Source organism: Echiichthys vipera (genome assembly GCF_963691815.1).
Source record: "Echiichthys vipera genome assembly, chromosome: 2".
Taxonomy (NCBI): domain Eukaryota; kingdom Metazoa; phylum Chordata; class Actinopteri; order Perciformes; family Trachinidae; genus Echiichthys; species Echiichthys vipera.
Window position 1 is genome coordinate 29,374,975 of NC_139827.1, and position 66,765 is coordinate 29,441,739.

The 66,765-nt window shown below is 40.3% G+C and overlaps 3 protein-coding genes across 5 annotated transcripts; all 3 read left to right on the forward strand.

The window, feature by feature from the left end:
• Positions 1-3,013: 3,013 nt before the first annotated feature.
• LOC310957295 (myeloid-associated differentiation marker homolog) lies at positions 3,014-3,895 on the forward strand (the record flags this gene model as incomplete). The annotated part of the gene is made up of 1 exon (XM_083927792.1): positions 3,014-3,895. One exon carries the CDS (start codon positions 3,014-3,016, stop codon positions 3,893-3,895), a length of 882 nt encoding a protein of 293 aa, XP_083783918.1.
• A 1,773-nt stretch (positions 3,896-5,668) lies between these two features.
• LOC310961622 (testis-expressed protein 2-like) lies at positions 5,669-46,066 on the forward strand. 3 transcript variants are annotated; one of them, XM_083933758.1, is made up of 13 exons: positions 5,669-5,808; positions 6,324-6,415; positions 25,682-27,248; positions 28,918-29,118; positions 29,410-29,740; positions 31,141-31,379; positions 31,645-31,818; positions 32,256-32,355; positions 38,367-38,493; positions 39,479-39,592; positions 40,070-40,279; positions 42,930-43,050; positions 43,819-46,066. In XM_083933758.1, the coding sequence occupies exons 3-13, from the start codon at positions 25,707-25,709 to the stop codon at positions 43,966-43,968; spliced, it is 3,309 nt and encodes a 1,102-aa protein (XP_083789884.1). In that variant the 5' UTR covers positions 5,669-5,808; positions 6,324-6,415; positions 25,682-25,706; the 3' UTR covers positions 43,969-46,066. The 3 variants fall into 3 exon arrangements, with proteins under 3 accessions (XP_083789884.1, XP_083789883.1, XP_083789885.1); XM_083933757.1 differs by having other exon boundaries at positions 6,327-6,415; XM_083933759.1 differs by lacking the exon at positions 5,669-5,808 and having other exon boundaries at positions 6,310-6,415.
• Positions 46,067-47,875: 1,809 nt separating this feature from the next.
• Positions 47,876-60,097, forward strand: ccdc40 (coiled-coil domain 40 molecular ruler complex subunit; the record flags this gene model as incomplete). The annotated part of the gene is made up of 18 exons (XM_083926896.1): positions 47,876-47,998; positions 48,290-48,404; positions 48,920-49,047; positions 49,419-49,502; positions 49,939-50,158; positions 50,934-51,091; positions 51,192-51,314; positions 52,491-52,612; positions 52,942-53,185; positions 53,323-53,505; positions 54,179-54,424; positions 54,546-54,759; positions 55,033-55,202; positions 55,296-55,387; positions 55,685-55,805; positions 57,206-57,394; positions 57,479-57,637; positions 59,757-60,097. 18 exons carry the CDS (start codon positions 47,876-47,878, stop codon positions 60,009-60,011), a joined length of 2,946 nt encoding a protein of 981 aa, XP_083783022.1. The 3' UTR covers positions 60,012-60,097.
• Positions 60,098-66,765: the final 6,668 nt, after the last annotated feature.

Genomic DNA, 66,765 nt, shown 5'->3' on the forward strand with positions numbered 1-66,765 from the left:
GTACCATGCGTCAGATTCTCCAAATATTACAAAAAAGAAAGAATAATTACTTAAACGTGCAGTCGGCAACATATGTTTGATCATATTCACTGAAGCTCTATGCCCCGATAGAACAACATATATCATCCGGTTTTAAAAAACCTATAGAGCTTGTTGTTTCATCCACCCATCCATCTTCAACCACTTGTCCCTAACGGGGTTGTGGGGGGCTGGAGCCATCCCAGCTGACAATGGGCATGACGGGGTACACCCTAGACAGGACGCCAGTCTATTGTAGAGCACATAGAGACAGAACCATTCACACTCACGGGCAATTTAGAGTCATCAATTAACCCAACACACTTTGGGAGAAAGCCGGAGAACCCGGAAAGAACCCACGCAGACAGGGGGTAGAAGGGCCCATGTTCGGATTCGAGCCAGGAACCCTCTTGCTGTGAGGCGACAGTGCTACCCACCACATCACCGTGGCACCCGAGCTTGTTTTTTCGTGCACCCGCCACAGATCCCCCAGCCCGCTCGCCCATGTTACAATTTCACAAGCACACGCCTCAAGCTAGGCATGCGCTAAATTATGTTAGCAGTTGCTATCTATGAGAAAGTTAGCCAGCCAACCTCCATGGAGCATGCACGTTCACAGAAATCTTGTGCAAGCGCACTGACGAGAACTCGATTGGAGAGAGCGGAGGAGCTCATGGTAGTGGGGGAGGGGCGTGAGAGTTGTAAACATTTGAAATTTGACTGAGTCAACTCGATCTGCCAGACTTGCCGACTGCAGCTTTAATATATATAATATTATCAAAATATTACAACATTTCAAAAGAGAATATTTAAACTTTCAGATCCCTGAAATGTCTTTTTGAAAGAAATATCAGCCTGCCACGAGGTTACGCTCATGAACGTAGCTCAACTTACAAATATACCTGTATTCACCCACTGTCTGAAATGATCCATTTTAGCACCTGTCTCTTTAAGACCTGCTTCTAAAAAAGTCCAGTCTGCTCTGATTGGTTAGCGTTTCTGTCAGCGTCTCTGCCCCGTCATCACAGCCGGGGAATGACTATAGGAGCACAGTATCAGCAATCTCTACCTGTATATAGTATAGTTGTGGCATCACAAGTGTGCAGAAGTCCTGACGGCTCGTTTAAAGACACAGTTTCTGAATACAGGCTGTGTGTATTTCTCTTTGGATTGAGTGTTTTCTTTATAATCAAACAAACATGGAAATCTCACTTTTTAGAATATGGGACCTTTAAGGAATTAATTAACTAATTGCTATATGGCAATAAAGAAGAAAAAAAAATCCTAAAAGTTCTAAAGCTCAGATGGTTGTTATCTAGTCATCATTAGGAAACGGAGAAATGTAGTTTTAAGTTTGGATTCTTATTTTTCATACTGTGCAAAATAATAAATAACTATATAACTATATATATATATATATATTAACATGAAATGCTTGAAATAAACTGCCCAACTGAGCCATAGCCATAAACTGATCAGTTTACATCTTAACTTTTATTAAACAGTCAACAAATGAATACAAGACAACACATTACAGCCATGATTGTGTGGTGGCAGGTTAGCTCAGTTTATCAGCTCTCGTCTGTCTTTGTGGAGTGTGTCTTCTCCCTTCTGTCAAAACTGAAGTTTCTGAACATGTGTGACACGAGGGAATTGATGTATCCATCGTCTATTTATAACACAGAGAGCAGGTGTGTCGATACACAGCGGCAAAGTGACTGGCTGGGATCTTCAGAGGATTCTTTGTGCTTGTGTAAATACATGCACACACACAAGGAACATGCTTGCATATGCCCTATGAAAACATGCATGCAAACAAACACACACACATTGATCTATACTTTTTTAAGTGTAGGTGTCAATGTGTATAATATGTATTTTCTGACTATAATGTGGTATGTGATACATGCATCGTGGGTATTTAAGATGGGGACTCTGTGTGTATCAGAAGTCTGAGGAAGAGCCTGGGGTTTGAAACATTGCTAACACCATTGAAGTCTTTCAGAATGCAGCTACGCTCTGCGGATCGATTTCTTTTCTATGTCCTTTCTTTGATCCAGCACCCATTACACTGGATACAGGGATGTGCATGTCTTATTTATTGTTTCTTAAAAGGTGTCCATACAACCCAAAGACATTCTCTTGCATGCATACATTCAGACAATAAAAGATTTACAGATTGCTTGTGGCACACACACAGATATCCAAACACTCATTTCCTAGTGTGTCAAATAAAAAGAGAGACGAGATGTTCTTCATAACGCCAGCTTCTTCTCCCCTGAGGGAGGAGCAGACCTACACCCGCACCAGATCCTTTGAGCAGCACTTCATTCAAATGATCTGATACAGACAGCTTCAAACACCATTAAATAGCTACTCAGAGCTACCTGTGACCATATTTTTTACCTCCGACAGCGAGGTTACAGTGGTTGCAAAGTATTGCCTATTCATTTCTGAAGAACCTGTACCTGTAGTTTATTATCTATAAAAAGGGGAACAGCATTTCATGAGAATCAAGAGTGGGAGGAAGATAACCTTGTTTGCATATGTTTTTTATTGTGGTCATATGCACCTACCTCCAGTGAGACTGAAAGCACTGCTGCAACCTCAAAAAGGAAGTAGGCAAGGCCCATTTTGACAGCGACAGTGCTGCAAAATATGTTCCAGGAGATGGTATTTTGAAGTTTTACTCTGTAAAAAGAATGAAACTCTGGTGAAATGAACAGAAAGAAGGCTTGCATTTTTTTTTTATGATACCTGACGGTTCAAGTGAAGAATTGTTGGAGGTGACTGCTTCTGTGGACTGCACTGGACTATTCATCAGAAATCAACATTAGGTGGGAATTTTGAGAATGGTACTCGTTGGTTGATAAAACTTTTGAATTACAAGATTTTTTTAGTCAATCTAGAGGAACTGAGAGTGAGGTATTACCTGACACACCTAAGGATATCTTTTCTCTTGGATACTGGATCACACAGATTCAACATTGTGACAATGCCGGTGATTGTACTAGAGGCCAGAGACTTTATCAGTCCCCTTTTCTTGGTGCGCACATGGGAAGTCTTATCCAGCTGTATCACCTTCAGCATTGTGGCCTCGCTGGAGCCTCATGAGTTAAACAAAAATCCATCCGACCTCCAACACCTCAACACATATTGGATCTTCTGCATGTTTACCTGGTGTTTCTTCTTCACTCTTACACTCCTCATCCACATTCTCAGCGTCATCCAGTTTCACAGCCTTATCCCAATATCCTGGAAGAACCTGACTATGACTGCGGCAGTCTTAGGCGCACTGATGTGTCTCAGTGCCTCTGTGGTTTTCCCTTGGATCATCATGGATCATCAAGAGGCGTCGCAGCGCACTGTGACGGCTGCTGTGGCCTCCTGCATCACCGTCCTGGCCTACACCTCAGAGTCCTACGTTCTTCGTACCCAAGCCCAAGAACAAAGAGGCTACATGGGCAGCATGCCTGGTCTCCTCAAGATACTTGAACTCTGGGGTAGCTGTCAAATGATACCCCTGGTTGTGGAGGGGGTCTTTAGACCACCAAATGGTGTACACAGTTGGCAGCTGTGGGTATCTGACGTATCATACGGTGTCTGTGTTCTCATGTCTCTGGTCACAGTCGTAGTAATATTAGGAGACTTTGCTGGGAGATGTTTTATACCTTTTGACAGATTTCTGGCTTGCTTCAGTCTGAGTGGGGTGTTGCTCTACATGGTGGCGACAGTGATATGTTTAACCAAGATCCTGCAGCTCCGCAAATGTGAACTGGTTATCATGGAAACGGTGGTTGCCAGCATTACACTGTTAGCTTATACACTGGACCTTGCATTCTCTATTAAACTGCTGTGTGACAGGAGTCACACATGAAATAACACATTGAATAATCATCAAGTACAGCCCTCCAGTGTGTTAAGGTCAAATTGAGTGGACGTTTCTGCTGTTAATTATTGCTGTATAATTAAAATATATCTCTAGACCAATGGATTGTTATTTTAAGAACAGGTCGTTTTCATGTTGAACTTGAAGCTAAAAAATATATGAAACAGATCACCCTACATCCTTTAACTGACATGTGAAAGAGTTACTATGTGACATTTATGGTGCAGTTCACTATGAAACACATACTGTACATCCACTAACCTGGGTTATGTGACTGATGCACTGACTCATAAGTACACAGCATCCTTTATGGATATATAATTACCTGGTGTATATAGTGGTAAGTGATCAGCAGTCACCACTGATAAAGCTTGTAATATGAACTGTTGACTGGTTAGATTTCATTTAGTGAGTATACATCAGTGATTTTCAAAGTGGGGTCCATGGCACTCTGCCAGGGGGTCTGTGAAAGGTTTTCAGATTGATTCATTTAATTATCATGACATAAAATGTTTCTTTTTGTTTTTATAAAAAGCTGCATATTTAAACAAATATTATTTCGATGTTTAAATCTATAATAGCTCATAAATCACATTGAAGTCCAACAAATATAAGTCTTAGCATCTGTATATTGTAGGTTTAATATATGTCTGATATCTTTGTAACACATTTCTCTTCTGTTGTTTTTTCACGTAACTAAGACGATAGAAGTGAAAAAGTTGGGCGGCATCAAATTGTTCAAAGACACATACTGTACATGTTCTCTATCTTGCAAGGGTTTCTTTTCCAAACTAACACCAAAAGTGACACCAAAAGGTACAGACTACAGTTGAGACACATTATAGCTTGCATATCAAGATTTCATTAGCCTCAATTTAAAAAGAACAGTTGCAATTGTTCCATCTTTTTTTCCCCGGCACTTACGTACATCAAATAAGCCATCGATGACTCTTCTCATGCTACTGCAGAGGTTTGGAGTTATCTTGAGCAGTATTAGTGGTTAAAAAAGCAGTTTTAATGCCTTCCTTACTGCCCTGGGCTAATCAGTGTTAGCCACGTCCGGCTGTAAGAGACTCTACCGTTAATAGTTCATACACAAATAAAACTGTCTCGATGGCTAATTTGGGGTATGTAAGTGTTGAAAAAGACCATGAGATGATTTTGCGCCGGAATTATATTTTAAGTGTAGAATATATTAAATGTTTTCCTACAGCAGTGCTGCCCAACCCGGCTTCTGGAGGGCCACTGTCCTGCTCTAACACACCCGAGTCTAACGATCAGCATTACGTTGATGTGTCTGATTTTGTAAGAAAAAATGTTCATTTAACAAGAGTTCAAAACTGTGCTGCAAGGGAAGAAGTGGTCCATTCACTGTAGGTGTTACATTGACTATGGAAAAGTACCTCATACAGCAGATCTCAAAAATTCTGAAACGTCCCTTTAATTATGAGGTCCTGTAAATTTGGTAGTATTCCCTTCCTGCTTTGTATTGCTCGTGTTTCCTGCATTGATAAGACAGAAAACACTGCAAAATTGTCATAACTTATTTACATTTGACACTATTTACCTTCTTACATCTGCCTCATCTGCTGCTCTAGGCCTTTGAGAAGATATATCGAGAAATGGATTATCAACCGCGGACAGCAGGCCAGTTATCTCATCCCGCCGCTCGGTCTCGATTACTCCGGCCTTGATAGACGGCTGCGTTTTTTTCTTTAAGGAACTGGGTCCACTGAGTCAGTTGTCAACAGGCTGAGCGAGGAAACGAGCCGTAGATACAACTTGGTACGTGGAGCCGATAACACAAACGTTACCACCGTTTTGAGAAACGCTTCAGGACTCGTTGTTGAGGTCCGGTTTTGTTCGTTGTATCCGGGGGAAAATGAAGTCACACGGACACGGTGAGCTCTCTTTGACTTGTCTCGTTTTGAAACATTCTGCGAGTTTGTTGCGAGAACTTCGGCCAGCGGGGACTTTAAAACTAATCCGTGATTCAATTAGCTAGTTTTTCAGTCCGTCTCATATGTTGTGATATTAAGCTAATAAAGGCAGTCTGTCGGCTAACGTCGTCCTTAGCTTGTATCAAACATACAAACGAGATGGGCTGCGTTCACTATAGTGATGACTAGTCGTTGTTAGGTTTGCTATTAAAGTTATTTAGACCACGTTAGCATGGGTACTAGCCCCTATAACTGCTTCCAACAACATCCATATGTTAAATACTACAGGGAATGCTTTGTATGTGTTGCCATATGGTTAGGTCATAATCTACAGTACAAACATTGTACACAGTGTGCTACCAATGTACCTACCTACTCATAACGAACCAAAAACACTCCCTTTATGTTGCAGTGTGTTTTTTTTAACCTACATCTGTAATGTTTTGCATTTCTCTTGCTGGAAATGTTTTCCCCAGAAGCCCCCTGAGCATCATGGACATGTGAAACTTGACTCTGCAGTAGGCAGATGCAAGTCCCAGGCTGGATTGAATGGCACTGAGGATACTAGGTAAGCACTTTGCCAGTAAATTTGAACTCATTATTGATCCGTTTCCTGAGCTAAAACTGACCTTAGTGTAGACAGAGAGAGGACGAACAAACGCTGCTCTGGGGATTAAGTTAAAGAATGTTTTAAAATGATTAATGATATTCCTAACTTAAAGAACACAGTAGTGAGAGATTGCAAAATAGTGTTTTTGAATGGGATCATATCTACAAAGAGCAGGTTTGCCATTTTTGTCAGTCACTGCTTGAAACATTTAAAAATATATTAGGTCGATAAACTCTTAACAAACCTGGCCTTTAGATGACTGACTGTCCAACAGCTTTTAGAAGCACTAGAGACGTTCAGTTAAAGGCCCTGAAGTAAGACAGTTTAAAGTCAATAGGAGCAAGGTGTCGTACAGGTTTCTTTGCACATATTGACCTCAAGGTATATTTGAAATGTTAAATAACTTGCTATGCAAGGTTTCAATGCATAATGGCCTCCTCCCATTTAACCACTGACACTGGTCTCTCTGCAGTGTTTTTCTCTTTCAGTTTTTGCATGCAGCTATTGCTTTCCAAAAAAAATACCCATAAAAGGCATGCACCAGTTAGAGTTCAGTATCTCCTAAGGAAATTTCAAAGTAGAAAAAAAGTTATGCATATCTCTTTTATTCAGTTGAAGCCTCAGCCCTTAGGCCTTCTTCAAGATCAACAATCACAAAGGCAACAAACCCAGGTTTGCTGCCCTGAAGGAAAAGCTGGGCGATATGACGATATTGATATATAAATATCTTTCACTATTTTGATATAGTTTCTATTGCGTCGAAAAACCAGTGGCCAAACTATGTTACAGCAATATTTACATCATTTGGACAAAACTTTACATTCTGATACTTGCATATTTTGTGGATTTTGCACTGAAGTTCTTACATACAGTACATACAACATAGGAGTATACAGAAATAGGTTTTGCCATGTGGTCATTTCATACAGACTATTTATTTAGTTATTGAATCACCAGAAAGCATGCTATATCTTTATCAAGGTATGACAGGACCTATATCGGGATGGAAGATTTTTGGCCGTATTGCCGAACCTTATCTGAGGTCTTAAAACGTCATCTGAATAAAAGAGAAATGCATTGTGCCACTTTCCTACGTTCAAGTCTTCTTCTGGTGATAAGCACCTTACTACAACCCTTGGTGTGTGTTACCTTTCTATGTCCCAAGGGGACATTTTGACATGTCACAATAGTGTTACAGGTGCCAAGGCTCCAACTGCTGCCCCCCAAAATCCTTATATTGGGCTGATTGTTATGAACCTCTAAACAGGCTTCGATATCTTGGGGCTAAAGTCATGTAATGATGACTTATTGATCCGCTGAAGCAATTTGCACAAACACACCTCCAGGCCACACCTGAAAATGCTTTTTGGTGCTATTCCGTTTCTAAAATTTCCTTCATCTCTCTCCTTTTCTTCGTTATAATTTACTACATGATCTTTTTTAGGTCTCTGGTATATTGCTATACTATTATGGTCCTGACTCTTGCATTCTACTTATTGCAGATTTTTCCCCAATTGCTTTTGCTTATGGTGGATTGTAAGGTTGTGCTTAGTTTAGAAAACAGTTACCATGTTGTTGAGTCAATAATTCACAAAAATCGGATGTAGAGCCTTAGTTTCATGTCTAACATTTCATTGGTTTACATCATAGAAACAGAATGACTTAAAAGGACATTGAACTGTTTAGCTTGGTCATAGTACAAAAGAAGATGGCGATGGTTGTTAGTTGTTATGGTGACAACACATGTCAGTGTAAGAACTGTTAGAGCGTGATCACACTGTCCTCCCGGACCACGACCCGGACTTTAGGGTACTTGTCCCCCCTCCCTCTCCCCCCCGCGCCCCAGCCCCGTTTGTACTCACACTACCTGGGCCTCGGCCAATGCTTCTTGCTGTCCATACGCCATCAAGCCGTAACAAGTCACACGCATTGATGCATGTGTGGCTTTGTTTACAAATCTTTCCATAGACCTCAGAGTTTTTGTGCGTCTTGACGACTGTTTTTGAATATTTTCATCCGACCAAATCTGCAGTAAACACTCCACCTCCGCATCACACCAACGTGAACCTTTCACCACCATTGTTGTTGTTGTTAAATGTCCGCGCATGGTCCGTCCTTCTATTTACATGTCCGAACAGGCGGACATAACGCTACTGCCGTAGGGCTCGTGCTCGTGCTCGTACACGTGCGCACGCTCGTGCTCGTACATGTGCAAACGGCTCCGCTAAAGCCCACCTCTTTCAAGCGGGCCGTGGCGGCCCAGCTGGCCCCAGTTGAGCGCGGAGCGGGTGCGCTCACACTACTTAAAGGTACTAGACTTTAGCTGAAAAAACGGTTTTGGCCGCGGCCAAAAGGATAGTGTGATCACGCCCTTAGACTCAGCTTGCTATTGGGCTCTTTTTCTGTAATCAATGCAGCATGAAAGCAAGGCAGAACCAGACAGCCAGCTAACCAACCAGCAGGCAGCTGACTAGTTAGCTAGCTTGCTAAGAGCGTGATCACACTGTCCTTTTGGCCGCGGCCAAAACCGTTTTTTCAGCTAAAGTCTAGTACCTTTAAGTAGTGTGAGCGCACCCGCTCCGCGCTCAACTGGGGCCAGCGGGCCGTCCACGGCCCGCTTGAAAGAGGTGGGCTTTAGCGGAGCCGTTTGCACATGTACGAGCACGAGCGTGCGCACGTGTACGAGCACGAGCCCTACGGCAGTAGCGTTATGTCCGCCTGTTCGGACATGTAAATAGAAGGACGGACCATGCGCGGACATTTAACAACAACAACAATGGTGGTGAAAGGTTCACGTTGGTGTGGTGCGGAGGTGGAGTGTTTACTGCAGATTTGGTCGGATGAAAATATTCAAAAACAGTCGACAAGACGCACAAAAACTCTGAGGTCTATGGAAAGATTTGTAAACAAAGCCACACACACGCGATCAATGCGTGTGACGTGTTACGGCGTGATGGCGTATGGACAGCAAGAAGCATTGGCCGAGGCCCTGACAGTGTGAGTACAAACGGGGCTGGGGGGCGCGGGGGGAGAGGGAGGGGGGACAAGTACCCTAAAGCCCGGGTCTCGGTCCGGGAGGACAGTGTGATCACGCCCTAAGTCTACCATGCACCCACACCACACCGGTCAGAGAATATGAGCCGAACCAAGTTGTCACTAATCTGGCAGTGTGATTTCCTACTCTGTAACAAGTGTGTGGATGAAGAAAAAAAAGCCAGATTTTGAAGCAGAGTGAGACCGTTTCTTGCAGCTCCCCCTCTCCCTCTCTGTCTCGAGCCAATAGGAACATCCCCTATCTCGGAAATGACCTGGGATTGGCTAAAGTCTCCTGTGACAGCTAGAATTTCTAAATCCTGAAAACAGAGCTAAGAGTTTGAATTACAATATGATGAAAGATTATTATAGACACCCCCCCCCCCCCCCCCCCCCCCCCCCCCCCCCCAACAACGGCAAAAATAAACTGCCTACCCCAGGTTAAAGTTGTTAAAACTTTGTAATGTTACTACATCACTGCTTAGCTCCTTAACTGCAAAACCTCACCGCTGTGACTTGCTGCAAGTCGGTTTACACAGAAGTTAGCCCATTGCATTGGCAACGGTACCCATGAAGATGGATGCTACTCTGACTATTCTGCTACGTTGATTGGGGATGTCCATTTTTCTATTTCTGTCAGTTACATACTCTTTTCGACCAACATCAAATAACTGGATGAATGAGGTTTTGATTTCTGTTAGTAAGTTGAAAGGATATCATTACATATGCCCTGAGATATCTTTCCATGTTTCCACTGGTTTGCTAGTTTATTTTACCATAAGTTACTTCAGACTTACATTCTTTTAATGAAGAGTTGGCCATTCTTTCATCAGTGTCTCAAAAAAAACATCCCGGTGCGGTGGACCTGTAGTACCATATGAGAGCATTCAGCAGAAGAAATACAACAATGATGAGTTTGAAAAGACGCAACCAGAATTGCCCGCAATAAGCATCCAAACACAGCAGTACAGCTATGTCATGTTTTTTTTAATGGGTTTTGTAAAAAGGCATAACCGGTATTAGGCTTCAGCTACAAACACATAATCGTATTTTGTTGATAATAAAAAGATAAAAGAACGCCTTGGTTATCCTTTACCTGACATCTGTCACAGATAAGACATGGCACCAGAACACTGTGTGTGCTTAACTGTCACAGAAAGGGTGAGTGAGAGGAAGGTGTTGGTTTGTTAGTCAGGAAAAACAAAAACAGGATTAGGAAGTTTAGGTTTTTAGACTGGCGTGCTGTCCAGGGTGTACCAAGCCTCACGCCCGATGTCAGCTGGGATTGGCTCCAGCACCCCTGCGACCCCGACCCCGGGATAGGCGGTTGAAGATGAATGAATGAATGAATGAAGTTTTTAGCTGTAGGTGCAGTGACCTTTCACTAGTGTTATTTTCCTCAAATGAGTGTGCCTTATTCATAGTTCCTGCTAAGAAAAGGAACATGTGATTCTTATCATACTGAAAGTGGCCTACACCCCTGTTGACTGTACACCTTCTCATAGCTTTGACTCACATTATGGCCTTCCAAGTTCTCACCAGGTGTGACCTATAAAACGGAAATGGTCTTGTTTTGGTCGAGGCTCAGTCAAGAGTTGACCAGCTGAGATGTAAACGTGTAATATTTTTTTGTTAAGTCAAAATAATAGGAGGTCTGCGACTAGTAATAGGCCAGCTGATGTGGAATTTACATGACAATCGGACTTTGTACTTGCAGTATTGTTCACACATTTGCTGTAATTGAGCTCTTCCCTTCACAATGGCTCGTCACAATACAGTTTCATGGCACCTAAGAGTATGATTTTAGTTTACCGCATTTGTCTACTTGATAGAAAAAGAAGGCTATTATTTATTGCTCAAGAATTGCACATTATTGTTCCGCTGCGATCTGTTTTCACCTCTGGTCCAGACTCACAAGAACTTTTTAGGCAACTTAGTGTTTATGAATGAATAAGGGGTGGTTAGTGCCTTGCTTCAGGACTCGTTCACTGGTTATTCAACCATCTTGTCACACTACCTTGGATAACTTTCCTACTGTAGTTTACGTGTTTGAGGGTAGTTTGATCAAGAAAATTCATCCTTCATGTTTCTCATTGAAGTGATAGAAAGGCTTCACAGGTGAATGTATTCGTCCATAAAAACTGTTCCAGTTTGACACGGTTAGCAATCTTGACAATAGTGCAAAGGCAATAAACCTTACCTTTTGGGTGTGTCATTGTGGATTCTGTAGAAGTCTTCGTAGACAATTGTAATGCCTATTGTTATTGACTAGATTGATCAAGTGGTTTAAGACAAAGGCTCTAACACTAGTCCTTAGTGCGCTAAAAAGTGAGCTAAAAACGAGGAAAGAAATAAACACAGGTGGTCTAGTTTTAACAAACGATAAGAGTAGCTGAGGTGGATGCAGGTGCAACATGCATACAGCACCTCCACACTCGCTGCTGCTCTCAGAGCTTGTTGACGTCTTTATCACACAGCGTAACAAAGTCTCTCAAAAACCAGCCCCAAAAGAAAAATCAAGAAAGAAGACAACAACTCTACTGGTAGTACATAGAACAGTGCAATAGTGATAGACTGATTAATCGCTTGACCATTTTGAGATGATCCTTATCGGCCGATGCCTGCACTTACAAGTCCAATTAACAAGAAAAAGTCTGAGGGTAGCATTGTCAGTGTTGCTGCTGTAAAAGTAATGCTCCCCCTCGTGTCAATTTTGCAATTCTACAGGCAGACGTCTGTGTCACTGTAGCAAGCCTTCAACCGGCTGAAGTAACTGTGAAGCCTTTTAGGGGCTGTGCATGAAAACAAAATGTTTTGAAGACATTTTTCCCTTTACGTTTTCAAACTATGCAGCAAGTTATAGTCTTACTAAAAAGAGGCTTAACACAGACAATATACAACAGTGTTGAATACATGTAAATTTAAGACTTTCTTATTATTTCTTCTTCGTCTTCTATTATTACACTTTTTTTTTCTTTTATGAGAGGCACAAACATGATATCAGCATTCTATATTGACCCTGCTCCTTAAATATCGACATCTGCCATTGGAAAAACCCATACCAGTCGACCACTACAGTGCAATATATACAAAGATAGTATATGTATGTGTTCATACTCGTAAATGACTCTAGTTCTGAATCTGTGTTGACATTATCAGTTTCCCTTGTCTACCACAAGGGTAGATAAGGGGAAAAAGATCTGCTATTCAAAGTGGAAGACTTTGGTAAACCTTTGGTTATGCAGCTATGGGTTGCTTCCGAGCTTCCTCGTCATTCATGCAGGTGCGAGCAAGCGCCACAGTTGTTACAGACAGATTCTTCTCCCTCACATACCCAACCAGGGTAAAATGATGACCATTACCGAGACGTCAGGCAAATGTGTCAGCCTGCCAGCACCGTTTACAGGCCTGTTTCAGGTGCTGCCTCCAGTGTACCGACAGTACCATTCATCTTGTTACCGCTATAATAATCACTTATTACCAGAGGAAAGAGACAGAAGCGAGGTGGGAAGTGTATAAATATAGCCTGTCTATAAATACTTCTTCAGTTTCTCACTTGAAACTCAGATATTAAGCTACAGTACGTTCACAGGCGGCATTTTCTGCGAGAGCAAAAGGCTGGAAAAAATGGAGATCTGATCTGGAAATGTAGAAATGTGGTACTGAGCATCCGTGAATTCATTTGCTGTTATAATTTGAGCCCTGCAGAAAAGTGCAGCTGTTTTTTTTTGTTGTTTTTTTTCAAAAGATTAAAGCCATTCCTCTACAATTTCTAGCAGTCATTCACCATGATCTACAGATTAGTCTGGAATACAATGACATAGCACAGACCATTTCAGTCTACCATGAGCTGCTCTCACACTCGATAACAATGTAGTCTTTGTCATTACAGTTTGGCTTTCAAATGTTTTCTCCAATTCCTTTCACTAAATCCAACACCGATAACAATAAATGTACGATTACAGCATTCTACGCTCTTAGTTAAGTTTCTATTTGATTTATTGTTGTCTAGGAGGGCACAGTTATTACTGATTATTTTAAGAGATGTATTTGAAAAACTGATGTAAAAGGGACATTTTTATTAGAATTACAATGTAAATCAGATGTTTCAATAATTTAAAATAAATGTGCAGCCTTAATATAATTATTATTATCACTGTTTGATGTCTCACGCATGCCTTAAAGCCTTTTTGTAGTGGGTTGGAAAATTGAATAACCATAGACGGATGCAGGCAGCCAGTAACAGGTGTGGTGAATGGCCTCAGAAACAGTAAAAATCCACAGCCCAAATTCATTCTGCTTTGAGACAATCACACAAACAATGGTGGTTTATGTCATTGCCAGGTTTCATTACGTATTTGCGGAAATAGAGGACTGCAGTATGTTAACATTGTACATGTAGCAGCATGGGGAAACACAAGAATCTCTGTGGAAGTCGGTCCAGTCCTCTGCACACTGGGGCTTCGTTTACTGCACCCTTCTATTTTCTTGTGTTGGCTAGAAGGTAGTGTTGTTTTTGGCGGCCTATTTTACTTTTAGTTTTAGTCTAGTCTTTGTGGCAAGCTGTCATTTTAGTTTGTATTAGTTTTAGTCACGGTTATGTACTTTTTAGTCTAGTCAAGTTTCAGTCGACTAAAAGTCTGAGCATTTTAGTCTAGTTTTAGTCAGAATTGTCTATGACTATTTTTGTCTAGTTTGAGTCGACGAAAATGATGACATTACAGTCTAGTTTTAGTCAAAGAAAATTCTATATTGGTCTCTTTTTACTAATGATATTATATTAATCAATATAATAAAAGTTCCTAGTAGTATTGACGAAACCAACATTTTTATTTTAACCTAACCCATACACATATCTTTTGTTTACATGCATATACGGGTCTAGAATATGTTATTCAAAGTCACATTGATGCCAAATTCAGTTCAGTGTGACTGCTATGTGAATAACAAAACTAGTGAAAGTATTTGGCCAACAAGGGGAAGTTAAGTGCACTTATAGAGTCAGTCAGTCAGGTAGGATAAAAACCCACTTTACACTCTCACACACATTAACCCACGTTACACTCTCTAATTCAATTCAATCCAATTTTATTTATAGTGTCGAATCATAACAAAAGTTATCTCAGGACACTTTACAGAGTAATTTACATAGACCCAACAATTCCCCCGTAGAGTACGGTGGCAACGAAAACCTTTCCTATAACAGACAGGAACGTCGGACAGACCCAGCTCTGTGGAGGACGGACATCAGTCTGCACCGGTTGTGGAGGAAGAAAAAGCGAGAGAAGACACACAGATGGACAGGGATAGACAGACAGACACACTTCCAGAGATGCAAGCAAGCAAAGCCTAACGGTAACTATAATAATATCTATAGTAATGTGAATATGACGTATATGTTAAGACAGTTAATACAACGGAATTGTAGAAACAAGCACAGCTAAGGTGATAGAAAACAAACAAATATACATACACACGCTAGTCACACACATTTGTCTCATTTTCAGCTCCAGTGGCTAACGTCTAAAGCTAGCGTTGAAATTCGACACATTAACCGTAGCCTCATGAGTTGGCATGTCGCATGAGCTTTCTAAAACAGGATACCCTGAGATTTCTCTTAAGATTCGCAGTGTTTTTTCCTGTGATTTTGTGGCCGCATTTCTCCCCATCTTTTTCCACAACATATTCCGTTTTCTGGCAGGCTATCGGTCCCTTTCTTGGTGTCAGACTTTGTTCTCATTTTTCTTTCTTAGTTGTCGTTAACGCTAACCCACAGCAGCTGTATCTTCTGAATCTAAATAGTGCCGCGTGTGGGGATTGAGGAAGTGACGTCGCCCAGACGCGAGACACAGGAAACAGAGAAACTGCAAAGTAATTATAATAATGACGTGACTAAACGAGACGAAAATAAAAAGACATGTTAGCATAGTTTTTATTTTGTAAACCACATTCCGTATCGTTTAATTCGTCAACAACATTACATTATATATTTAGTTATAGTTATCGTCACATGACCAGCATTTACGTTGCGTCTCATCTAGTTTTCCTCACGTGATAAAGGTTCGTTGACGACAATATTTCGTGATAATTTTCGTGGCCAAAAGCAACACTACTAGAAGGCTTACCTTCAGTGTGACTTGTTGTGGATTAATCTTTTGGTTGGTACAGAAAAGCATGCAAGGCTGCCAGTCAGTTTTTGAACGATTCAAACATCAGTTTTCTCAGAAATAGAAACCACAACTTAACCCAAGCAGTAGGCCAAGGTTTTATGGATAGAACCCTGGTTTGTCTTCATATCCTGTCAGCAAAACATGATTACACGCTTGACCTTCTGTACTCAATTAAAACAGTGATCTTAGCTCTTCTTTGTTACTATAACCTTACCAGTGACTTGTTTTTAAGAGCTATACATGTGACTAGCTTTTATTGGGCGGTGGGGGTGTCACGACTATGTCGGTATTCTAGAGTCATATAGATCAATATATTGCTTAATGCCTGGTAACTGTCATTTGCATTTTATAATGGAATAGGATAGAATAGAAGAGCTACATGTTATCAAGTGGGATATACCATAACCACCATAGGTTTTTAGGAATGTACCAGAGAAGAATAATAGCCTGGCATTGCCAGACTACTTTGCAAATGTGTATTATTCTGGAACCTCTCAGATTGTTTACGATTTCGAAAGTGGCCTTATCAATGGACCAAAATGCCTCTGTACTAGGGCTGCACTAAATATCATCTCGGCATCAATATTGAGATGTGCATGTGTCACTTCACAGGACGAACAATGTCAAGTAAGGCAAATAAACTTACACACATGCTCAAACTTTTTTGCTGCTTGATACAAAAAGAAAACTTAACATGACCTACAACTAATCAAAACAGCTATCTGTTGAGGCGGTGCTTGGTACGTTTTAAAGTAAAACAATGGTGGCTGGGTCACAAACATCTCAAATCTCCACTAGTTGGTACACTAAAATGAATTCCTGAAAAAAAACACAATTTAGAAATAGGCAATAAAGTAACAGAGTCTTATTTAGGGTTGAAAGATGACAGTTTGATAAGAGTTTCACACAGACATCTCCTCCTTCATGTGAGACTCCAGGAGAGGAATGTGGAAACGCCTCTCTATTGACAAACTTTGCTCAGATACTAGTCACTATAGTCAATATCAGACATTTTAGAGGACAAAAAAAGAAGAAAAACATCTCTGAGTGGAGGGGAACTTTGAGATTTATGAAAACATTCTAATTAAAAGAATATAAATCCAAAACGCAGCCACAAAACATACAGGCTAAAACATCTGCTGTGAAACAAGTTGAAGTGCTGTTTAAAAATTTTTTCATTTATAATGAAAATAAATACGCCTCTCCTTGTGGAAGCTAACGTTAAGGCTGACTGATTCAGTATCTGTAACTGGAGCAGAGAGATCTCTGTGCTTGAACCATGTCAATGTTTTGTCACTGCTTCAGCCAAGGAGTTCATTTAAAAATAATGAGAGCTTGTTGACAAGGTTAAGCAGTTAAGTGAGGATTGCATTATTTAACATGAACAACATATGGGTCAGTGAACCTATTGTTTGAAATAGGCTCAATCTTATAGAGTATTAGAGTATTAACTGCATTTTGAAACACAAGGCTTCTTTATGTTTGGTAGTGTATGGTCTTGGTAGTTGTGGTTGTTAAGCCAGGGTCACTGTGCTATAAAAGCCTAGTGTAACAGTATCTTCCTCCCACTCTGTTTCTTAATACAGGATTATTTTTTACTTCCTTGCCTCGGTGGACGCTCTGTCACATGTTCACCTCGAGCCATTGATTGCAGGCAGTAATTGAGCAATCCAACTATTCCGACGGTCAGAGCAAGTCTAAGTGTCACTAGAATGAATATTAGCAAAAAAAGTTTTAAAAAAAACCCTCACATATGCAACTGTAAAATTTGTGAAATGAGTGAGACCTAACCAAAATGGAATACTGCTAGTTTTGTGTTGTATCTGTGACTGGATAACAGCAGCATTTCCGAAAGCAATAACTTAATAAACTGTTGATTTATATTGCTCCATTGGCAAAGTGTGCTCTAGTTCACAGGGAAAGGCTGAGAGACGTCATGATCTCACCGCCTAACATTTCAATCCCTGCCTGTGTCACCGGTTTGTCAGCATTCTTGAGAACAGTTTCAGTTCTGTTGGGCTGCTATTGTTTATTTGTCTCCAGAACATGTAATCTGAAATGACTGTGAAAGATATTTACCAGTTCACCACTGCCTCTTAGTCACTAAATCATGTCTGGACACAGACCCTTGTCTCAACTAATGCAGTTAGCCACATCGAGCGCTACCATACTGCTCTGCTTACTTGTCTGTGTATATTTCTACACTCAAACAAGAAGAGAGCAAAGAATGAGAAACATGAAGACTTGCATCCACATCACTGATGCAGGCTATTGCCTTCTCTTCTATATCATCCGGTTAAAGCACCTAAGGGGTTCACATAATAAAGGAGAAATCACAAAGAGCCATGTTTTAATAGAAATGTTTAGGTCATGTTAAGCTTTCTCCCACCTCAGCATTTACTGTTTAATAAGAACCCAAGATAATAGGGTAAATATCCTTCTTGAGCTATTGTATCGATAAATTGTCATCGCCTTTAGGCCAGTTAACTCTTGCTACTGTAGCTGCAATGTTGGCAGCACAGGGATGTGAGACACATCGAAACTCATTAGCTAAACTGACTGGCACAGGCATAGCCATTACTCCTGCAATTAAACAGCTGGGTTTAAAGTGGGACTTCTTCTAATCCCTATCTAGGCAACCTGGATCGGTAGTGATTTGGGATTTCTTTTAGTCTTCCATGAGGGAATATGTGAGAATGTTTGCAAGTTGTTTATAAGGTCTTTTTCAGTTGTAGTTCAATCTCTTTCTCTTAGCAAACATCCTTTTTATGCCACTGATGCCATCTGAATCAGTGGTGTATGACATTTGAGATGCTCTCAGGGACTGGCACGTGGTCTTGTATTGGCAGAAAGCAACTGGCAGAATGACTTGCAAAAATACCCTTGTGGTGTGGTTACTGAGACGCAAACACCAGAAACTGTCAGTCAGTCCTAATGCTATTTTAGGCCCATATGCATTTAGGAGGTAGAGGTGTACATGTAGGGAGGTTAAAGAACAATACTGTCTAGTCTCTATGCATGCACACTTTTTAGCTTCTGGAAAACGGACACAATATGCACTATCATTGTCTATTGTTGAATACTGTGAAGGCTAGCGGTGTTCCCTAGGTGGCATGTCTTTTTCCATAGTCACACAGCAGAAATTTCCCCAATATTTTTGTTCCTTTTGATTCAGGTTTATTCCTTAGTGACTGATATTTGCTTCGTTACTGGTCCAAGACTCTTGGGTGGTTTGTCAATCGGAGCCAGGTTGACGAAAAGTGACCAATTGTTTGTGTATTGGACAAAACATCATATGATGAAGGTTGTCACAAAGCAGCTTCTTTCCCACGGGATTGGTGAAAAGCCAATTTGGGCTTGAAATGTGGTTCTTTTCTAAATGTGCTTGAGTACAACATTTGTAGGGGTCTTTCTGCAGTGTTGCGATGGGAACTAGATCGTACAGCATGTCATGCGACTATGTCTGAAGGCAAAACTGTTCATAGCTATTTCAAAAGACCACATTCGAAGGCTGGGTGAAAAGCCTTGCAACAGGGCATTTAATACCTGTCTCCCCACCCAAGACTTTTCTTGACTCTGCCTCAGGAAATGTTACTGGCTTTGGCATAGGCTCACCCAAGTTTGGCGTAAAAGTGGAAAGATGGCTTTTATATGTGAAAAGTGGGGCTCTCAAACGCTGTTTGACAATCCAAAAACCCCTTTGTTTGAACCTGACTTAGTAACATCATGGCCTCTCTTCTGAAGGGTCTCCAATCAGGAAAATCGCACAGCAGCGGTTGGTCCAGGTCTATACTTTTACTAGGTTCTATGTTGGCTCAGTGTGTCACTTCTTTCGCTCACTCTGAGATAGGGATGTCACAAGAACTAATACTTGCGATACCTTTCTATTCTAAAATTAAAAAAACACAGACGATGTGGTATCAAATTGGCATTGAGAAGAGTGTAATTTCACTGGTATTGGCACGACTAATGACTTTTTGGTATTTTGACATCTCTATTCTGAGGTAAGTCTAGGATTCTCTTATATAATACTGGTATTATATCTCTTTGGTAATGTGTTGCAAGAAAAAGTTGAACTCTATGACACATGGTATGACGAAGGGTTTCTTTCCTTCCTGACAGTGTGATTTGGAGCTTCTGATAAAGTCATGCAGTAGGGGGTCGCATTTGGAGATACTCAGTCATGCAAGCTGTAAAACTGGTTATTTAAGGAACCCAAAGTTTCTCAAACATGACACCTCACTCACATTGATTCCAAGACCATATTAAATGTTGAAAGAAGGATCCTCATTTGTATGGTATACTTTCATTGTCAAGTCAACGTTTCTATGTTGTAAATTCCTTGTTCTTGTTTAAGTGGGCCCACTTTTTCTAATTTCTCATCTGACTGCATGTAGCTATTTCTGCTTAGGTAAGGGACTTCCTACATATCCTATTATAATATTGTGAAATCCTAGATTGTGGTTATGAACTTGTATTGAACACAGAGATCACTGGCGGTGAAAAATACAGAAGAAAGAGTTAATCTAATTAAGAAAAATTGTAACTTGTCCAGCTCACTGATAAGGCAACAGGCCTTGTGGCTACATCGACTGTTGTCTCCTGTGGCACTGTCAAGAGATGTACACCACAAAGAATTACTCCCATCATTGTTGAACTTGAATACATTTACTTTAATTAGGACCAATCGGCGTTAAATCACAAATAGGAGAATACTGACATTTTCCTCAAACAATTTTAAATACACTCAACAAAAATATAAACGCAACACTTTTGTTTTTGCTCCCATTTTCCATGAGATGGACTTAAAGATCTAAAATTCATTCCAGATACACAATATTACCATTTATCTCAAACATTGTTCACAAATCTGTCTAAATGTGTGATGGTGAGCACTTCTACTTTGCTGAGATAATCCATCCCACCTCACAGGTGTGCCACATCCAGATGCTGATCTGACATCATGATTAGTGCACAGGTGTGCCTTAGACTGTCCACAATAAAAGGCCATCCTGAAATGTGCAGTTTTGTCTCACAGCAAAATGCCACTGATGCCACACGCATTGAGGGAGCGTGCAATTGGCATGCTGACAGCAGGAATGTCAACCAGATCTGTTGCTCGTGCATTGAATGTTCATTTCTCCACCATAAGCCGTCTCCAAAGGCGTTTCAGAGAATATGGCAGTACATCCAACCGGCCTCACAACCGCAGACCACGTGTAACCACACCAGCCCAGGACCTCCACATCCAGCAGGTTCACCTCCAAGATCTTCTGAGACCAGCCACTGAGACAGCTGCTGAAACAATTGGTTTGTATAACCAAACAATTTCTGCACAAACTGTCAGAAACCGTCTCAGGGAAGCTCAACTGCATGCTCGTCGTCCTCATCAGGGTCTTGACCTGACTCCAGCTCGTCGCTGTAACAGACTTGAGTGGGCAAATGCTCACATTCGATGGCGTCTGGCATGTTGGAGAGGTGTTCTCTTCACGGATGAATCTCGGTTTACATTGTTCAGGGCAGATGGCAGACAGCGTGTGTGGCGTCGTGTGGGTGAGCGCTTTGCTGATGTCAATGTTGTGGATCGAGTGGCCCATGGTGGTGGGGGGGTTATGGTATGTGCAGGCATCTGTTATGGACGAAGAACACAGATGCATTTTATTGATGGCATTCTGAATGCACAGAGATACCGTGATGAGATCCTGAGGCCCATTGTTGTGCCATACATCCATGAACATCACCTCATGTTTCAGCAAGATAATGCACGGCCCCATGTTGCAAGGATCTGTACACAATTCTTGGAAGCTGAAAATGTCCCAGTTCTTGCATGGCCATCATACTCACCGGACATGTCACCCATTGAGCTTGTTTGGGATGCTCTTGACCGGCGTATACGACAGCGTGTACCAGTTCCCACTAATATCCAGCAACTTCGCAAAGCAATTGAAGAGGAGTGGACCAATATTCCACAGGCCACAATTGACAATCTGATAAACTCTATGCGAAGGAGATGTGTTGCACTGCATGAGGCAAATGGTGGTCACACCAGATACTGACTGGTTCTGAGTCCCCAGACCCCCAATAAAGCAAAAAATGTACTGTACATATCAGGGTGGCCTTTTATTGTGGACAGTCTAAGGCACACCTGTGCACTAATCATAATGTCAGATCAGCATCTGGATGTGGCACACCTGTGAGGTGGGATGGATTATCTCAGCAAAGCAGAAGTGCTCACTACAGAGTATTTTTCTTAAACTAAACTTAGAAGTGTTTCTGTGGTCTCAAAGCAGACAAAATAAAATACAGTGTATAGGCTATATAAGAATGACATGAAAAAACATTAACTAACAAATATATAGGCACAAAAGCTAAATGAAACAGCCCCAACACACGGAAACATGGTCAGAAGCAAACTAAAATAACACAACAGTAGCTTACCGGATTGAGTCAGCCCCCCCCGCCATATTATCATATTAGGAGAATGAAACACAAGTTTGTCCACGTCCACGAGCCAAACCGCCAACATAGCGGAGAGACTCGGGGAGGTAATTGCGGTATTTGAGATTACTGCAGAGGAGAAGGTTGCAGCTGTACATGACAGTGCAGCTAATATGGTGCTGTGTGCGGCAAATCTGTCTCGAGATCCGTTCTGGGGAAACGTGCGGGGAGTAGTTTTTGCCAAGCTCACTTTGCAGTTGTGCATATACGCGGCTCTGAAACAAGATCCACTTTGTCGAGCCATTGCTGCGTCTTGTGGGACAATTCAAGAAAAGTGCCAAGGCTACAGCCGCTCTCACTGTAAAACATAAGCAACAGATAGTAAACTAACGTGGCTGGCTGCTGAATGTCTGTCCTTTCAAAATAAATTCCCACATACTCGAACCGTATAGGATTTGATTTATTTTGACAAGGCGCAGGTCCTAATAAAGTCTATGGTTTATTTTTTTCGACCAAGCGCCAATGAAAGGGCCAGTGACCTTTCTGGTCAACTAACAATTGGTCGACTATAAGTCGGCAGCCCTACAAACAATGAATATTGTTGAATGTAAAGAAAACGTTGGTTCGTTTTACAAGAAAAGTCCACAGGGCATATTTTAAGAATACATACAGGCTATTTGAAGTTTGTTGTTAAGTAGGAGTGTATACAGAGATGATACTGGGAGGGCTGTCTGTGGTATTTTCAGCAGAAAACACAGATTTGATTCATAATTGCATGAAAGATTACATTCAGTAATGTACCTTACCCCTTCAGACATTGGATGAACTTATTTTAGGTACTCCACATTATAAGACATTGCTGTGTATAGATACATTTAAGACTTAATGAATCAATTTCCCTTATAGGGATCAATAAAGGCATATCTGATCTCATCTTGTAAATGACAGTTTTTAAATTGCAATTGCTATCTTCTCACCTCACCAGCAAGTCCTTGTCCTGTTGATTTGTACAATACATTCTGAGTCTCCTCTCATACGCTGTGTGCTGCTGCTGCTGCTTGATACAGAAGAAGTGAGCTGTGAACATGTCTCTAATGAGTGCAAAACATGAGGGTTAATGAGGCTGGCTTCCTACAGAAATTGGCTTCATCAGCATCAATGACAAGATGTTGTCTTCTTGGCAACGGCGAAGGCACTGGGGACATGAGACAAATGGGACTTTATTGTCAGTGTGTACATATACACTTGGATGGATGGCCAAATGCAAAACATGTAGACATTCCCAGTGTATTGCTTTGTTTGTTCTATTTCCATAGTGTTAGATAGGGAGATAGACTCAGCTTACAGACCATACACACAAACCGAACATATACTTCCCCACTTCATCACTAATCCTAAAGTGCTGTTAGCAAATATTGCTAAGACGTTTGAGTCTTTTATGTTGAAATTAAATCCATGTCCAAATAGTAATCCATTAGAATGGCGTCATTGTGTTGCTGCTGACGAAGGCTGGCTAGCTAGGGTTAGAGGTGCCTGGCAGACTGCCTGGCTGGGTAACAAGCTCACTCGTGACCAATGTGACAATGAGTGGCCAAGTTGAGTCTGTATATGAGTGAGCCAGCATGATCTCATGCCACCTCTATTGTCCAAACAAGGCACGAGAATGCCATTGCCAAAGGTCAACAAGAAATTAACATCATTCTGTTTTCACTACCAGAGGATGTCGTACAGATACTTAATGGAGGCAGCAGTTTGATCATGTTGTGTTGCCAGATGTATGTCCTGGTTAAATTTTCCCAACAGTACAGAAAATTTAACCTGTATACATTATGGTGATGCATTAATTGTTTGTCTTGTTTATCTTTTGCAAAATACCACACACCAGGTGTTGAATAGGAGTGAGAAAATATTTTAGCTTAGAAAAAAGTACAACTTAAGAATGAATTCCTTTCCATCATAAGCAGAGTGTTCTTCATACACTGGGCAGCTTAATAGTAGACTAAATTCATAGCTATAGAGATCATGCATTTCAATTCAGAGATCTGGGAGTCTGAATGCTCATCCATGATCATACAAATACTTACTTTTGCATAGACAATGCCATACTATAAATGGTCCACTTGCTTCCAAGTCTATTTAACCCAGGGCTCCAAATGACTCTAAAAGGGGAGCTGTACCTTTTTACTTACTTTTTTTTTTCTGAAAGAGCATTATGAAAAGCTAACTGGTCTGCCAGGTTAAGCTCATCATTGCTGATTATGCTGCGTTCACTTGTAATCTAAAAAAGGGAACTTCCCACTTCTGAGGCATGTAGTTAGGGCAGAAGTGTAATGTGTATGTGTATGGATTTGAGAGGGTGTCATATGGACTGGAAGTAGAGCGGTGAATGTTTCAATAAAGTTGCATAAAAGTCAACACACATAGTGATTGTGACAAGATGGAGGCTCTGAAAGAACAGGCTTTCCTGCAATTACGTTTTACTGCCAAAGAGGCCGCTAGAAACAACGCGCCTCAAATCTTACAGATTATGACTTTAAGTTCAAATGTTAACTGAATTGGTTCTGTGAATGTTCTACTTTGAATCTGAATATCTGGCCTATCCCACTGGCCTTTAGAAAGTTGGATCATTTTTGTTGTCCTGTACAAATACTCCTGAAATTGCTGTCAGCTGATCACCCAATGCACTTTAGACACCTTGTTGTGATACCCAACAATCTGTATCATTATGCAATGTTACATCATCCCTACCTCAATTTATTGCTTGGACTTTGGCTTATGTCTGTTGTCTCTGGACATGTGCCCTTTAAAGTGGTGTTGTAATAGAGTTTTTGATGCATGCCACACAGTATAATTAAGTTACAAACACCTGCAAATACTGCGGAGCATTGTGGCAATTGCTGAATGTTTTTTGGCAAGGGTTTAAAATGGGATTAGAAATCACAAGATAAGTCAGTTTTATGTGGTCTGAATGTTGTCAATGTAATATGCGGAAGCTCACTGCTACTTGCTGCAGTGTTCATATACCTAGTAAGTCTTGATTCTTGATTATATCTTTGTTTTGACTGCTCCTTATTGGACTCCTTGATTTTGCTGAATATTTTGTGGTAGGTATTTGCAAAAGTGTCAGCGGGTGGTGAGTAGGATAGAGGGGAGCTATGCTAAAGTCTGTTGCAACCAAACTGGTTTAGAAATACAACACTGCATCTGTTTGCACTCACTAACAAGCCTTTTCAATGAAGATGTCTTGTCAGAGGAATAATAAATAAAATTATATTAGTTCAAAGGTTCAATAGTTTCAAAAGCATCTCACTGTCCAAAACTGTAACCACAAAGGTTGCATGTTGGCTAGTTGCCTGGTACTAAGCCTCTACTTGTAACAGAGACCCATTCCTACCTTCCTCATTTTTATTCATAATTGCTTGCAACATTCTACATTTGAAATTTGAGTGAGTCAACTCCATCTGCCAGACTTGCCGACTGCAGCTTTAAACTCCTATTAAAGTAACAGGGTTTTCTTTTACATTTAAGTTGTGACTAATCATCCTAGCTCTAATTTAGTTTATTCTCTTTTCCTCCTTTGCAGACTTCAACTCAGTGGGAGTACTGCAATGACTAGCCAGCATCATAGCCATGCAGAGAGCGCTCACTCCAGAGAAAAACCGCCACCTGCCTTGTCCCCCAAGCTCCATGTCCAGCGATCGCCATCAAAGGAGACCATCACCATACACTTTTCAGCTCTTGGGAAGGAGGAAGAGGAGGAGGAAGAAGAGCTGTACATGACAACTGTCTCCCCTCCCTCAGCCGCTCAGGATGACTCAAACCTTGTGACAGCCTTAGAGGCAAGTGAGGAGATGTTTGAAGACTTGCCAATGGACTCTGCAGCCAAGGCTGCTGTCATGCCTGAATCATCCAAAGTTTTTCAGGTTTCTAGCCGTCACACTAACCGTTCTCCCACACAAACTCTGCCATCATGTAATGCTGAGCAAAAAGGCTCAACTTCCAAATCCTCCCCTACTAAATCTTTGAGCTTTCCCTCCAGTGACAAACCCTTTCTCAGCTTGGTGAAGTCTCTCTCCTCTGACATTGAGTCTCGTGACGGGATCCCTTCTGTTGCTGCTCCAACAGCAAGGCATAGGCACCTGATGAAGAATCTTGTCAAATCATTATCTTCAGATACATCCCAGGACTCATCCTCTTCCTCCACACCCTACCGTCTTCCAGAACCCCGCCTTAACCTGCAACTCTTCAAACAATTCACACAGTCCCGGATGCCATCTGCCACCACATCATCTTCTGGCGATTCTAAAACTGCCCCTTCCTCTCCATTAACATCACCAGAAAACCGCAGCTTCTTCAAAGTCTCAGAAGTGGAGGCGAGGATTGAAGACACTAAGCGGCGTCTCTCTGAGGCCATCGCCGAACCGCTCCAACTGCTGAGTAAAATCATGGATGAAAAGAGCGGCAACTTAGTTGGCAGCAGTATTTACCGGCCCAAGAACCTTTCTGTCAGTGCCTCAGAACTATCCAACATTACTTCTATCAACGGTCACCTGGAGAGCAACAATAATTACTGCATCAAGGAAGAAGAAGGAGGTGACCTAGAGGCTGAGAGCCCCAACAGAAGGGCTTCTGGTTCAGCTGAATTACCTCTTGCCCCCTCTGTTGACACTAAGAACCCCAACAAATCTTTACTTTCCATGTCAATGGACAAATGCTCTATGTCCGCCCTTGCTAAACAAGATTATGAGGACTTTTGCATCCTGTACAGTGAGGACTTTGAGACTTGTACGGACACAGAAGGTGATGGCGGTGATAGAACTGAATATACTGGAACTGGGAGCCAGACTAAAGTGCCATTAAGTGGCAGTACTGAACCATGCAGTGAAGATGAATCTGAAAGTATTGAGCGGGTACCTAGCGTTCCCCACTATACTCTCATCTTCCTTACTGTACTGGTCTATGGGTATTTTGTATTACCTCTGCCGAGTTACGTAGGAGGAGTGCTGCTTGGTATTGGGCTGGGATTCCTTTTAGCCATTGGTGTTGTGTGGCTGACAGGACCAAAACCTTCTGGCAGTACTTTTAGACAGTCCAGACATCATGGGAAGCGGTGGACCAAGTTGGACATCAAGGAACCAGAAATATATAAGGTCAGTGAGTATTTTAAACTTCCTTCAATGTATTTTTTTAAGCTGCAAAGTCCTTGAACACCTTAAAGAATCTTGTTGCCAATTCAGTACTGAAACAGACACGTTTTAATGTTTAACCTCAATACATAAGATATTACAATTATGAAAATGTATCAAGCGTTTTTAAGCATTTCCCCCTGACTCTAAGTCATACTATCAATTGTGATGTCTTGAGTTGATCCACAGAGAATGTTTTCATCTTGTCCTAACCTCTCTGCCGCAAAAATACAAACTTATCTCTTTATAGGTCAATGTAATATACAGTAGGACAAGCTGTAGGGTTCCACCTTTCCAACTTTTTCCAACGTATTGGCTGATACCTGGGCTTTGGGTATCAGCCAATACGGAGCTCTGATTTGATACCAGTGTGCTTCATTGTGTGGAAGTGATCATTCTTTTATGTTTAGGCAACATCAGGCTTGACTTCAACATTACTTTCCTAACTTTTTATAACAAGATGTAACAGCTAAATGAAGCACATAGGATATGTAATTTACTGAATTGTTATTTATTAATAAAATAATCATAATAACAAGCACCAGCAACTTCAAAATGAACAGAAATTACAGTTCAAGTTCACAAATCGGTCAAAAGTTAAACAAGAATTAAATTTACAATGCATAATGTATTTAGTATCTATTCATTGTCAACGATACCTGCTTTTTGGCCTGATATTTATTTATTTATTTATTTTATTCTACTTTAATCCAATTTTGGAAACAAAATGTAACTTTTAAATTACAGATTATTCATCATCATGTCAGTACAAGGGGACATTAAAGTACCAAGGAAAAGTTGAAACAACCCATGAGGCTAATTTAGCAGCATTGCAGCTCAAATGTGTTGGAGTCCTTTCAGGTTTGATTTTAAGGGATGTAACCTTTTACCCTACTTACTAAATATTATAATTTATACATCCATCAATCCCGCCTATACTGTGCAAGGTCATGAGGGGCCCGAGCTTACCTTAGCACTCACTGGGCAAAAGGTGGGGTACGCCCTGGACAGGTCATCAGTCTATTATAGGGTTAATACATATAGACAAGCAAATATTTACACTTACCTTCACACCTATCTGCAATTGAGGAGTACATTTTAATTAATTAATTTGTTTATTTTTAATTTATTTATAATGGAACCTTGTACAGCTGCATCTATGGAGTGCTGAGAATTAAGATAAACGTGCGATGCAAGATGCATATTTCTGTGGCATTTGGTTTTGAAGTTACAGAGCAGTCGATCCTGAGCTTAATTTAGCCAGAGGAAATTCAAAGTCTACCACAGAAAACAGATGACAACAAACTCTTTGACTCCACTTGAAAATACAGTGGATACAAGACACTCTCTTATCAGTGTGAAGTTCATAGAGACATGGTTAGCAGATGTTTACAGTGTCCTCATTTTCCAGGCACAGTTTTAGATCGTTATCTCCTCTGTTTGCAGTTGTTCAAATGCATTTCACTCACATGCTAAAAACACACACCATGCAAACATGGCAGGTTTTTAAAGACAGACTCATCAATATGGGAACATTTACTTATTTGAATTTCAGACTGAATTTGTTTTCCAGTATGCTTGTTTTGGAACCCAGCCCTTGAAAAGTGATCAACATCATGTGTCTTCCCTCCAGGGCTGGATGAATGAGATATCGAACTATGACCCAGAGACGTACCATGCTACACTGACACACTCTGTGTATGTCCGGCTGGAGGGCTCCATCATTCGTTTGTCTAAACCCAACCATAACGTGGCCCGCCGTGCCACACACAATGAACCAAAACCCGATGTCACCTACATCAGTCAGAAGATCTATGACCTCACCAAAAGCAAAGTAGGTTGTTAGTGTAGATTCAAAAGATTAAGAAGAGAAGTTATCTGTTTAACCAGGGGATCTTGTAAAGTCAATTTTCAGATATTTGAGTCCATATAAGTCTATTCCAAGGTTAGTTTAGAATGTGCTGTTCACGAAACAATGTTGCATTTTAACATTGATAATGACCTACATAAATCGTCTGTGTCTAATTGTCTATGGCTTCAAATTGTCTTCAACATTCTATGAAATTTGGTATTTTTAAATCCATTTTTGTGTGACCCAGGTCTGTCTTCTGTAATCCACCCCCAGGTATATCTAGCGCCTCAGAGCCTGGCCAGGAAACGTATATGGAACAAAAAATACCCCATATGCATTGAACTTGGCAAACAAGATGACTTCATGTCGAAGGCTGAGGGCGACAGGTGTGAGGCCAGTGAGAGCTGCAACAAAAGAGACAGAGGAGAGGTGGCAGGAGGAGCACAGGAGCGAGGCTGGTCGTCTTCGACCAGCAAAGACCTAACCCTCTATCTGTTTGGAAGGACTGGGAGGGAGAAGGAGGAGTGGTTCCAGCGGTTTCTATCAGCTTCCAAGCCAAAGGCGGACTTGAAGAAGGCTTCAAGTGGTGCAGCTAGTAAGAGTGGTGAGCAAGACAATTTGAGAGATGAGAGATATTTTTTCCATTTTCCCTTTATTTTGTCTTTATTTTCAAGGCTAAAATTTTGCTTACTTTTTTCATGCATATATATTTTACACACTATACAGATAGAGAAATACAAATGAGCAGTGTGTAGGATTTAGTGGCGTCTAGCAGTGAGGTTGCAGATGCAACCAACTGAACATCTCTTCCTTCAGCTCTCCCTTTTCCAAGCATGTAGTAGAATTGACAGTGGCCTTCAGGTAACATAAAAGTGAAAGAGCCAGTGTTTGGTTTGTCTGAAACATGGCGGGCATCGCTCCTTCATCACTCTTACTAAGCTAACGGAAACACTACGGTTCTTAATTTAAGGTGATTATACACAAATTGAAACATAGTTGTAAATATTATATTTTAGGGGTGTGACGAGAAATAGTTTCACGAGATCTTGCAATATTTAAATGTGATAATATTTCTCAAGGTGAGAACTTGTCTTGCGATATCAATATGTAAGTGGAAACAGCAACAGAGTAACAGGAAAGACATGAACATTATGTAAACACTGTAGAAAGATAGTAGCCTGGCATGCAATTGGACAGTCCTTTAACCAGTCAGTTTTACCAAAACCAGAAGGCAGTAAAGCAAATACATCCTTTCTTTGGAGGAATTGCACCAGGGCAAATTTCTGCTCAGTTTCCAAAGTACACTTCCCACTGAGATAATTTAAAACTGCAGCGACAGCTGAATCAACGGGTAGCGGTTGCTGTGCTTCGGTGGCCGCCATGTTGGACACACAAAACTGCTTGCAATGCTTCTGTCGTCATCGGGTTCAACCAGCTAATAGTGCAGCAGGGGAAAATAGCCAGCTTGGGGATTGGATCCAGAAAAAAGGGATAGGAAACAGGAGGAATAAACAAGCTCTTTTCCAGACCCTTGTGCAGAGCGAATTCAAATCGCCGGTAGAAGGGGGTTGGGATACCCAGTCTAGTAAGATAGTGCCCTGTAACAGAAACACGTAATACGTGGACCACCGCAGCTTCTTTAACATCAGGCTACAATTTATATGTTCAGTGTCGGCACCTGACCCTGAAATCTCCGTATATGACAAGTTCTGAGACAGTCAGCAGCTCCTGTGTGACAGCGGCTGGATACCCTGCCTTCACCAGCTGACTGACAGACAGTTACTAAACCATGAGTACCGCTAAAATCCACTGTGCCTGTAAAGAAAATACTGGAAGTTAAAAGCAGCGGGAAAATATCTTGTCACACCCCTATTATATTCCATTTCTACTAATAGATCATCCCCCTAAATCCTACACACTGGCACTTTTAGTACTATGCAAACACCAAAAACCTGTCTATCATCTCATTCCAAACCTTTTTCTGATGTTTGCCGTGGCTCACAGCTCCGAGCTCTCACAGTCGCAGCAGCAGCCGCAGCAGTCTGGATGAGGCACTTGCATCTCAGCCGAGGTCAAAGGACTCCTCAGTCTCCTCAACAACAGCAGGCACTGCCAAAACCAAACTTCTATTTGACTACAATGTATACATGGCCTCCCTACTGCCAAAACAGGCGGTAGTCAGCCCTTCAGCTGCCAGCCCTGCTCTGCAGAGTCCTCAGAGCAGCCCTGGGGCTGATAAGAAGGTAACACATACTCATCCTTCATTTATGCTATTAACACCTTTCTAATTTCCTTTCTTACTGTAGCTCACCAGCTTTTCTTGTCATTTGCAATTCAATCTTACTATGTTACAGGTTGTGTAATTCTATGCAACAAGTGTGACGTGGCTTATCCTCCTACATATTTCCAGGGGTAGATTAAATTGTGTTGTTGTTTTAGATTCCTGTACAGAGATATAAGTTTAATCTTTTCTCCTAATGGTTTTGACCTCGCCTGCTGTGTCTTAAGCTTCAGAGCACCATTTCAGCTCAGGTGCAGCCCAGGGAGGAGGAGGAAGAGGAGGAGGATACTGTTGCCTGGGTGAATGCGGCTCTTGGCCGGGTCTTCTGGGACTTCCTGAGCGAGCCCTACTGGGCTGAATTGGTCTCTAAGAAGATTCAGATGAAACTCAGCAAGATACGGGTGAGTGGAGCAAAGGCCCCTCATCAGCCTTTCACTCTAAAAGTGGTTGAAATTTGAACAGCAAGACTGTTTCTTTCTGATCCTGCCACCCAGGCAAGCCTATTTTACTTCATCGTGTAATTTGTTTTGGCCTGTGTGAGTGTCCACAGTGTCGGTGAGAGATCAGTTTAGTTGACAAGGGACTGACACATAGTTGGTTATAAGGTGTGGTGGAGGGCAGAGTGTATCATCCATCCAAGTGTATGTGCATGAGTGTATTTATTTCATGATTCATGTATCCATAATCCATATTCATTCTTTTGTTCAAGCTGACAGCCTATATACTGAATACTTGAAAGATGTATGCTTATCAATTTGGTTAGATCTTAATCTGTAAAATAATTATTAATGAAGAGTGTGCTCAGCTCAGCTCAGTTGTGTTCTGTTGTCTTTTTCAGTTGCCTTACTTCATGAATGAGCTCACCCTGAAAGAACTGGACATGGGGTCAGCCACTCCCAGAATCCTTGGGGCATCCAAACCCTCTATTGACTACAGAGGCAAGAGAGAAATCCTTTTCAACCACTCACACACTGGTTTCTGTACATAGGTACTGGCATGTCTGGCCAGTAACACTAACTGTTTGCTACATTTAGCCCTATGTGCTGAATTCTGGGAAGACTCCATTTGTTGTACAATATTTGCTTATCCGCAGAGCACATATGAGTGCTTCTTATGTTTGAAAGCACAACCCTCCGATACTGATGGCTGCTGGTCAGTTAGCTATGTCAATATTGGAGATAACAAAGATAAATAGGTGGTAATGCTAGTTACAGTAGTAGTCTATCAAGATGCATTAACTGTGAAGCAAATGGATGTACAGTGCTTGGATTTATCCTGACATCTCATGTGGGCTAAGCACCACCCAAGACAATTGTGCTTGGTTTAAAGAAATACAAAGAACCCAGAGCGTTTCTTGTCCTCTATAAAAGAATAAAAAGCCAGTGGTTAAAGTGTCTGGGTTTCCAGGATTGTGGAGGTGATAAGCTTGCACCCTGAAAAAGTGCTCTCTCTTGGCCAGATAAACATTGCTCTATCTTGGAAATAACTGTCTCATTAAAGGAATACTTCACCCTCAAAATGATCAATAACTTACTGTTACTATATATATATATATATATATATATATATATATATATATTTGCTTTTCAAATATATTTGTTAACCACGGAGGCATGCAAAAAATCCTTTTTTTTTTTTACTTCTTCAAGAATTCATGGTAATATGAAGTAATGATCATTTTCCGGGTGAAGTATTCATTTAAAGGAAACAGAATTTCCACACATGCAATACCTTCAAAATATGATCAGATCCCTAAAGATGTGTATTCATCTCTCCTTCTAACGAAAACATATATGAAACTAGAAGGGCACTCAGAGCACAGATCTCCGCCAATGCATGTCCTGTCTCTCACTGGTAATGCAGTGTGAATTTTCCCAGTTAGGAGTAATTTTTCCCATTATTCTGACAGCACATGAACACAGCACAAATGCCCTATCTCAGTGTTAGTGAAAGTGGAAAATAATTTGTGTATCTGCCATGTGATTCTGCTTCGCTCTGAAAAATTATGCCAATATTTATTCCTTTATCCTGCTGACAGACAAACCAGCAAACAGTGGCGTAAACTTGGCAGAGGTAATAAAGTCATTGTGGCATCATTTTTGCTTCATCACCATACAAGGAAAAATCCAAGGATTTTGAGTTTAATTTCCAAATATCAAACAAAGGATATCAAAAAAAGAAAGAATATATTATGCAGAAAGATTCAAATGAAGGTCCATGGAGGACTTAGTCATTACCACTGCTTAAAATAATAGAAAGCAATATTTACAGCATCAATATAAGGTAACTATGAACATTCTAATGACACAGGTGTGGTCAGTTCTCAGAGGTTTAAATCTTTACGGTTCTCTTGTATATGTTGTCAGTCAGTCCATCTCCACCAATCTATGGCATTTGGAGGGTAAACACAAATGTAGAGCTGCATTAGTTTTGCCGTTGCCTATACATTTATTTGAACTCTAGCTGTGTCATATAAGAACACACAAGAGAAAGTGGCTAACAGCAGCTTGTCTGGGACTTACAGTCTATGTGGACTATACAAGACAAAGTTTCTTAAAAGCAAGAGTCATGCATCATGCCTGATTTCACAATTTCCATCAGTCAGTTCCCAAACAGCTTCAAAGCCATGCTCGGGGGTATAAACAAAGAGTTGAAGTCATTTGAACAAGCTTGGCAGAATGCAAATGGAATCAATGAATATATGTTCTTAATGCGTTATTTCAGTGTTATAAGTGTTAGAGCTGATGTGTTTTGAACTTTGCCTATAATATCCTCTGTAGGTCTCCAATCCAAACTGACCCAAAGTACTCTGTTCAAATTCATAACAAAAATTAGAGCTTGTTCATATCTTTCCAATATCCAGATAATTTGCAGTAGACGTAGTGTGACATGTCAAATGGGGTGGATACTTTTTTGCAATCTGCTGCATGTATTCACAGCGCGGCCAGAAGTGACATCTTGTCTCATGACTGGCCACAGCGCCCATTCTTCCTCTTGTCTTACTGCTGTGATTAATACGATCACACTGAGGCTGTGTCTAACTCTCCATTAAAAAGATAAGATAATATTAACCATCAGACATTGCTAACAGCCAATTGGAATGCTTATAAAAAACCACAACACAGGAGTAAGGGTCACACCGTCATCTTGATCTGATTCTTTGGTTGTGGGAAGACGTTCAGGTACACATGAAACAGCACCGGCATTATGGAACTGTTTCAAAATAATGGAAATGGAAATCCCCCAAAAAATGATTTCTGAAATATATGAAGGAATATTCATTTGAAAAGTGCAGTTTTGGTTTTTATAACAAAACTTAACATTACCACACAGTTCATACAGCCCATGATTTCACACATGTGAGCAGATAACATGATATCAACAGAGAGAAGAAGGAAGAAGATGTCATCAAAAAGATACAAAAATGTCTTTTGTATATACGGTTCTATTGTAAAGTCGAAAAATCAGCAGTAGAACTATATTATGGCAATACTATAGATACAGATATCAGATACAGAAGTCATTTGGATGATGCCTTATTATGTTTTAGTTTTAATAAATGAGAAAACTTAATATTTTTCACCAAGAAGTATACAAAAATAGGCTTTCCATGTTGTTATTTCATCAAAGTGGACCTCCCCTCAGACAAAGCTTGGAAAAAGGCGCCCCTCACCTATATATTGTGATATACAAGTTTATCATTATCAAGATTTAAAATGACCTTTATCAGGATAAAAGTGTTTGGCCATATCGCCCAGCCCTACAATAATTGCTTCATTCAGTAAGCACAAGCAGAATGAGGTTTACTGTGCATCCCACTGGAGCGTAACATGCACTTACACCCACTCAGCTTGTTAGGCAGTGGTACCCTTGAGGTTAGAGAGGCATGCTCGTTACTTGTAGGCTCTCAGATGGATAAATTAAGTACCAGCATTTCCCCTGCTCTTCAGCCACTGCCAGACGATATGACCAGCAGTAACACTGCTCAGAGATCAGTAGGGTATGCTTGTTTACTGGACACTTTGAGCATTACAAAAAGGCACGTGTGCTTCATTCATATGAAGAAATGAAGTCAGGCCCTAGGCACTTTAACAGCACTTCTGGTTATCTGTGGATGGGAGAAGACGAGGCCTAGCTATTTGAGGTTTTAGCTTAGTGTGGGGCCGTACATTTGCCTGCTGTAATTCTATTTCTAACTATGTCGCCTCAAGTAGCGCTGAAGTTTTCAGCTGACTGTTCTAGTTTTGATTAGAAGGATCTTTTTATGTCATGTTAGACATGCATCAGCATTGAGCTTTTCATCTCTTTGTACCTCACCGGTTCTCCCATTTCCCCTTACATTCAGTGACAGATCCTCCTCTTCAGCTGTTTAATATGTAGTGTCCAACTTTTTCTCGTCCTTTTGCATTCCCTTTCATTGCATCTTCTTCTTTGTGTCTTTACTCACTCTTTAGTCTTAGTATCTAACTGTCTTCCTCCCTCCTGTGCTGAGTCACTGCCTCATTTTTGATCACTGTAGCTCTCACATAGCCGTATCATAAGAGCAAGAATTGATTACATCCCCAACTGAGAGGGCAATGGCATTTATTGGCAGCGTTCCAGATAAAACACATCTCAAGCCACTCCAAACACAATCGGTGTGTATAAGCCACCATTTGTCAATTTAAGTCATCAGCTTTAATTGCTCTTTCATTCAGATACTGCAATTCGTCTCCAAACGTTTTGAATTCTCTCTGACAGATTGCAAAAATATTCCTCCAGAACACCTGCTGTCAATCTAAAACCCAATGTGCTTCAGTTTTGTTTTGTATTTCTTGGAAGTGAAACAAAACAGGAAGCAGGAAAGAGGGACCTACTCCAAACAAAAGGCTAAAGATAAACAGAGGCATTTTGCTTTCCATGTGTGTTTCCAACAGCCACAGCAGAGAAAGTGAATGTTTCATTCCTCTTTTCTGTTGTGTGTTTTACCTTGACGTGCTGGTTGGAAAACTTCGAGTTGAAACGGTCAGTTTAGTTTCCCTTTTAAATTTCCACTGGTGTTACAGTGGCTGTAACCTCTGGGCGTCTCAAGTTCTGCCTTCATCGTGTCTGACCCAGCTTCTTCCTGGAACAAGCGTGCTGAGTGCAATGGATCGATGAACCTCTCCAGCTGTGTATGTGTGTACTCCACAAGGAAGTACGTTGTAGATTTGTGTCCATGCACATTTGTGTTTGCACACACTCTCCATCATGCTCATCAGATTGCGTACTGTCCGTTTCTGGATGCATACAAGCAGTTGTCCTGCATGTTTGAAAGAATATTTCACAGTATGTGCAACACACTCTCTTAACTCTTTACCATACGGCTTCACTCCAATTAAGGAAGCACTGCTGTGTCCAGCAGCTTGCACTAAGGCTGCTCTCTCCACACCCCAACAAACCTCAGTGCCCTCTGCATTAAACCCAGACCCAGCCAAACACAGACTTAAAGCAAAGCCCACTTGGTTTAGCAGACCTTGTGCTTTCACAGACCTTCGCAGAGATGATTGTGTTCTGAGCAAGCGCACTGGAAATAGGGGGGTAGAAAGTACTTTACGCCCCTGCCCCAATCTGATTTGGTGTAATCCCAACGTGAGATGGTCTGTAGCTTTTTTTCTGCATTCATTTCTCCTCCGCTTAGTTTCTGTTCGACTCACTCTCACTCTGATTGTTTTGCTCTCTGGCGCAGACTCGTTTCATTATCACATCATTTAGTACAACCAGCTGGTGTTCAGGCTAACTCAGAGCAGTGAGGAGAGGGCACCCAGACTCAGTGCTGTTTGTCCTTGTGTTTTTTGCCGTCCAGTACACACTACATTTCTTGATCCTATCTGAAAAACTGTTTCCATTCATGTATCTGGACCATGTATGCTGTTAATAATCTAATTAAAAGGGCTGTGGTAGCTGTGCACTAACTGTCGCCCATTGTATTTGTACACACTTTATGGACTTTTGCATTGCACACATGCACAATTCTCTCAGTTGCAGCAAAGTGCAATGTGTTTTGGTTTAGAATCTCTTAATGGCTGTCATCCTCTGACTCACTCACTTCATTCATCTTTCCCTTGTCCGCCGTCGTCTTTTGCTGCCTCCCAGTGCTGTAAAGAGGAACAACACCCGTTTATCATGATTAGATATGGCTCTTTGTACACAAGAACATGTGATCTTGTGTTGTAAAGAGAGGGGGAAAAAAGGAAAACAGAGTGCACATAGCAGGCCCCATGCAAGGCAAGCTTTCAATTGAGGCTTCTGAGGAGCTTTTATAATTCAGATTACAGCAGGCTTGGTAAAGCAGAGGTAGAAGGGAATGAGGGGAACCCTGTTTATGCAGCCTGTCCCCCCCCTGCTGATATCAAACGGGCTAGGGGGGAAATATTGGGTGCTCTCCAACTGTTCACCCTCTGTTCAAAGGACCTCGTGCTCTCTCTTCTTCTTTCTTTCTCCTCCCTTCGCCAAGACTTTCAGTGCCTTTCTCACCTCGAGATAATAGAAGAGTCCCCGCTCCTGGGATGCTTGGGGATGGTGGTGGTGGGGGCTGCCACAGAAAAGGGCAAGGGAAGAATCTTAGAGGTGGGGAAACAAAAGAGTTAGAGAAATATGTAGAGATTTAACAGGCAGGGAGGAGGAATGTGGCATTAGTGCTCTGTGTCGCGGTGACTGACCTTAAAACTCATAGCTACCTTGATTTAACTGTGCTTCTTTCAAGTCGACAAATCGTTCATTTTTTGTCAACTGATACCCTTTCACCTTATAAACACCAATGTATTGAGATGACTGGGCTTGCGTGTACTGTAGATTTAGTGACATAACAGTAGAGTAGTCTGTTGTACGGCATATTAGGCTCATAACCCCAAATCTTCCCCTTTCATAGTTTCACTTCTTCAATTTTCTCTCATATCAACATTTCTAATAAGCACTATGCCCCTGTTAGGTCTGTGGTTTGACCTGGAGATTTCCTACAGTGGTTCCTTTCTGATGACCTTGGAAACCAAGATGAATCTTATTCGCCTGGGCAAGGAGGAAGAAAGTGTCCGCTTTGGGGAATTCGGCAAAGATGGGTGAGGCAGTCAAACACACACATTTTAGAAAAACTTCAAGATGTTTTTTCAGTTGGATTATATGCCTTCCCCCCCTCTTCTTGACACTAAAAAGTGTACGTGTATGTGCTAGGCTCTCACTCAGTATTCTATATCTTTGCTGTCTTTTATATCTTCTTTGTTGTCACTGCTATTCCCTCCCTCCCTTTTCTGGATTCCACCTTTATGCGGCTGTTAAACGGATGTGTTTCTGCTCTCGGTGAGTGCTGCTTGACCTTCAACATCTCTTCTGTTCAACTCTCATCCTCTTGATCTGTATATCTAAAGTTTTGCGGTCATTTTATATTACCACTCAATGCTTTTTTTTTAATTTAAGTATGCATTTCTTAGTGTGTTTAGTGCATTCATCTGTGTTCCTGGCTTTTTTCTAACCCGCAAATCCATTCTCAGCAATAAAGAGGAACAGTAAGTGTTGATATATGTCAGGGCAAATACAGTTGAGATGCAGCCATAAAAGTGCGTGCGTGCGTGCGTGTGTGCGTGCGTGCGTGCGTGCGTGCGTGCGTGCGTGCGTGCGTGCGTGCGTGCGTGCGTGTGTGTGTGCAGTATTTACTTCTCAGAACAAGACTGACTGCCAGTAAGTGAGAAGTGAGCTCATTTTACCCAGAAAACAAAATTCAGTTTCACATTAAATTACATCTGAAAACGGTGGAAACACTGCAGAAGACATACTGAGCAGCAGTTTGCTTTAGGCTTACTCACTGAATTCTTTCTCAAAACAGTGATGTTTCCAGAGGTTTATTGGTTGTGCACATGAACAGTCATAGGTATCTACACTCATGTCACCTTCTGATTGTTTCCACACCTCATGTGTTCATTGTTTTGTTGGTACGGTACTATAGTCTTTCCAAGTGCAAAACACAATGAAACACAACAGAACCATGTGCATATGTTAATGCATGCAAGCAGTTGTATGTAATCCATTTGTGTTTGTTTATGTTTCCAGATACAGGCCACGGACTTACTGCCTGGCTGATAGCGATGAAGAGTCGTCCAGCGCAGGCTCATCAGATGAGGAAGACTCCTCAGAGCTCTCCAATGACTCGGCTGGAGCAGAGGGGTGAGTTTATTTACATTCTCTTTGCTCATTTTATCCATTTCCATAACCACAAGATCAAAGATCTTTTCAATGGAATTGGTCCTTGATAACTTCCTGTCAGCTGACGTCATTCACATTCACTGCAAACAGGAGTCAAACTTGGACACATTTAGAATGTTTATGTTTCCATCTTTGAAAAGGTCATGATAATAAAAACATATATGTAATAAAAAATTAAGATAAAACATGGACACAAAAGCTTTCTTGTTATAAACTTTGAAAAAGACCTTCTAGTAGGGAAAGTGGAGGTCACGGCTGACGAGAAAAGTACTGACCTAAAAATGTTTTGAACTGTGACAACTGTCCGCCAACAATATGTTGGCAGGCATAGCTAGGTATTTATTAAAACATATATAATATAAAATATCAGTTGTCATTGAAGTACAGTACAGCTTCAGTATTTGGATTGAACTCTAACCCTCCTTTTATTGGATACAGTTTGGTTGGAGGCCACAAACCCAGCAAGATCATGCGCTTCGTGGACAAGATCACCAAGTCCAAATACTTCCAGAAGGCCACAGAAACAGAGTTCATCAAAAAGAAGATGGAGGAAGTGTCTAACACACCCCTTCTGCTTACAGTGGAGTTGCAGGAACTCAGAGGAATGCTGGCTGTCAACATACCACCTCCACCCACTGACAGGATATGGTACTTGTTGTTTCTCTTCTACTTCACATGTGGAATGCTGTGCAAAGTCAATCTCAATGTCTGTCAGAGGGATGAATATTCACATCTTCCTTATAGCATTCTCCTACAGATTGAAAGCCATTTTAGAGTCGGTTGTGTTTTCCGATGACTCTCAATTAGCCAGTTTCCTTACAACAGTTAGCAGTTACATACTTTTATTTTCTCCATAACATATCATTCATGAGAATCACACACATGAATAATATCTGTACTTCATGTGTGATCAACATTCTGACCCAAAACTGCATGTCTGTTTAATACATCACTGCCCCCTGCTGGTGGTGACTATACTCTGTGTTGTATCAATAGATCTTTTTCACAGCAGACTTTATCACATGTCATAGAAGAAAAAGCACAGGTGAAACAAATCTCATTAATGATGGCTCAGGTCCATCACGTATCCCAGAAAGTAACGTTAGGGAGGCACACAAACAATACCAGGACCCTGGAACTAAGGCTGGGCAATATGGCTAGAATATTCCATACCATTTAATATTTCAATAACGATATACACTGGAGATCAAAATTAGAGAACAAATGATAAATACTTATATAATAATAATGAATAATAATGTTCAGAATTTGATGGAATATCCGCTGTGGCTATACCACTGCTGTACTAACTTGTTTTTTTTTTAAATAACCAAGGAACTTCAACAAAAACCTTTATTTTGTGAGAAAATAAACAGTAAGCAAAATTAGAGAACAGTAACCATTGTATCAGAGAAGATTTCAACAATGTTTTCTTAGGGCAATAGGATTAAAAAATGAATAGGAAGTGTAGAGGCCACAGAAAACATCCCCAAACCATGGCACTTCCTCCTCCAGATTTAACTGACTTCTTTACACACTTTGGGTTCAGTCTTTCCCCAGTCCTACGCCCAACATAATGTTTCCCATCAGACCCAAATAAACTGAATGTACTCTCATCATTGAAGTCACTCTGGACCAGTTCTCCTCTGTCCACACAACATGCTCCTCAGCAAAGACAAGTCTAGCCTTTTTTTTCTTTCTGCTGATGAGAGGTTTGGTCACTGCAGAGTGGGCTTTCAGTCCAAAAAATTACAAAGTAACCAGGAGAGCTGCAGATAAATAGGGTGTGTTCAACAATTAAGTCAATTGTCACCAGGTGCAGATTAACACCAATAACTGGGAGGGATCTGAAAGAGTTCTCTAATTTTGCTTTTTTTTCACAAAATAAAGGTTTTTGTTGAAGTGCCTTGGTTATTTAAAAACACATGCTAGTACAGCAGTGGTATAGCCACAGCGGATATGCTATTAAAATCTGAACAATATAAAAATAACTTATTTCAGAATAAATCAAGTATTAATAACTTGTTCTCTAATTTTGATTTCCAGTGTGCACCATGAATACATAACTCAATAGTCTATATGAAATAATTACATGGTGAAGCCTGTGTGAGTTAATACTTGCAAAGTACTTTCTCATCTCACTTTAGTACAAAGTCAACATAACAGATGAGAGCATAAAGCATCATCCAAATGCTGTTAATGTTGCAGTTAACGCAGTTTGGCCACTGGTTTTTCAACATCGTAAAGAAACGACATTTAAAAATCTGGGTTTCCGCACGTAATGGAAAACCAGGAAATTTAGAGACTAGTTTTCCAGTTTACTTGAATCTCAACTTGTCGGTAGGCCAGGCTGCACGATATGAATTGGAATGCTCCCTTTTCAATTTGGCTCCCATGGCAGGAACAAACTTGCAGCAATCTTTGGTCATCACATCTATATTTTCTGCTACTGCAAGTGTGTTAAATATGTCAGTACTAGGCTTCCAAATGACCATTTGTGAGCAAGTGCTGTCCTGTATTCTCAAGAAAAAAATCCTTGAAATGTCCTGGAAAGGTCCTAAAAAATGTATTCTTAAAGTCCCCCTCCACTTAAAAATATGTTTTTCTTCTTGTTCCTCCTGCTGAATGTTTGATCTTCATTGTGCAATATGATGTTTATGCAAAATTTAACATGAGAAGTGGAAAGTTTCTATGTGCTCATTGAAAATCTTATTTTAAGGGGTGGGCTTACGACCATGATTTGTGACATCACCCTGGTCTAATATTCAACTTATACAAATGTGATGTAGAAACCTGAAGCTGCCAGTGCATGCACAACTTGTGTCTAACAGGAAAACTAAGTTGCATATTCATATTCTATGGAATGTTGAATGAACTAGAACAGGGGTAGGCAATTCTGGTCCTGGAGAGCCACTGTCCTGCATGTTTTAGGTTTCTCCCTACCCTAACACACCTGAGTCTAACAATGATCAAACTGTGACAAGCTCCAGCTGCTTGATAACGAGCACATCATTAGACTCAGGTGTGTTAGAGCAGAGAGAAACCTAAAACATGCAGGACAGTGGCTCTCCAGGACCAGAATTGCCCACCCCTGAGCTAGAAGAACTAGATGCCTTTTTAAGGATTTTAATGTGGAAACCTAATGGGATGCTGTTGTTTTTAATGTTATCAATTACAACTATGCTTTCCCTACTATTACAAGCCAAAATGTCTGCTGTGAAAAAGGCCTGTTTGTTCATTTGTCAACTCTTAATAGTGCTTGTCTGTAAATCATTAATTGTTGTGATCTTTTCTGTAGGTATGGCTTTAGGAAGCCACCTCACCTGATACTGAAGGCGCGACCTAAACTGGGAGAAAGAGAAGTTACTCTGGCTCACGTTACTGACTGGATAGAGAAAAAACTGGACCAGGAATTCCAGGTATTGATAAACACTACATTTAGGCTCTATAACTAGAGACACAGTACCTGGTCATACCAGACAGGTCATCACAGTTTTTTGTTTTTGAAATTTGACTATGTGACACAAATGCAGACGGAATACACTTAAATACAGGCAGACATATTTTGCTAATTTTCAGGTTCAAATTTGTATTTTGTGTATATAAGAACATGTTTACATGCTTTAATGTTCAAAAAACACATACTTTTCTCATACTGCCCATGGCTGCATCTCTGTATCTCTGCTCTGCTTTTGCTGTTTTTGTACTGTCTGTTGCAACCGGGGAGGACTGTAATGGATTATGGAAGCACTTTCTACTGTAAATCAACAATAAAGGCTTCTAAACTAAAAAAACTACACAACTGAACATGTTTCAGCAACAAGATTACAGCTTTCCTTGCTGTTAGGATGCAGCTACATGAAGCAGTGTAATGTAAAATGTAATCACTGCAGTAGCGTGCCTGAAAGCAGATGACCATTTAAAGAATCTGGCACAGATTGATGTCACCTCTAACTGAGGGTAGAAAAAACAGTTGGAAACTGTTCAGAACAGTCTGAGATCTGAGAGTTTTGCTCACAGGGATTACTTTTACATTACCTCATTATTTGAAGCTTTGGACATGCTTAATATACTGTATAACATTCAACATTGTTACATTAAATCCATTTTAGATTAAACATTTGCACACTGCCCATTATTATTAGTACCACCCCTCTGTCTATTCATTATTGTCTCTTCTCTTTTAGAAAATCTTTGTAATGCCAAACATGGACGATGTGTGGCTGACTCTCATGCATTCTGCAATGGACCCGCGCACAGCTGGCGGACCCTTAGTTAGCCTCACAGTGGACCCAGAGCCTTCCCAGCCAGAGAAGGACAGCACCAGCCAGCCATGAAGATTGTTTACAGTATTTCCTCGAGCTTATGAAGTCTCAAAATGGGAACCGGAGCCAAAGTCGATAGGTCAGATGCTACCGTAATCCAAATCCATTCCCTTAGCGAGTGGGTTTCTTTCTCTCACACAGAAGAAACCTGTCGAAATTTAGAGGAACAAGGTAGAGTCGACCAAGGAAACACTAAATACAAACTGTTGCTTGCTGCTCTGTTCCGTAGTATTTATTGTGCTTGAGGAAAAGGTGATTTGTTTTGAAGGATTTATATAATTGTAAGAACCTATCGAATAGGGACTGATATGTGAAGTGAGTCATGTTTGGCTCAGAATTTGGGTTGGTTTAATTTAATAAGAGGAATATATGGGGATCCTTAAGTATATAATGTCCTATGAACACGATGTGGAAGCATTCACCAGATACCTTACAGCCTGCAGATGACAAGATTCTGCCATGGCTAGACAGTGAGACACAGCATGGTAGCCCCTTTATAGTAGAAATACAGAAAGTGGAGTTTTACAGTATGATCGTATGTTGAAATTAGAGGTGTTTAATAGTGAATTGATTAGTGTATGATGGAGTTGTCATTCCCATTGATGAGAATTAACAGAGTAAGAAGGTTAAAAGAAGTGTATTGGCAGAGCTCAGATACTTGATGTTTGATTTCTTTACAATATGAAACATTAAAACTCTAAGGGATGGTTGTGATTTTTTTTTTCCCAAGTTGGTTGCATGAGGTACTTCCATAGTTAGTGTATTACCCACACAAGATTGCGGTCGGCACGCCATCAATGTTAAGCTTCTGTGCCTGTCCCCCTGCCTGCCAAACTGGGGGTGTGTTGACTGCCATTTACTGTAGTGTAATACACTGACAAAGTACCTCATACAACCCCACTCCAGAAAATCTGATCTATCCCTTTTTCAGTGGCTTTATGTCAGTGGTTTTTTGACAAGGTGTTGAAGGTATTCATTTGTGCCGTGACCACACCCTGCACACCACCCTTCATTGGCCAAGACCCCGTTTTTTTATGCCATCGATGCCCTTATCCATGTCTATATGGAAATAATGACCAAGAGCACATCCGTTATCCAGGAAAAGTGTCATTCACTATGTAAACTCCATACTAATGACAAACACAATAAGTGCAATGAAGGTGAACTATAGTATGATCCTGTATAGATATTATATAAAAGTGTATGTCTGATGAGAAGTACGAGACCTCTAACACGTCTATTGAATGTATGTATTGTATTATATGACAGCAGTTTTGACCCGGTCACATTTTGGCCGTGGTATGCAAATGATTGCACACATTTTAAGTTGTCTTCTGATAAACTCTATCTCATCTCTAACATATCTTTTTCCAGGCGTGTCATTCATTCGTAGGGAGTACCAGGTGGTGTATTTATCTATACATCATTTCTACTTTATTGTGTTATTGATGAAGGTGGGGATATTGGTGGAAGTTAATCTAAGTGACCAACTTTGGCATGTCACAGTGCTTTAAAAAGACTCTACCCACCATACTGTTTGTAAAACAATTGGATGAAGTTAAGGTACGTTAGTAGCAGAACATCTATTGCCAAGAATGTATTGCTTTATCCACAGGTTCCCTTTCTGAAGATATCATTTTAACCATGTCATATTTCTAGTTTAACCAAGGTCCTTTGATTAGGCCTATGGAGCCACATATCTGTACTCAAAGGTACACATCCTGTATTGATGTAGCATTGTGAGGTCATATTTACAAATGCGCTACAATACCTGCATTAACATGGTTTACAGGATTTCTTACCTTGTTTTCTCTCTGAGGATACTAAAGCACTGTAACACAAAAATGATTATTTCACTGTATCATTGTCTTGCCCTTTATGCATTGGTTACTTTTTGTTAAGTATTTGTTTTTGAATGTCTATGCGGTGGGTTATGGTTGTATTTTTGTCTACTTCTTTGGAATAAACCGAATGAAATAAGATTTTTGAGGATATATGAAGATGATTTGTATCTGTGAATTATTAATGCCTTTTTAAGATTATGTCAGTGTAAGGCCAAATTCAGTGATTACTGTATGTGTATCTGCCTTATTTATATAGCAAAAATAAATCTATCCATGAAAGCTTTGTTTTGGATTTTGGATTCAATTTTTCTTCTCTGGATATTCTGAGACCGTTTCTAGTGCGTTAATAAGAAAATAAGTCATGGATTTAATTAGTATGCATTATTGCGTGTGTGTGTGTGTGTGTGTGTGTGTGTGTGTGTGTGTGTGTGTGTGTGTGTGTGTGTGTGTGTGTGTGTGTGTGTGTGTGTGTGTGTGTGTGTGTGTGTGTGTGTGTGTGTGTGTGTGTGTGTGTGTGTGTGTGTGTGTGTGTGTGTGTGTGTGTGTGTGTGTGTGTGTGTGTGTGTGTGTGTGTGTGTGTGTGTGTGTGTGTGTGTGTGTGTGTGTGTGTGTGTGTGTGTGTGTGTGTGTGTGTGTGTGTGTGTGTGTGTGTGTGTGTGTGTGTGTGTGTGTGTGTGTGTGTGTGTGTGTGTGTGTGTGTGTGTGTGTGAGAGAGAGAGAGAGAGATCTAGTATTGTGTAACTATAGTGTTTTGTATTGTACATCACTGTAAATAGAGCACTAACCACCAAAGCAGTTCAGTAGGAGGGAGATGAATGAATGAATAATGTAGTGTCACCTCATTACAGTAGGCTACCATAATGTGATTGGCGGTGGCCTATACCTGCTTCACTGGGAGCTTAACAAACACAAGCAGCCCAAATGATTTGGTAGGCCTACACTAGATGCCATTAACTACTGGTAATGCTTTTAGTATTACCCTCCCAGTGGGAAATAAACATCCACACACATTGAATTGATGACATCATCTGATCTGCACTGTGCACCTCCTCCTCCAACGGATGTTTACGGTTGCTTAGCAACGCCGCTGCACTGGTTTGGCAGTAACAGTGCTAACGTTGGTGAGTAACTGACGTTAAGCTTTTGTTCTGTATATTTCGTCAAAATTATGCGAAAATATAATTGATATTTTATTCAGTTAGACGCTGTATTTTTATTATTATTTGTTCACTAGCTAAGGTTAGCTGCCCTCCAATTGCAACTGTGTATTATGACTCTGGGCCCTCTGGGCTCCAGGGGTTGGTACGCTAACTAACCTTGGTCCAGGGCTAGTTACGGTTAAGCTAACGTTAGCTTTCGGTAGTGTTATTGGCTTTGGGGATCTTGTTTTTCCTTTACTACGTAAAGTTAGCGACGGAAGACGTGTTTGCAAGTGTTCTTGGGGAAAATAGCATATCCTATGTTCTTTTTTATAACTAAAGTTACCAAATAAATGTAGTAAAAAGTAGCATAAAGTGGAATTACTCAAGTAAAGTTCTTCAGAACTGTACTCAACATAAAATTGGAATTGAAAAAAGGAAAATAAATAAACGTGGGGATAAATACGTTTCAGTAAAACATAATATATATATATATATATATATATATATATATATATATATATATATATATATAACATAACAATCTTCTCTAAATAAATTCAAGACTTTGACAGCTTTAATACTTTTCTTAGAGTTCATAAATTATAAATCATTCATTTTTGTTCATCTGTGCAAATAAAATGTACCATATAAAATCATCAAGTTAACAATAGATTCTATATTATAAGCCTCATTTTCAAAATACAAAATTACATTCAATCTACATTCAATTCTGATATAACAGTTAATTTTACAAAATACGTAATGTGACATTCAAGTCAAAAGAGTGTACGATTATAGAATACAGTGTGTCATTTGTTATGTAGGTTCACGTAGTTATACCAGTTAAAAAAATAAAATAGCTTAACACCTTGCGTTATGTGTTTAAAAGTTTACCAACTATCTTCAGCCCTCTTGTTCTTCATCACAGGTCCAATGCAGAGCCCTGGATATGAGGGAGGAGGGGAGGAGGTAAGGGAGGAGAGCTCCGGCCAAACTGAGCAGGGTAGTGACACAGCCGCAGATGACTGTGAAGACACTGTCCCGTCTGCTCAAGAGGTGGGATATCTGAGGAGTAAAGACATGTCAATCTACTTCTTTTGTTCAGTGTTTCATTTTCACTTCGTACATCTACCCCTTATGGAGACATGGTGATATACAGTATATTTCATCTGTTGTGCAGGTGCTGGGATGAGGCACTTATAGTCTATGTTACTGGGTGCAAATAATATAAGTTAACTTGAAGTTTAAGCCTAGTGTACTGTTGCATACAATGTTAGTCCTGTGGGAAAACATGTGCCAGCTTCTGTAATGTACATGTAATGACTGTCCTTTACATGCTGTCTGTCTGTGTCCCAGTGTGGCTCGCAGGATCAGTCAGGACCAGAGCCTGATGCCCCGACCCCTCAGTTTCACCCTGACCACAGTGGTGCAGATGACTACTCCCCTGCAGCCACAAATTCAGGTCAGTCACACACTTAACCTGTTTGGGATTTCCAGTTGAGTACAAAGCAACACAGTATGACACAACATAGCACAGTTCAATACAATACCATTTATTATCCTGAGGGAAATTTAAAAAAAGTGTAGCACAGAAATCTGCACAAATTTATACAGTAAGTAGGGTAAAACTTAATTAAGGCTGGTTTGCTTAGGATTCCTTAGTTCATAGGTCCATTGCTACCTTTTAATTAATTTAGATTGAATACAGGAAACTGTATTGTCTCAGGGCAATTGACTGTGCTGTAAATGACACTGCCTACATTAACTTAAGCTTTATATCAGACAGATATTTGCATAAAGAGAATAACATGACAACAAAACCGTCAGTAGATAGAGAGGAAAAAACAGAAATGTATCCATTTAAGCGACATAGTCAAATACATAATACTAATACTAATAATCAGTCAGCAATATTTATACATTTTCTCATTTAAATTTGAGATTTGTTAAAGTCTATTTTCTGTGTTTCAGTGCAAGAAAATGTTGCTCAGTTGCAGTTGACACTTCACCTCTCAAACTTTAACACATCAGAAGACATGGAGGATCAGGAGCCACTGCCAGAGGACGAGGAGGAGGACGAGTTCATCGTTCTTGACTCTGAACATGTCTGTAGCTTCTCCTGCAATGTTGATGCAATCAATATCTATTAAATGGAAATATATATATATATATTCTTACTGCTCCGTAAATATAATAATGTTGCCAATGTCTCATCTGTGATTCTACTATATTAGTATATTAGGTGCATTGGTAGCACTTAAATGATACATTTAAGTGCTACCAATAAATATACAGTCTGCTTAAAGGGATACTTTGTTGATTTATATCCAGCTCTGTGTCATGGCACTGTATGCACAGAGGTAAATTTGTTTTTAGTCACATATATACATATATATATATTAGTATAGTAAATTGCTAAATATTAGATATCCAGCCTACTGTCATGTCATTGATGCCATGTTTGTTTTGTTGATAGCCCCTGGTCAGAAGGCAACAAGCTGCTCTAAGCAGCCAACTAAGTAAACAGCTGGAGAGGATCAACCTGGGACTAAAGGAAAAGGTTGGCTACCTTTCTGTCAAGTTCAACATCAAATATTTTTAGAGGGTTTTTTTAATTTGTTTTTTCCCAACCTTGCTCTATCGTCACTCACATACACAGAAAGACATGCAGAAGCAAACGTAGTTCATATACTGTACTCATAGGTAAAGTTTCTTTGACTTTACATCTATAGGTTCTCGATATGTCCAGAAGATGGTGCTGTTGACCTGTACAGAAATCACATTTAAGAGATAGATATTTTGATCTTTTGTTCCTAGATACAGTGTGTATATATATTTGAATACACAGTGGTAACAAAAAAACTGATGAAATCACCGAAAGTCTCTAACTGAAATAAAATCTCTGTGTTTGCATGACAAAAGGAAACCAGAAACTGTCTGAGAATCTGGTAGTATGATGAGTTTTCTGATTCATGCTGTCTCTCCCACTGCCCCAGCTGGAACTGGAGAAGGCAGATGACAACCACATTCTCGAGGTAGGCGTTGAGATGTTCAGGATTCAGGAGCAGCTGGCCAGACTCCAGACCAGACTGGATGACCATCATCATACCAAGGCACATGCTGAAGCCAAGCATCAGCAGGCACAGGATCAGCTCGAGGAGATGAAGAGACAGTTTTCCAAAATGACCAGCCAAGACGCCAAAGCCAAAGCCAATGGTGAGACTGACTTGCTATTCAGTGGTCTTGCCTGAGTGTTGATCCAGGATTATATTTTATAATGAACAGATCTAAGATGATTGATTATATGATATGTAATCCATGATTCTCATGCTTGAAACCATCGTTGGAAATAATCAGCAACAGACATTTGTCCGTTCAGCCATGTTCAGGCAAAGACACACCCAACTAGAGTGTAGAGTTTGAGTCTATTGTAACCATACTTGCTCTGTTTATGATGGGCACTCAGTTTGATGTGATTTATTTGGCATATCAAAAAAAAGTTGATACAGTTCCAGAAATTGATTGTCTTTGTTGAAGCCATTTGGATTGAAACACATAATCCTATATCCTAAATTAAATTAGGTTTGAGTTAGAATTTGAATTTGCACAGAAGAAAAACTACAGTCAAACCTTGATGTATTTGAATTAAAACGTAATACTTGATATTGCATAGTAAGCCTGCAGATTCAGTTTTATTGCCAAGTACATTTTCATATACAAGGCATTTGTCTTAATGATTTGGTGCATAACAGTAAACAGTGCAAAAGTCAAGATATAATAGAAAATAAATAAATAGAAAATATTTATACATAAGAAAATTATATATTTTTTTAAGTCTAAGAGCTATAAAGTTTGTATTGAAAGCAGCCTGGGGTTTGGTCCATTTGATTTACAGTATTATTATGTTTCAGCAACAGCAAGACAGTATCAGTGTCAGTCTATGTGTCCAAACTGCATTTTTATTGTTAACTCCTGTGTATGTTCTCCACAGTGTCCCAGTTACAGACGGACATAGACAACTTGATGCAGCATCTCGTCTTCACACAAGGAGTCAGTGAAGATCTGCACTCTAATGTCAAAGCCATGAAGAATGCCAGGCGGAAAGCAGGAGCTGAGAAGAACCAGGCTGAAGAGCAGAAATTGAAGCAGGTGGACAGGCAGAAGCCAAACATTGGATGTTTCCAAGTTTTGACTGTATTTTCATTGATGAATTGACTGTTATTGATTGAAAATACTCTTGTGTCATCAGGATTTGTATGTGGAGCGTCTAACAAAGGACGAGGAGAGGCTGACGCAGCAGATAGCCATGTATGAGGCTCGGGCTGTTGCTCAAGCAGAGGAGACACAGGCAGCCAAAGAGGCTTTCTCTGAGGTCACTATATTATGACACGAGACAGTATACACCTTTAAGTTGCCTAATAATGCAACCATTTGCAATTAATTGAAAGGAATTTGTAAAGATTAAAGCAGCTTTAATATATTTTTTGCCGACTTAGGAGCAGGTATACTACGTTGTACGTAGCTGTAAAGAAAACATAACAATAAAGTTAAAATTGAACGTTAACATGTTAGCAAAACACTCGCTTAATTATGCATCCGGTGGATACAAAGCAACATTTTCTGGACACAATATTCGCAGAGTTTCAGTCTAGCAGACCTGTCGCTGAAAAAGTGGTCCAGAAAACCAAAACAGTAGCTAAAAAGATGCTTAAAGGCTCTGTAGAGTTGCAGCGTCAGGTGATCATTCTCTGTGAATTTATCACTACAAGTGACACATTAGATCTAATGGTAATGTAAAGATACTGATTGGTGCAGCTTTGAAAAATGTTATGTTTATATATATGAATCCAATCAATAATGGAAATTTGGTTTCAACAGACAAGACAACACATAGCATCTGTGATTATTATGACAGTACAGTATTGACTTCTCAGTCTCACACAAATAATATGCTGTAGGCAACAACAAAATAAACATAAGAGTGTATGTCGTTGTCGTCATACATTGATTCCTTTAAGACCAACATATTTTGCAATTGTTGAATGAAATACAATTTAATATACTATGCATATTCTATTAGTGTCGGTAAAGTGACTGTACAACAGCAGTCCCATGAGTGGACACTCATGTTATAAGAAACTACTTACTATACCAACAGTACCTACTGTTATGGCCTAAATGTAGTATGTAGTATGCAGTATGCAAACAAAAGCAAAATATGCAGCATGCCAAAAATACCAAGATGTATTGATTTGGAAAAAATCTCCGGTATACAGTACAGCGGACCTTGCTTGCTGCTTCCTACAATGCAACCTTCACAACGGTCACTACCTCTTTCCAAAGGTGGCTAAGCCTGGCGATTTAACATCATCATCATACATACATACATACATACATACATACATACATACATACATACATACATACATACATACATACATACATACATACATACATGCATGCAGTGCGTACTGCATATTGTACATACTGTACTATATACTACCGTATATTGTAGGCAGTTTCTAATACAGCCTGTGTCTGAGTGCAGGCTGAGATGGAAATGGAATCTTTGGTGATTGCGCGTAAACAGCTGCTGCAGCAGTGGAGCAGCAGCCTATTGGGCATGAGGAGACGAGATGAGGCCTTCAGCGCAATGCAGGAGGCTGTGCGGTGAGTATAGGGGCAACGGAAGACTGAACGTTAATATGCTACTGATCCACTTTAAATGGACTAATGCATTCCAAACATATATTTAACTAACTGTTCTTGCAGGAGGCATGCTTCATTAGCAGCATCCTAGGGACGGTGTCGCTCTGCAGTGCTAAATTGTTGGTTTGCTTTTTCAGGCTAAAGCAAAGATGTAAAAATTTCAAATACGTAAAAAACTAAAATACAATATTTGTTGGACACACAATAATAACCTCAGAATTTAAAAGAAAGTATCAAAACGAAAAAGCATGCAGCGATTCATTCTATACTGCTGTCCTTGTTTCCCTCAGCACCGTCGAGCACCAGGTCATCTTGCTGGACAGAGAGATTGAAGGTTACAAGAGATCCACCACTGACGAGCAGGAGCAAAATGAGACACTAACTATGCAGCTGAACTGGTCCCAGATGGACATTGACACCTCCAAAAAGCTGATCAGTCAGAAGCAGGCCCTGCAAGAGGCTCTGCAGGCCCATTACAGCACCTGTCTGCGCACTATGAGGGAGACAGAGCGCACACTGGCAAGGCTCTCTAAGGTAGCTAGAGGGCAAAGGCTTCTGTTTTCACAGCTCTGCTCCTGATTTGTCTACACAGGTGTCCAGTCACAATGTCTTTGTACATTCCTTTTTCCCTCTGAAACCATACCACTCAATCTTTCCCTGCATTGTTCTAGGAAACTAGCACCTACCACGCTGAAGTGAATGATCAGAGGAGGCAGTTGGAGAAAGAGAGTGCTGTGCGTCTGGAGACTGAGGACAAGATCATGACCCACATACAGCAGAAGCTAACCCACAACAAAGCTGCTAAGTACTCCCAACGGCTCACCAGCAGGATAGCCACACTCAAAAAGGAGAAGGTAAAGATAGAAAAATCATGTCTTAGTTAAGAGTAATCTAGCGATTTATCAATGCACCTCTAAACAGTTAGGAACAACAACAAGGAGGTCTTAATAAATCTGTGAGCTGTCACTTGTTTTTACAGCCCATTTATTAGTCTTTTTTAAATTTTTGCAACCTGGTAATTTTTGGTTATGACTTATTGATCACAAAGCTAAGTGCATTTCTGACACATCGGCGACAGCCATGGCCGAATTGTCTGTGTGTTGATCCGTTTGTCTGTCACATGCTTGCGATATCTCGGGAACCCTTGGAGGGTCTTCATATTTTGAACTTGGATCAACTGATTAGATTTTAGAACTCAAAGATCACTGTGACCTGTTATGTAGGTCTGGGCAGACATGTATGTAAATTGCAACTTGACAGACAATTCTAGTAATATTAAATAAATAGTAGTTTTAGTTTAGTCTCTTGATATCTCCATTGATGCAAAGCACCTGTTTTTTTATACCAGCATTCATGAAGTTTCACTCCTGCAATGTAATCTACTGGCATTTGTTTTCTTTATGAATGGTGAAGAGGATGGCAAAAATGCACAGAGTATTATATTCTAAAGAACATTATAAAAACAGCAAATTAACACTGTTTAAAGATATATAATTATCTACATTTGTGTCTCTTCCTCTCCTTTAGATCTCTCAGTTGTGGCAGCTGGAGAATGATGTAGTGGTGGTAGGACTGGAGAGCAGCGAGGTTGGCCAACATCTGGAAAGCCTGACCCTTACCCAGGAGGCGCTAGATGAAGAGATCGAAAAGTACAACAAGCTGCTGACAGCCAACCAGACTAAGATTTCTTCCTTTGTTACACTCATCGGGCAGAAGCAGGCTACCATTGCCAACTATAACAAAAAGATCTATCAAATTGCAGCCAGCACTGGGGTGAGAGATTCTGGGGAAGCTGTCTGTTGTCTATATGGGATATAAGTTCATTTGAAACTATATTGATAATCACATATAAAAATAACACGTTGCCTTTGTGATTTGTGTTTCTCCATTCCAGCATGAGGACCTGAGTCCTCTGCAAATCCGTGTAGATGCATTAATGTTTCAGATCGAGGAGCTGGCAGTGCAAATCAAGAGTGACCAGCAGCTCTGGATGAAACGGCAGGGGACTCTAGTAGGACTCACCCAGGAGATAGAAGCTAACAGCAAGGACTTGCTCAAACTGCAAACAGAATTCACTGGCATGCAGCAGAAGAAAATACGCCTGGAGAGTACGTAATATATTTATAAAGAAGCACACATATCATGTACAAATAAGTGAACAGCTCTAAGTTATTCAGTCAAAGTCAGTTGACAGTAAATTACATGTAGGCTACTCATGATCATGAGCTAGTCGACAGCGTTTCTGAAATTTTATTTACTCAACACCATGAGCCTGCCATCTATTGAAAAACTGTTTTTATAGTAAAACAATTCATATTGTCTGTCCTTCCCCCTGCACTAGTACATGAGCTGCTATTAAACCTAAACTTCAACCCCACCAGGTCAGATTGAAGTTGAGCACCGCGAGGAGATGCAGCTGGACAAGAATGCAAAGATGCTGAGAGGAGACCTGGTGAAGCTCAACACCCTGCTGAGCAAGAAAGGACAGCTCAGCCAGACACTGGAGCAGGAGAACACACTGATGGAGACGGACTTCCTTCACAGGCTTAAGGCACAGCACGATTGTTTAAATCCTCTTGCATGTGGTTCTTTTCTGCGGTTTTTGATTGTAAATGATTATTAATTAGGATTATAATGTGTTTAGGAGGCAGAGCGGGAGTCTATTGAAATGCAGATGAAACACGAGAGAACCCAGGAGGAAAAAGAGAGACTCCTCAACAGTCTGGTGGAAGCTGAGTCAGTCACATACTTAGTTTGATGAATTGTGTTCCCTGATGAGTTATTTAACAGAAATATATATTCCTACTCTTGTGAATCATTGCTGCCTATATGCAATTCTAGGGTATTTGAGTTCTTTAAATATAGTGATTCATGCATGTTAATACACAATATTGGGATGGAATCATTCAGTTATTCACATCTCACACCAGTCTGGTTTTGTTTCCACTGTACATTAACAGCTCATACTATACATACTGGGAACCTTTTTACATGTGTCCTTTGTTGTGTGCACATGTTTTGCGTGTGCGGTAGGCGGCAGATTATGCTGTGGGAGAAGAAGACCCAGATTGTTAAAGAGACTCGTTCAGCTGTGGACTTGGAGGTGGGCCAGGGGGACATCCAGATTATGAAGGCTGAGATACACCGTATGGAGGTAAACACAGTGCACACAATATGATTACATGCATAGACAGTAAACGGTGATATTGAGCTGTCCTCCAGCTGTTTGCCTTTCTATGTGCATAAATGTACTGTATGTACATTAAGGCAGTAAATGTTTAGAGCTCTTTGTGAACACAGCGATGTAGCTCTCTGAACAGTAGTTTGTGTCAGGACTTGGAGATCTTTTGTTAACCTCTCCTATAATCAATAAACTGTACGATCTTTAGGACATCCAGCAAAAATGTTTCAACAATTTAAGCATACTTTTGGAAGAAACAAACATTGCAAACTGTTCTTTAAATGACACTATTTGTGCTGTAGTGAACAGTCAACAGGATTAAGGGACAGTTCACCCTAAAATCAAAAATACATATTTTCCTCGTACCTGTAGATATCTAGATAGTTTTGGTGTCAATTGCCCAATGTTGGAGATATCAGCCGTGGATGTGTCTGCCTTCCCCTTTAATATGATGGAACTAGATAGCACTTGAGGTTTTGGTACTCAACATGCCAAAACATTTTTAATTTTATATTAAAAAAACTCAACAGCAAAATCTCTTCCCAGAAATCATGACCAGGTTACTCCAGATAATCCACAGACCTATTGTTAGCAGTTCCATGTAGGAACTATTCTTTCAACTGAACTACACCAACTAACGTTAACATTAATGTTTACAACTCACGCTGAAATACAGCATGAGCCTCTCGTCGATTAGTACACTTTCTTCTGCGTGGTGATACAGCAGAGATGCACGGTTTAGTAGAAAGAAAATAGTTCCTGCACCAAACTGAGTGAAAAACGGGCTCTAGGTCAGACATTGGAACATAACAACCGACGTTACACCTCTTGTCTCTCCTGCCTCCAAAAAAAGGGTCAAGCTTAGTTGTAACAGTAATAGGATCACACACAGATCAATTAGCTAAATAACAGATTGATCGCCTCCTGTAATGACTTACTTTAGATGAAAATCAGCTTCCTCCTAAATCAACGTTATTAACTCAAAAACTATATAACAACATAATGTCTTCATTTTCTTTGCTGTATCACATGGTCTCTTAATGATCTTGGGCTTGGGAACCACTGATCTATGTCTATACTACTTATGTAATAGTTACTCACAGTTATTTGTAGCGAAATATTTTACGAATAAGAGACATAAAGATTTATTTGATTCATGAGAATGGAAGAAAAGTATGGAGCAACATTATTTTAAAGAATTTCAATATATATTCATTTTTTATTTATCATTTTCATACTTTCTCATATAAGGTATTATGTCTTTATGGTAGAACGGCATACCATACTATGTGGTTCAGGTGAAGCAAACATTAAGAGTGAGCGAAAAAGAATTTCTCGGCTACTAAGGTAATTTGTACTGTGTGTCTGTGCAGGTGCGACTCAACCAGCTGATGAAGCAGCAGGAGCGTCTGCTGAAGGAGAGTGAAGCAACAGTGGCGAGAAGGGAGACCATCGTCCTGCGCAGGGAGGCCATGGTCCACATTTCCCACAAACAGTCTACAAAGGGCGAGCTTAACCGCATCACACAGGGTCTACAGCGCAAGATCCAGGACACACACAAGGTAGGGGACAGGGATTTTACATACCTGCATATGTGCCTGAGGCATGTTGCACAATGATCTTATATGCAGTACGTATATCTTCAGCACGTGGTAGAGTTTGAGCAGGTGATCAGGGAGCTACAGGAGAGCCAGGTGAGTCTGAGCAACAGGCTTGCACAGCAGAAGCAGCAGCTGGTTGAACTCTGCGGCACCAATTATGTCCTCGACCCTGACATCGAAAATCTCCAGGACACCAAAGACAGGGTAAGAAGCACTAACTGTAAAGTGTATTTCATTACAACACATTCATTCATTTTATCGTTTAGGGTTGGAGTCAACCAAAGAAAATCTTGTTCAACTAAATTTCTACCTTCTGTAGTCTTCAACCAATTTAGTGGTTAATGGGGAAAAAATCTTGTTCATTATCTCTAGATTAACTGGTAGCATTGTGTGTCTACCAAATGTTTTGTCCTGAGGACAGTTTGTTTTTTCTTTGCAATGGGAGCGCTATTTACACTCTGCTACAAACACCAGCAGTGCACTGAGCGCTGCACGTTTGGAAACTTCTTTGGTTACGGAGTTGAACATTTCTAAACTTAGAACACTGAGAAAAATGGGCTAAGAAGAAAGTCTGTCTTGAAGCTACCAAGCTAGCGAAGGTTAATAAGCTAGGCTAACAAGGGAGCAGGACTATTTTGCTTGGGGGGAAGGCCGAGGGCGGCAGCCTGGTGACCAAGTTACTTAGTGGCTGTAACAAATTAAATTCAAACCGCAGCACTGGGGGTCACAGCAGGCTGGAGGCCTTAAGCACCGCTTGGTCAAATCTTTAACAATTTTCACCAAGCAGCTAGCAGCTAACATTAGCCTCATGAGATGGCAGCCGTCTGTCACTCAAAGCCGCCACGCCCTTAATTATGTAGAACTTTAAGTTTTAATATAATTTAAACACTTGAGTTTTAAAAAACAGTCAAACGTCATGTTATTTGGCTAATTTATTGGTCTGCACAACACAACCCCAATTCCAATTAGTTAGAACGTTGTGTAAAAAAAAAAAGGAATACAATGATTTGCGAATCCTTTTCGGTCTGTATTCAATTGAATACACTACAAAGACAAGATTTTAATGTTCAAACTAATAAACTTCATTGTTTTTTTGCAAATGTTCCCAAATTTTAATTTGGATGCCAGCGGTTTGGAACATTCCACAGGTGAACAGGTTCATTGGAAACAGGTGAGTGTCATGATGGTATAAAAGGAGGATCCCTGAAAGGCTCAGTTGTTCACAAGCAAAGATGGGCCGAAGTTCATCACTTTGTGAACAACTGAGTGAGCAAATAGTTCTACAGTTTAAGAACGTTTCTCAATGTACAATTGCAAGGAATTTAGGGATTTAATCATCTGCAGTTCATAATTTCCTCAAAAGATTCAGAGAATCTGGAGAAATCTCTGCATGTAAGCAGCAAGGCTGAAAACCAACATTGAATGCCTGTGACCTTCGATTAACTGCATTAAAAACCAACATCATGCTGTAAAGGATATTACCATGTGGGCTCAGGAACACTGAAAAACATTGTCAATTAACATAGTCCATTGCTACATCTACAAGTGTAAGGTCAAACTCTTCCATTCAAAGTGAAAGTCATATATCAATAGCACCGAGAAACAAAGTGTAAAAATGTTCTGTGAATCCCCATTTCAAATTGTTTTTGGAAATCATGCTCCAGGCTGAGGGGTAAAACACCATCCAGATATGTTTTCAGCACAGAGTTCAAAAGCCAGCATCTGTTATGGTATGGGGATGTGTTGGTGCCCATGGCATCACGGGTAACTTGTGCATCTGTGAAGGAACCATTAGTGCTGGAAGTTCATACAGGTTTTGGAGCAACATATGCTGCCATCAAAGCATAGTCTTTTTCAGGGACGTCCCTCCTTATTTCAAGACAATGACAAAACACATTCTGAACGTGTTACAACAGCATGACTTCGTAGTAAAAGAGTGCAGGTACTAGCCCTCAGTCCAGACCTGTCTCCCATTTAAAATGTGTGGCACATTATGAGGCACAAGTCTTTGAAGTGTATTCAATTGCATATAGGTTGAAAAGGATTTATGAATCATTGTATTCTGTTTTTATTTACGTTTTACACAACATCCCAACTTCATTGGAATTGGGGTCGTAGTTAAATACATACCCATTGTTCCTTTTTTCCTGTGTCATGTAGTCACCATGACTCTTGATTTATGGCCTTTGCACTCATGGAAACCACTCCCACTCACCAAGAATGCCAGAAATAACTTCTCATTGTTGTCATAGCTTCTGTTTAGTCCAACAATTCAAAGCACAAAGAGTATCCACACTCATTCTTTATCCATCCCTCCCTCTAGAACCTAGCCCGCCTAGTGGTTCTACAGAGCCGCACTAAGAAGCTGCACGGAGTGTGTGAGGGCAGCTACCAAGCTTTGTCCACCAGTGAATCTGTCGACGCGACTCTACAGAGCCAGATGGAGCGTGTGCACACTACCAGCACCATCATGCACCGTGTGTGTGAGGAGTTCCCCGAGCACCAGGGGGCGCTCCACAGGCTGTCGCTAGCATTGGCATCGCAGCACACACAGGCCCTGGAGCAGGAGACATCCTGAGAGTGAGGGGAGGCTATAGACATGACAGTGAGTCCAGGAGAAGAAGTGCAGAGGGTGGAAAGGAAGTAAAAATAAGGTGAAGATAAAGAGGAAAAGATTTGAGTAAGTAATGTTCTGAGAAAAATGAGAGGTCATTTATTTTAATGTTTGCATTATTTTATGTTTTGAATGAAATATGGATTGTGAAACAATATAATAAAATGAAGACATACGAAACAATAATGCTATAAATAACTAAATCATTCATAGTGCTTGTTTTTTTTTTTTCACTAGTTCCACTGGAAACAGTGATTTTTGGTTCTGTGGTACTCTCACATAAAGAGACCATGTGGTGTTTTTACACCAACTTATTATTCTGCGATAGAGGATAAAGCACTTTGGCTTGTTTGTATTTCTTTAAACCAATCACAATTGTCTTGAGCAACGCTAAACTTGATTGTGGAGATAGCATAAGAAGAGAAGAATGCCTGACATTCCTAATTCCACATTAAAATCCTTAAAAAGGCCTCTACTCCTTCCACCTCATTAAAAATGACAGGCTCTATGAGTACGCTAAATTAGTTCATTTTTTAATTAATGTCCTTTTAGACGACAGTGTTTCCCCTAGGTTGGAGTTGTAGCAGCGGAGGTGAAGCACATGTGCGGGGAAAAAAGGTGGGCCTGCAAAGCCTGCCATACCGGGGAGGGCTCTTTGGACCTAAGTACAGTACTTTTATAAACAGTAACTCATCAGGAAATTAAAACTTGTGATTTGACAAACAGGCAGTAATGGTGACCCGTATCACCCATTGATCATTTTGACAGCCATTTTAAATCTAGTCAGTCTTAGTCTTTAAGAAAATGCAAATGACAAGTCATTCAACACACTTTTATTTAAGTTGTTTCTCTCAACATGACTTCAATATATTTTAATTGTATCTGGTTATCATATTAACCCAACACACTTATATATTTAAATGCGTATAATGGATCAAATATATAAAAGGTGTTTTCATGAATAAAACAATAAAGTCCCTTTATGTTCATTTCAGCTGTCATTTTACAGAGCAAACTATTGAAAAACAGAACGCATTGGACTTGATTTAATGCTTTTCCCTCCTCTTTTACTCTTTTCTTGCAATACTTACTTAGTAGCATGTATTACAAGAGAAGAGAGGGGGGAAAAAAAGATCTTTTTCCTCCAATGGTCTCAGTTGGTCTAAATAGTGTTACTGTGGATAAAATAACTTATGTTAATGTTGTCTCTTTAGTGAAGGTAATGTAGCCTAACTAACGGATAATAACTGTGTCAGAAGGAATCTGTATATTGTCTAAGATGAAAACCTTTCGTGCTTAAGTCACGTGTTCCAATCAAGTGATTGTATTTGCAGTTACTTCACTGTGTGATACTCAAATGAAATTTCAGGACTGTGTCCCTTCACTGAATGATGATATCTTTGAGGACACGGTGCGCCTGCTGATCATAAATATCAACACTAACTGAAGGGAAATTAGTTTGGATACATTGTTTTTACTAACTGGCCACCAGCGACGCAGCTGAACTGTTGTCGGACGCCCCATTTCTGTTTATTCCTGCCGCGTGCGTTGGATGTGCTCCAACGGACCAAGAACAGCTGATTCATGGAGTTGAAATGATGAAATATCTAAACGGGCCTTCCTTATTTTTCCTGAATAAATGTGTTTTTGTAGCTCAACAGGCCTGTGTCTGTGTGGGAGCTTTGGGCGGCGGGGCCTTGGACATGACGGCGCTGCAGTCTGCAGTGCACATACAGTAAACCTGTTATAAATAACAGAGCAAGAGAAAGTCACTGAGACGCAATAGTCTGACGCTTGTATGCTGTTAGGACACAGACGGAGAGCAATCTCTTTTTTTTTTAAATATTGATAAAATATAAAAATAATTATCTATAATTAATATAATTCAGCAGCAGTGATCATATTCCTGGCGAGGCGCACCTCTGGTACTGGATGCATGTTGGGGAAACAATGGACACAAGATGTCTCCTCCTTCACTCTAAGCCCATTATCATTGTGTATGCACTGGTTGCTATCTACATCAAACTTGTATAAATCAAATATTGAACCAGGATTGACTTCCAAAGTAGTTGTGATGTCATATATGCTCTTAGGCCCACACCTTAAAACCATTTTTAATAAAGCCTTCCAAATTCAGTTGATAAATGTGAAAAGAGATTTCTCATGTCAAACTTTTTGAGTGGAGGAGGCTTGGTTTACATCCTTCAGTGCCCATATTGCATACAATTGTGATCCAGCTAAACAGTGTTGTTGCTATCACTTTTCACCTCGTGCACCATTTGCATTTTGCTAGCTAGGGCCCACAACACCTGGAAGTTGTCTTGCCTGAAGTTACACCCATTGAAAACATGTCCTTGAAGTAGAAAATGTTCAGCTTACTGTTCAAACATACATAAAAGAATGGGTGCAGCCTATCTGCATTGTGCCCGGGCTCCATTATATTTCTCACTGTCTCAGTAGTGACTTCTGTGTCATTTACAGAGTGCGTACCGCAGGCAGGGGTTGATGTTTTCATAGGCATTGTTGGGGCAAATGCACCATTTGCAGTGGATTTCAAAACAAGTTCAGCAAAGTTACTTTGAGTAAAGTTGGTTTGAGGTATTCTGTGTTACTTCCGCCCATCCTTTATCATGACCTGATTGGGTCATCGAGGGACTTATGGTGGCCTTGGCAAAGCTTCAACTTAGTGTTGGTCTTAAGGAGCTTGAGAAGCATAGAGATTTTGCTTTAATCATATTCAATATTTAAGCTCTAGGTACAGGGTACGTACAGGTGCTTGAAATCCTTCAAAATGCTTGGATTCTAATGTTGTGTTTTCAAGGTTTGAAAAGTGCTTGAAAGTTCTCTTCGCATTTATTTCACAACAAACACCTATAAAATACCGTAGAAATGTCATAGAATTTTCTTATCCTATCCTTTCTTATTACAAAACACAATTTTAGTTGTTTATAGCACAATCTCATCTATTTTAACGTGATAAAAAAGTGAAATAATAATTTTCAATATGTATACAATATATAATTTACCACAGCTGTAAGGTGCTTTAAAAGCTTGAAAATGCACCTTGAAAGTGCTTGAATTTGACCTTGGAAAAGGTGTACTAACCCTGTAGGTATGGTAATATTTTGTGTTTAATGATTGGGACCAAATAAAATCTGGAGTTTGTTATATGTTTTAGTTAGGGTTAGTGTTAGGGTTAGGGTTAGGGTTAGTTGTGTACTAGTTTGTCATAAGACACAACACTGAGATTTGTCTTTATCTTTACACTGCTATTGAAATAAAGTGGCGGACCACTGCACTTAAGTATGTTCACAAACAAGCACTGTAGCAACGCAGTTTACACCATGTCTGCTCTGTCAGCATTAAAATGAACTGCAGCTTTATAGCGCTTCAGGCTGTCCTTGAAGGCAACACATGACACATTATTGTTAAGTGATTTCAATTTTTACAAAAGGAACTCTCCTGCAAGGCTGGTCACAAGTGTAGGACATTTAAAAAGTATTTAGGGGGAAACTTTTGCCGCCACCATCAGGCCATTTACAAAATGTTGGGGGCACTTTTAAAAAGAAGTTGTGCATAAAATGGCTGTTTTAATGTGAAATGAGGCCAGATTAAAATACATACAGTAATCGCAACCTTGTTAATAAAAAGCATAAGCTTGCCATTGTCAGTGCATTTATATGCGATATATATATATATATATGTGTGTGTGTGTATATATACAGGTATATATCTATTTACCCCCTATATCTTGTTTTTTGTAAAAAAAAATGTGGGCCCACTTAATTTCTGAAAATTTCACTGAACTTAATATGCAATCCTGTGAAACTGGCTCCTTAGACTGCATGTTCTACATGAACACCATCTTGCATTGCGTGTTAGGACTTTCCCTAGCACCTGGAGGCATCCTACACACTGTCACTAGAACTTGCTGCATGCATGCACAGGCCCTGAAGCAGTCTCCTGTCACAAACTCTTTCTCACACTCCTCTCGCTTCAATATCTAAACTAAGCTCTGACACACCAAACCAAAATTTCCTCGAGTGGAAATGTCAGGCGACAGCTGTAAATATCTTTAATGTACTCTGCTGTAAAGTACAGTGACGCAACAGCAGCTCAAGAATTGGTCTGCCATAAATTGTTCCATACATTATCGTAAATGAGACAGTTGTTTCATCTATAGAGAAAGTAAAGATTGGTTTTTCACCATCTGAGTAAATGTTGAAGTGAAAATAGCATATATTATATTATATGCAAATTTGAAGTTGTTAGCCTGTGCCGCCCTTTCTTTTAACGTGTCAGTGTCATCTTTTGATTTGTGAAGTGAAGTAAAGTACAGTAATTATCCCTCCCTAACTCTGCTTCTTGGCTTCACACCAGGACTTCAGAGAGCACAGTACCGTTGTTAATGATTACTTTAATACCATACTATCATTAAAAGGTTCTTTCTCAGTCACTCTTAGTATGACGTACATGCAGTATGTGACCTTAAAGAGACAAAAAGAGAAAATGATGAGACTATAAAAAGTCGAGTTCATAAGCAATAAATCACAATTGGAAGTGTTTCTGCCACAGCCTTACTTTGACCTAACTCATTTTAGAAAGATACTGCTGTGTATCTGACATTACTGAGTCAGTTCATAGACTGTATGGTTCTTCTTTACTTGTGTTACTGTAACTGTACTTTTTCACATTATTTTTTTATGGCTAGCTACAATGGCTGCCATTCAGCAAAAAGTCTCACTTTCGGGAGCCAAATCTCCACTTTATGCAGAAAAGCATTCTCAGTATATAAACTGCAACCAGTTTTTAAACGTTTAACTGTTAGTGTTAAATCGTCTTTTGTACTTTTAATGAATCCCTTTGCTCATTTAAAAACAAATGTGTGGTTATCACTCTCTGAAGTTCCTAAGCTGCCACGTTTTCCATCCATCCCTTTCAGTCACACTCACAGGCTCAGAGCCTCCTCTCTAGAAGGTTCTCAGGGTTCATGAAATGTGTGAAGCGTTTCAAGTATAGTAGTGTAGAATATTCCCCCAGAGACTTCATTAATATTGTGGTGGATAACCGTTCAGTGTATTTTCTAATTTCCTACTTGTAGAAAAATATATGGGAATGTAACTCAAACATGTTTTCAGGATAGAAGTTCTATTGTTCAACCAATTTATTTTGTTCTGTTGTGTTTGTATATTATTATGTGTGCTATGGGGTTTAGTTGTCCTGACTAAATGAAATGATATGAGGGAGATAAGGAGGCTTTGTACTGTAGACAGGGTCAGGTTACAGAATCCTGTATAAGGAGAAGAATATATTTGGTTAATCCTTTTTGTTGTTTATTAAAAAGAATGTGGGGGAGCATGCACCGCAGAGGTGAGCGCTGGAGTCATGCTGTTAGTTTGTATATCATGTCTTATAAGTTGCCGCAGCGGTTTTTTGGTTGACACCATTTGTTACACAGTTTTGTTGCTAAGTTTAACCATTTGGTCAATTCTTGTGCAGAAAAAAAAAATCCATCCAAAATCCCACATTAAGTCACCCAGACCTTGAGGAGCACTACAGAAAAACCCATGCTGTGATGTGGGATGAAAGACGTTTGACATTTGCAGATTTCTGTAAGAATTATATAGTTTGGCGATTGGATGGCAAGCACTTGTGTTGTGTAAACTGCTCAGAATCCCCTTTATTGTCAGTATACCTAGGAAGGTCATCTGTCCTCTGAATGCTCTAGGTCTCTGGTTTGTGTTTGTAATGTTTCATGAGGCTGTGATTACCCTAAAGGTCACAACGGCTTTTATTTAAAAATGCTCTCACTACAATGAAATGGCTCCTATGGAGACGAACATCATCACACATGAATATAACTGGGCTCGTTGAATCCACAAGAGTCTCAGCTTTATAGTCAGACCCAACAACAACAACAACAACAACAGTAATTCAAGACAGTTTATTGACGCCAGTATGCACAATCTTAGAATATGTGAAGATTTGTTCTGCATGAGAAAAACGCATGTTTTTTGCCCCAAACCGTCTGGATTATCTTAAAGTTGGCATTTCTGTAAAGGGGAGACTCGTGGGTACCCATAAAACCCATTTTCATTCAGATATATTGAAGTCATAGGTCAAGGGACCTCTTTGTCAAAGGCCTAGTCCACAGGAACACAGGTATTTTTGTCCACACCACAGGTGTGATAAAAAATTTCTCCTTCCGCCTGAAAGCACAAAAATCTGCCTCCGTCAGTTGGTCACGTCTAGAGTGTTGAGTCTCCATGGATACAACTTACTGTTTCATCTCAAGTGTCACTCCTGAGTAATATACATGGTACAGCGATCACTGTGGGAGTTCTCTGCCTCGTTTCTATATCACCTACAAGAAAAAATAGTAGTTTGATCACAACACTATACCAACAATCGATGCACTACTGAGAATTTGTCTCAGTTTATCACATACAAATCTCAGTGCCACCTGCCCATAATCTTGGACATGTATGAGAGAATCAAATGTAATGATATATGGTTAATAACTGGCTTGATTAAGGTATTAAGGGGTAAAATCATCCCATGGTCTTTTTCGGCAATAAGATACATTAAATAAGCCATTGCGACAGGTTTTTTATGCCCGGAGAAATCCGGTAGAGTCGCAGCTGGATGTGGCTAACACTGATCAGCTCTGGACAGTACAGTAAAGGCAATAAAACAGCTTTTTTTTTTTACCACTAAT

Coding starts and splice junctions, on each gene's coding strand:
- LOC310961622 (XM_083933758.1), top strand. CDS start 25,707: ATGACTAGCCAGCATCATAGCCATGCAGAGAGCGCTCACTCCAGAGAA. Junction 27,249..28,917: donor AGGAACCAGAAATATATAAG/GTCAGTGAGTAT, acceptor TCTTCCCTCCAG/GGCTGGATGAATGAGATATC. Junction 31,819..32,255: donor TGAAACTCAGCAAGATACGG/GTGAGTGGAGCA, acceptor TGTCTTTTTCAG/TTGCCTTACTTCATGAATGA.